Source organism: Sturnus vulgaris, chromosome 1 (assembly GCF_052056855.1).
Source record: "Sturnus vulgaris isolate bStuVul1 chromosome 1, bStuVul1.hap1, whole genome shotgun sequence".
Taxonomy (NCBI): domain Eukaryota; kingdom Metazoa; phylum Chordata; class Aves; order Passeriformes; family Sturnidae; genus Sturnus; species Sturnus vulgaris.
The window spans coordinates 43,618,731-43,671,176 of record NC_142243.1 but is presented as its reverse complement, the minus strand read 5'-3'; the positions used below and the strand labels follow the sequence as shown (position 1 = coordinate 43,671,176).

Below are 52,446 nucleotides of genomic sequence, written 5' to 3'. Positions count from 1 at the left end.
TACCTGCCAAGTCCGGGGCTGCACCATCAGCTTTCAGCAACTCTTGCAGTGGAGTGGTAGAAAAGGAGGGGCAGAGTGGGTTCCACACCCTTTCACAGTTCCAGATCAATGGTTTTACCCAGCTGGGAGCTGAACCCAATCAGGGCATACACAAGGCAGCACACACACAAAATTAATTCATTGCACCCAAGTGTGAGAAGTTTGGGTTTCCAGTTGGAACTGGCAAGATGAGAAGAAATTTGATAGCAAGAGAGGATAAAAAAAAAAAGGAAAAAAAAAATCACCACGAAAACAACCATCCAAGAAAATCCAGGAAAATGTAACAGGTATTGACTGGGAGGTCTTCAAAAGAGATTCAACCACAATGATCTCTGCTAGTTTTTCTAACTGAATGCAGCACAGACAATAGCTCAGCTATGGATAAGTAAGAACACTTAATACAATGTGACACTCGTTTACTGCTTTTCATATTTAATACTGTCTATCCCAGCTTTTTTCCCAAGTAATGGTCACATCAGAAACTGGAACCACAGATTTCTTTTGTAAGCATTTTCTGGGCCTGGGAACTGCTGACAGTGAAAGGTTTCATCCTTAAGGTCTTCAGAAGATGTAAACATATAAATGTCTAACACAGTTACAGCTTAACAGCCATAATATGATAAATCTGTTTTTTTAATGAAAACAGGATTCTTTGCCTCCAGTTCTTCACAGCGTTATAGCAAATTTCAGCAGCATTAGATACAGAGGTCTTATGTAACAGAATACCTCCCTCTTCTGCACACTAAGGGAGTTTTGGAGAACCTGACTAAAGCTCCGGTCTTGTGGCACAGTTCAGAATAAAATGTGAGCAACGTGTGCAGGGACTGGGGAAGCTGGAAAGAGGCAGCAGTTGCCCACGTACCACAATGGATTCTAACACCAGTGTGACCTCAACTTCAGTCTTCAGCTGGAAGTGGATAGTTGGAGGCTAAACTTGCTGTGGGAGAAGATTTGGTTCCTAGCACTTGAGATAAACTTCACTTGCACAGACTCCAAATGTGGAAAACAAAAATGTTTACTGTAGTGTGAAGAATTTACATTAACTTTGAGAATAGATACACAAGCTGTGGCAGGGATGAAATACAACAGGACTGCAAAAACATAGAATAGAAAATACTTTGGGCAATACTAAGATTCCCATCAAATTAACAATATAAACTGACATTTTAGATAAAATGGTGCTTTCAGAAATGCTTAGTCACCAAAACTGAAGAGTCCTAGGATTTTTACTACCACTTATTAGCATAATTATCAGACACTACTACTGCCTAACAGCTGCTGGCAAAACATGCCCCGTGCCCTTTCTAGTTTTATTGAACACTTTGTCTAGGGCATACTAAAATCCCAAGTCCCTTTAACAGTTATAAACCCCCACACAGTACAACCTACAGAGAAGCGTAAGAACACATTGTCAATCTACACTGGCAATTCCTTTTCTTCATGCATATTTCAAGGGCAAACCCCTTATAATCATCCTGAAAACATCTATGACTCCCATTTTTGAGGAAAAAACAAAATAAAACAAAATAAAAAACACTTAAAGTGCTGAAAAATAATACTTCACTTCTCAGGGAAGCAGAAGGGCAAGGGGCCAATCAACTCTTTTTGGTCACTGCAATCACCTGCGGAGTCCAAGCCCTTGAGACTTGGGAAGGTGTCTAGAAAGGGCCGCCCACTGCTGGATATTGCCATTCCCTTCCTGTCATCCGTCTGTTTTACAGGCTTTTAGAGGCATGACTCATTTTATCCTTTCTGTGAGCACCAAGGGAAGAGTGAAGGCTTTCAGACCCCACACATGCAACAGCTTTCCTGTATACAAAATATTTCTACAGTTTCAGCATAATACAGACCAATACAGATGTTTAAAGATTATGCCACTTGTACTCAAGAGATTGGTTGTATCTAAAGAGCATTTCATTCTACAAAACCGAAGCCAAACTGCTCTCTGCAAAAGTCTGGCTTGAATTTCAGGCCCCCGACTGGCATGAATTTACACGGGAACATTACTAGTTATTGCTTCAGCCAGGCTGCTACAAAACAATTTACAAAGTCTCTGAAATATGAGCACACCTTAAACATTTGATAACTCGTCCAGCCTACAAAGGATTTACTGAATAAAAACTTCAGCCCTCCGCATCAATTAAACTTCTTAGTGCATTTTTAAATTCTCAGAGTAAACGCTTAAGATTTGGCATATATTATTGGCACAACGTTCTTCAAACACTTAGAAGTTCATATATAAATATTTAGACTCCCATTATTCAGGATGGGGCACGAGAAGGCCTCAGCCAATCTGGGCAGCTTTCCTGCCTGCGCATATTCCCTCTTTGATTTTCATGCACTGAAGGGAGAGCTGCTTCATTCGGTTATCCAGAGCCAGCCCTTCAGTGGAGCTGCTCCTGGTGCTGCTCCTATTCTTGTTCACTCTGTCGCTTGTCTTGTTCTCAGCCCCTTCTGCCCTATCCCCTGCAAAGAAAGGATTAAACTGGATGTTAAACCCGGATTTCATTCTGCAAGTTAAGCTTTAAGCAGGTGCCTCTGCAGCTTCCTTTGCCAAAGCACACAGAAATTACAGGAGCAGGAGCAAGATGCTTTAACAAAACCAAGCTTGCCTTCCAAGCCGTGCTCATTTTGTGCACTGCATCAGAAAATTAGTGAGAACAGCCTTAGGATGGAGCAGACAAGGGCAGTGGTAATCCTCTAGTCTGAATTAGTCAACCAGGGCTGGCAGAGCCTGCAAGAAGCTCTTTCTGGCATGTTATTTTTTTGTGAAGATTTTGGGTTTTTTTCTCCCCTGGAAAGCAAGATTTTCAAAAAGCAGGACAGTAATTTAAATAAATGAACTCAGATTTTCCTCCAAATAAGTGTACCATGAGAATCTCACTGATCACTTATTTAGTGAGAAATCTCAAACCCCTGCATCAAGACAGAACTGGGAAACATTCCCAGCCAGGAGAACAGTAATTAATTATAGACATGGTTGTTAACTTTGAGACACAGGGCCTTCCACAATTGCCTTCCCCAAAGAAGCAGCCAGCAGCTCAGAGCATTCCCTGGCATATGCCTAGGGGAGCAGGGATGCTTTTCCTGCTCCCTTTATGAAGGTGAAAAACATTGGCCCAGGATGTATCCAGCTGTGCCTACCTCTTTCAGCTTCACACTCGGGGGAGGAGGCCCCACTGCATTCACTCCGGGGGCCCAGGACAGGGAAGATCATCCCAAACTCAGACAGGGAGACAGGGCTGGGCAGATCCAGGCTTCCAGGTCGTGTCGCAGGAGGAAACTGAGTGGGCACCTCACAGGGACTCGTAGGACCAGAGCTGAAGCTGGACACTGACTGAGTTTCTGAATCTTCTTCGGACACAAAGCTGCTGCCGTTATCATCCTCAAACACTTCTGAAGCCACTGCAACGTTCAGAGAATATTCCAGTTAGTAATTCAGCCTCCCCTTCTGCACCTTCCTAGGCAAAGGCAGTTTTTCAGGTTTGCATCTCCCACACACAGACACACTGCTAACCCATGGGCTGCCCCTCTGGTTTTCTGCCCCCTGTGCAAAGCCTTAGCGTGTTTCTGCCCTGGGGAGCAGCACACCTGCCAGCCAAGCCAGCTCTGCAATAGCTACTGCTCCTCATGCCAAGAAGCTCTTGGATTTTTAGTGGCCCTGCTGGCCTCGTTCACTCGTGGTCTTCAGTAGACAACTTAGGTTAAAGCCTAATTCCCTGTGTCTGCCTCCCCCAGCACTATCTTGATCCCAGCACAGCCTCCTGGTTATTTAAGGTGCTATACAGAAAGACACAGGTCCCAGATTTCTTTTTGAACGAGGATCACCAAAAAAAATAACATATTATTTTCCCTGCTTGTGTTGGCTCAGATCTGAATTCTAATTAAAGGAAACCCACTCCAGTCTGTCTGTCTAGATTAAGCTGCAGGATTCTTATGAACAAGCACAGGAGAAACCCATTAAAGAAGGCTCCATTTTGTGCAAGACAAGGGTGTAGATTTTGCTGAAATTCAACACACTTCAGAGGCTCACTGCAGGATAGGGACCAAAGACTTCTGCACACAAGCAGTCCCGCTGGGATCAGAAGGTTCTCTATACACATCAGCCTCTAAACCACACAAGTGTGTGCTGGAATCACACTGGCCTGAAGGAGTCCCAGACACAGCAGGACACCCACAGTGACCTGAGGTCATCTTCAATTCCTCCTCCTTGTGATTCCTGCCATTGTTAGCAAGGCTCAGAATCACCTTGGAAGAGCGGCAGGAGCAAAGCAGCAGCATTAACAAAATGGCTCAAAGGAGAAGCTTCAAAGAAGTTCTTCTGTCACCTTGGCAGCCTGGGGCTCGCAGGCACCACTCGGACACGAAGGTGCCAAGAGAGGCTGCTACTGCCATGGTAATGGCAGAGATGGTCAACCTCCTTCTGCTGCACTTGCACATTGCAGAACTGCACTTAACACGTTGCAAAATTAACCCAAAAGGCTTCAAACATAAGATGGGTAACAACATAATCCATCTTCCTGAGTCCTCTCCAAGGCACTTCATACTCACAGACAGCTTTTCTTGTGGTTTGGGTTTTGCTGTTTTGTTTTTAATGAAGTCAAATCTAACACTGCAGAGGGGCCTTTATTCTCACTTGCTGCGTTTCAATATATGGTGAGAAGTACAGATAACTTTGCAGGGGGCGAAAGCAATAAAAGGTTTGGCAAAAAAGATGTTTCCAATTAGAGTCCTCTGCTTGGCAAGAAGCACTGACATCAGGCAGTCTACAAGCAGCACAACTTAAATTGTTGCTTCCTTTTCACATCTAAATTCACCATAATGCACAGGAGCATCTGCAAGGGCCAAGAAACTCTTGCTGATGACAAGGTGTTTTATCCAACTCTGGCAGACAGAAATCAAGATATAAAAGGATCTTGGTGGAAAGCTGCCCCCGTATTACAATGAGAACTTAATCCAGGCTATTTTATTATTTAATCCAGGCTGCTAGTCCTGCCCTGTCATAACCCAGTTCTGTATTGGCACCAGACAAGCTGATGTCCTTCCACTCACATCAGACCGTGCAATTCAAAGAGAGGGATGAGCCCACACTGCTGTTCCTCAGCCTCAGCCGCAGCCAGGGGAGCCAGCAACTAATATTAATTAATACGAACTTTCCTGGCTCTTTCTGCCCCTAAATCCCAGGTCCCTCAACTCCTTCAGCACAAAATACTCTCACAGACTCAGTTATACCTAAGGCTTTCAGGAAGCCTTCTGCATGAGGAGGGGAACTTGTGGGTATCCAAAAGAGGCAATTCCTGCCTAGATTGGAAAGGGTCAACCTCATGAATTAAGGGTGGCAGAAGAGAAGCAGCCATACTGAAACCTGGCTGCATCAGCTGTCCAGACACAGCACTCACTTGCTGCTGCAAGTCAGGTCCCACCTGCACAGTACTGAGTTAGAGAGCTCCAGCTCCAGCACATTGTGCAGAAACTCCTGCTGTTGCAGGGGGTGGAGGCCAGCCCAGGGTTGCCTCCCAGCTCCCATGGCTCACACAAGGCTGTACCATGGACCTACAAGGCCTTAGTGCCAGTCTAAGTGTGGTGAAATTGCATCTTCTGCCTTTGGGCACCAGCGTTGTGCAATCATGAACTCCTGCAATCCTGACTCAGCCTTTTCCCTGCAGAAATGAAGCTAAAACACAAATTAAACTGGAATCTGTGAGACTGAGCAACAAGAAACATACTTTCTGAATCAAGAAGGAGGCAAAAGTAGGCTGCATGTAATGTCCATCTATCCACTTTCACCCAAAGCCAGGACAAATGCAAACTCACCAGAAAACACATGGAGTCGTGACTCACTTTGCAACACAAGTCCCCACGTGCCACCAGAAAGCAGAGGTTACCTTGCTTGTTTGGAGCTTCCTTGGAGGTTGTTGCTGTCACCTATTTCTCCTACAGAGCCCCTCAGCACACAACAGAGCAGCATATTGCTGCTTCTTCACTTCCCTTGTTCAAAGCACATATGTTCTGCTGAAATCACACCTTGGCAAAGACTGCAGCACAAAGGAGCTTATCCTTACACTCTTCCTTGAGAGCATCACGCCTTTCTGTACTACTGTAGCCACAACTTCAGCTCCCTACACCACAGGTCCAGCACTGGAAGACAAGCACTTGATCCAGAAGTTCTGTTCCCAGACTGGCTGAATGATCTGTGACAGCCTGTGACCACCCCAGGCGAATCACTGGCAGCAGTACCACTGGCTTAAAATTAGACACATACTTTGAAGTGTTAATTTTGCTCCTTTCATACAGCACTGTAGAAAAAACTACAGGGATGTTAAGGGAATGGCTGATGCACTTTAACTCATTACCCTTTCCCTTGAAAATTGGCTATTAAAGAATGTAATCAACTCCTGCAATAACAAGAAGCGTCACAACTTAGCCACAGTCCCAGAACAGCCAGCAAATTTCAAAACTGCAGAATACACAGAGCAACCCTAACGTCAGCATTTCTTACAATGCCCATGGGATATTCCCAAGCACGACAGGGCTCTGTACTCACTGGAGACGGTGTCTGACTCTGCTTTACTCGCTGACAGATCTTCCACAGAGGTGTTGCTCCCCTCGGCACCCACGCCACATCCTCGGGGCCCCATGGCAGTGGACCTTCTCCTCTCATGAATCTCATCTGAGATCATCTCCAGGTTTTTCAAGGCAGTCTTATACTCTCCCTTTGCCAGGGCCAGTTTGGCTTGCAGGTCATCCACTGTTTTCTTCAGTTGCTAACAAGGGAGACAGGTATTAGATGGACTTTCAAACAAGGATTATATGGACTATAAACAAGGCACAGCACAGAGTTCTCTGTACTGTGCCCAGGTGCCTTGGCTCTGCACAGGCAAGCACAAACCAGGGCTGGTATCTAGGGGATGGCAGAGTTCAGAAGCACCCTGGCACAAGTAGTGGCACTTGTGAGGGAGACAACAGCAAGGCCAGCCACGGGAGCCAGGGGCCGGGGCTGCCTCAGGAGTGTGGTCATGGCCCATGGCTAAGCACAGAGCAGAGGCCCTGCTAAAATGTGAACATGCAGGATCTCTCCTTAACAGGAATGCAGTTCTCAGCTAGGTCACTGCTTATCCCGGAACCACCACTAAGGTTTGCTGGTAGCTCCTGTCTGCAGGGCACAGCAGGGCTGGGATCACCCCTGAAGGGGCTGAGCCTCACTCTCTGCTGAACACCAAACCTGTCATTTCTGCTCACTAAACCCACAGAGCAAAAAGCAGCAAACCTCAAAGCCTGACAGGTGTAACACAGCAGTTCCTGTGTCCCCAGGCACCAACACCACCCTCAGCAAGAGCAAGAATTTTGTACATCCTGTTTCCCAAAGGGGAAACACTGCTTGTGTGTCTGTAGCTCTCTCAGTGCTGGTTATTTTGTGCATTAAAAGCAATCTGTGCTTTTTTCATACAGTTTACACAATCACCTTGCTTCAAGAGGGCATTAAGCAGCTGCCACGCAGAAGCAAAAGGCCCACAGTGTGCCTTTGCTCATGGAAAAAAGGGAATTTCTGAAAAGATGCTTCTAGGCAGCAGAGATTATTGGGTTGGCACCCAGCCCAGGGCAGGCAAGGGTTCAGCTTGATGCAGCAGCAGCTGCAGGCAGGCAAGGCAGAGGAGGATAGGGCACCCAAGCCTGGAACCTGGCAAGGAAAAGGATGCACATCAGAGTCTCTAAGGCTTACAAAATGCTGTTGAATCTCAGGCAGCCCAAGAAAGGGCTCACAAAACCTTTATTGGATATGCCTTGCACCCCAGACAAGGAATAGGAATCCTTTTCTAGCTAGGCTCCTACTGATCCAGCATCCCACTGGAGCCTTCCTGCACCCATAGCCAGCAATCCAAGGCAACGTGCTCCACTTAAACCTTGTGCCCATCCCACACAACAACAGCACCGGCCACTACCCTGCAACTCTGAGGAGCCAGGCTCCCAGTTTTGGGGGCCACGTGCAGCAAAAGTCACTCAAGTAGAAAGAGAGTGATTCTTGCATTTAAATTTGTAGGGCTACACTGCCCTCCCATCCCTGGCAGCTCCAAGACTGGCTGTAATAGCAGGGATTACCATGCCACACAGAATTGCCATGCTAGCCCCAGGGCCACTGAGCCCTGCAAGGCACATGCTATGCCCAAGCACTGGCCAGACATCGCTGCACCACACAGAATGCAGGGCAAAGATGCCAAAAAGCCCTGGAAGTCTATCCAGCCAAATCCCAAATCCCTCTTATGACAAATCAGAAATTGACATCTGCATAATATTTAAGCACTGCAAGCAGGTTACTTATTCTGTTTATTGGTTCAACCAGTAAACATAAAAGAGCACCCCAAGTACAGTTAAACAGTCTGAAGCATAAAACATAGAGGGGAGAGAATGAAACCCACAACAAACAAATAAATCCCAGACACATTAAACTAAAAGAAGCAAAGACAGTCAAACTATTCTTTTGGTTCTGACAGAGTTCAAACACTCTTATTTCACACAAGAAAACAAAGACTCTTAGTCTTTTATCTTTAAAATGTGCTTAGCAAATTGCTCAAGAGGTTTTGAATTGGTTTTGTATAGAAACACAACATAGCTGTTGGAGCAGTTCAGATGTAATTTCAGTATTTACTGTAAGCAGTAAAGAGTTTCAGATGGATCTGAATTACATACATACCTCTAGTTGGACATAATACTTTGCCTTGAGTTCAAAATAAGGTCTGTGGAAAAACAAAGAACAGTTGTTTACAATCACTGCGACTGAATGCAGTATACTGGCGTGGGAGTTGCTCTCTTTGTAGAATTAACCCAGTTATTCTGTGTATCACTGCACTCCCAAGAGACCACAATCCAGATGATGGAACACCTACACATGCTCTCAGTGTCTCCCTCTTATTCTCTAAAGCATCTATTTCTCATACGTCTTTTGACCTAAATACAAATTGCAACATTTCAGTTTTTGGAGTTGACAGCATAATTCCTCCAGGCCTAGATTTTGCAAGATATTTAAATGTAACATCCAGCTTCAGGCATAGGCATCTTTTCTCTACCCAGCTAATTTCTGAGCCCACGGCACATGTAAATTCCTACTGAAGGTGAACCTGCTCCATGTTCAGGTGTGGGGGGTGGAGGGATGGATCTTGGGTTTTTCAGTGAAGGAGAGGGTGTCAAGGAGGTCAGAGCACCACACACAAGGGCACAGCACTTCCCAACAGTGGCCCACCAGGCACTTCCCTAAACTTGCTTGTAAGGTTGCAAGAGGACAGGGGTACAAGAGGTGCAGTACAAAGCCTAGAAACCACTTTCCACCCTCAAAGTTTTGAAGCCCACAAGACAATATCATCTGATACAACACTGAGCTGGACAAGGGAAAGAAACCCCAAAAACAAAACCAAGCAAAACACAAAAATAAAAAAGCCCTGCTATTTCACAGGGCTCACTATCCTCCTCCGCGCCCCTTTCAGAAGCTCTCCTAGAAAGCAAGGGAGAGATAAACAATCAGATGTGGCTTTACATGAAATAGAATGTGAACTACACTGGTTGTGTTTCTACCCTGACAGCAAGGCTCTTCTGAGCTGCAAACCCTCCTGCAGCTGCATTTTGGACTGTGCACTAGAATTCAGGAGTGTGAAACTGTTGCTTTCTGAGCCTATATTCTTTGAAGCGTTGTATTCACTACACAGTCACACACAAAATAACCGAGTTGTGTTTCCATAAGAATAGGTTATTTCCAGCTCTGATATTTTTAAGCACCCTTCCACCATCACCAGGAGCACACAGCTAAGTATTAATGTTTCCAGTGACATCGATCCAGCCAAAATGTCCCACTAAGGGAAGGCAGAGGTGCATCACCCTGCCAAAGGTTACACAGATGCACCTGTCAGGCCAAATAAAACACTGCAGCTGAGAATTTGGACCAACAAATAAAGAACTCCTATAACTCAAAGCAATGGTAGCACACAGATACTGACAGAATGGTGTTCCAGGGAAACACACACAGGGAAAGCAGTGAAACCCACTCACCTCAAATGACCTGATTCTCAACCTTCCTTACCCTGGTACCAGTTGGGAGGGAACAACCAGACTCGAGTCCTAACCTCCCACCAGCTTCCACAAGCCTTGCAAAAAATCCCCTGTCAGCGACAAGCACATGTTTGTTTGCATGGTGTGAAAAAACAATACACACATACACGTGCACACAGGAGCAGGGATGTTTACTTGCAGCAGGTAAGAGAAACACCACCTGAGCTGCACGAGCCTGCCATGCAGGAGCTCACACATAAATACTCCTGCTCACTTATGGCTCACACACAGCAGGAACCAGGGCACTGGCAGGGGAGGCACTCCCATGTGCTGGGGTCACTTCATTCCCTGACATCCCTGGCCCTGTCACCCAGCAGGGCAGGACAAGCATTCACTGATGCAAGCAGTGTCCTACATCATGGGCTGGTTGAGCCCAGGGCACAAAGTGCTTTTCAAGTCAGTCACAGGAAGAGTGAAAGGCACTTTGCCCAAGTCACCAGAGCAGAAAGTGACTTCCAAAAACCAGCTAACACAGGCGAGTTCATTATCCTGCAGCTCAGAGGCACTGAGCCAGAAGATCTGGTAAGTGTTAAGAACATGCAGCCGTATGCACATTCATAGATCACAAGCAAGTAAGCACCCAAAAACTAAATTAAAAGGCTAAACCAAAACAAAACTGTCCAGTAATCCTCTGCTCATCAACTTTACATGGCAATCATCTAAATGACTTCCCTCCAGGATGTCTTGCTTTCAAAATAGTAATGCTTTAAGCATCTTAATCCCAACTGAAGCAAGGAGCAAATGCAAATTATTTTCTGCCGAAAAGAGAGCAACTCATTCAGTGTGTCTATCCACAAGTTTAAAGAGAAGATGAACAGAAGGCCAGAAAGGCCTAAGTGTTACAGCCAGTGCTCCCACACCACCCAGGGAGAAGGTCAGAGCAGGATGGTGGTGTTAAATCCTCCCTGAAAAACAACTAGAGGCCAGCTACACCCTACAGTACAAACAGCTCCAAATTCAGCAGCCTCATTTCCCAGTTTCTATAGCCACTTGATAGCACTGATGTTTTCAGAACAGTTGCAATTTTCCTTTATGTGAAAATTGCAATGCTGGGAGACGACTGACCTTTCCAACACCCCTATGTAGCATAACTTCAAAGATATTCAGGACTATTTGTGCCATCAGGCATCTTTCACGTCAGTACTAGGTTAGAAGTGGTATTTCTGTAAACCCTTTATTAAAGGATCTCCAAAATACCCTACCTAGATGGTTTATCCTGCAGTCAACCCCGCTGTGAGACAAAAGAATACACTGGGAATCTTCCACAGAAGTGGAAACCAGCTTGGCCCAAGGAGAATAACACAAGACACCCCTCTGAGGGTAGTTCCAGCAAAGAAATGAGAACTCAGAGGCACATCACACAAGAGGCAGCTGGAACACCAGGCTCCAAATCATCATAAAAAGCTATGTAGGACCCCACTGACAACTTAATCATGGCCTTTATTTTAAATCTTATTGCATGGAAGGAACTCCCGGCAGCCAAAACTGTTCTCAGATATTGCCTTTATCCAAAGGAATCTGTTATTAAGTGATCTGATGATGGTTTTCACAGCCCCTGTGCAGTGCTAGACAAACAGCATGCAGCTCATTCTAGGAAGTCACACCACTACACTATTTCAGCAAACATGCTTGAATCTTGCTTGAGAAGTGCTAATCCTTTCTTGAATGGAGCAAACACTAATCAAAATAGATTTTCAGTTGACCGATTTCACCAAAAAGTCATTTTTAGATGGAGGGGATTAAAAGCTAAATACAGCAAACAGATTGTTTAGACAAGCCACAGTCTGGAAATATTAAAAAAAAACCCAAAAAGACTGTGAAATATAAAGAGGATTAAGAATTGGTTGTAAACAGGGCCAAAATTTTAAACAGGTTCTGAGTAAAAAGCTGTTTCACTTCTCTGCAACAGAGCCAAACTGCACAGCAAATGCAGACACAATTATTAATGACACAAGCTGCTTAGCTATGCCTTCTGAAGGGTGGTCCCTTCCCCAGGAATGGCTCTCTCACAGCTTTGCCATGGCAGCAACAGGAAGGAAACAAGCCTCGTGTACAGCACCTTACACCCGTGCAGTCTCGCACCATCCAGCTTTCTGTCACTTGCTTTGTTGCTCTCCTAACTAAAAATAAGAACTGTGAACAATCCTAGGCTGCGAAACATGCACAGAGCTCTACAGACAGCACCTGTGTGGATCTCATGTGTCTGCTCCTCAAATCACATGCCAAGGAGTTCAGTGCACTAGAACAAGACCAAGGTGCTGCTTGAAAAAGGTTTCTTATCCCATGTAGTTCACTAGTCCATCAGGTCAGGAGTTTCAAAAGACACTTAGGACAACAAGGCCAAATAACAGTACCAATTGTGCTGTGAGGCTGCTACACACAGAGAGGAACCAAAGAGCAATTTTCACAAGTTAAAAAACCCCACAGAGCAGGTATTTCCCCCAAACAGCTTTCACCACTACTCCTCTCCAAACGTAAAACATACTTTGATTTATTGATGGCTCTTTTCAGCTTCTTCTCCAGTTGTTTCATCCTTCCCATGGCAGCATTGTACTTGGCTGCAGTCTCCTTGTGAACCAACTCACTTCTTGTTTTGGTCTGTTCTGCCTCCATGACCTTCAAGAGGAGGGGAAAAAACCAGGTTGAGCAGCAAGACACAATGATCCATTTCTTATCATTTCAATTAACAGCAACTTTGTAATCTCTCCAATCAGCTCATGTCAGGAAAGTGAGGGTATAGAAAAAATTACTTCCAGTGAACCTACTTAAGATCTTCAAACACTGTGTAAATTATGACAAAGGTGTTACAGCTTTTCACATAATCTCTTTTATAAGAAGTTCAGAAGACTCTCAGCCTTTGGGATCATCCATTTTTTAACCCAGTTAGGTATTCACAAGTGGAGCAACACTAGCAGAAGTCACCCAGTTACATTCAAAGGCAATGTTTGTTTCCTCCTGCTTCTCTCCCAGGAACCTGACTTTCCCAGCAGAGACCTCTCAGGTTGCTCAGCTCCCAGCTGCAGCCCCATCACTCTGGAAAGGGCTGAACACCAACCACAGCAGAGAAAGGACTCAAATACAGTTTGGCCTCAATCACCAGGCACTAGCAAATTGTGTGTCTGAGATGGCTTTTCTCTTGGAACAGCTGACACGCCTGAAATCACAGCTTCAACACTGAAAACGCAAAGGTCCAAGCCCTGAGCTGACACCCCCACTATGCAGACCAGGAGAATTCTGCTGATGACCAGCCCCTTATCATCATGTATCAAGATACCCAGAACACAAGTCTGATAAGGAGTGGCTCAGGGAGCTGGGGGTGTTTAACCTGGAGAAAAGGAGGTTCAGGGAGACCTCATTGCTCTTTACAATCCCCTGAAAGGAGAGTGAAGCCAGGTGGGAATCAGCCTCTTCTCCCCAGTAATAAGCTAAAGGAAAGAAGAAGGGGCTTCAAGTTGCTCTAGGGGAGCTTGAGATTGGATATTAAGAAAACATTTTTCACTGAAAGGGCTGTCAAGCATAGGGAGAGGGAAAGTAAATGTCTCTCCATTAGCTGCACTGTTGGTATCCCATAGCCAAGCTTTGCCAGTAATTTTATCCAGGGTGCATTTATTGTCCAAATTTGAGATTTACACAAAGGTGTAAGTCAGAAAATGTGTTTTATTTAGTGCACTAGTAGTCAAGATCCAGACAGGGAGGTGACTGATTTTTTTGAAGTCAGAAAGATGGTGTCACATCTTTGTTGGTCTGGCAATGAGGGGAAAGCAGGCAATTTTTTTAAGCTTCCTGTTTTGCAGCTATGAAGGTATTCATACAAAAAATGGCAGGATTTGATTTTCCCCAGTACTGGATTTTGCTGTAATACCAACTACTCCACAACTTCACACAAATTTGCTCCACTTGGCCCCGACCACTAGACTATGCATCTGAGCTCTCATATGCGGAGAGAATATTCAAAATATCTTGATTTTAAATAACCTCACCCACAAAACTCAAATTTTTTGAAAACGTGTGCTAGTCCTCACAACCCTCAGCACGAGCTGAACAAGGAAAAGAGATGGTCAACTCTGACCCACTTGGATCGCTGTTCCTCTCAGGGAAATTGTCTTATTGTCCTTTCTGATGCCTAAATGAAAGAGTGAAACTGCCAAAGCCATCAGCATCAACTGGGAGTTCTTGCTGCCACACCTGGAGGCCACTTTTTGTTCATCTGCACACAGCACTCCTTATTAAAAGAGGAAATGCTACAGAACTTTAAATTATGAGAAATAAAAGATTTTCAAAGGATCTTTTGATCAGATATAAAATAATACACTCAACTCTTCAACTTTCTCATATGTACAAGGCATCCATTTTCAAAGAAAGGGAAAAAGAAGAGAAAAAAACCCAAAAACCTATCAGGCTCATAACATATTCTCTCCTGCATCCTGAAAAACAAACTGCAGCCTCTTATCTCAAACAACTGTTTTAAAGCCAGTTGCTGCAATGACTTGCCTTACTGAAACATGTCAGACAAGGCTGGTTTTAATGTGTAAGTCTCTTAAATTAAACTGCAATCTCCAAAGACTGCACAGAAGGTGGTTCATCTTCTTTCTAGTGTGGCAAGGAACCTGCAATTTAAAAATGCCGTAAGCTACAAAATAATGGAGCAACTGGAATTTGCCAATGCTCAGTTACATGTCAGTCCATCACATTCTTGGGGCAAAATTAGCATAAACTTCGATATCTGGGATAAATCACATAAGTACAACCAACATCAGGGTCATAAAGCAGGTTAGGTGTCCAGTATCGTACTGATTTTTCAAGCATTTCATATCAAACATCACAGAAATGCTGAACCCTGCAGAACTGGGATTTGAGGATGACAGATTGCAAACACCTCAAAATATCTGAAAAACGTGGAATTTGCTGCCAGCCATATATACCCACATTCGTTACCTTTTCCAGAAAGAAAGGGGAAAAAAAGGCTATATACTTCATCCTTTTGAGAAATCAGTGATGTAAGAAAATCTCTCTCCTCCTCAACCCTTGTTTTCCTGTGGGAATTCTGTCCTCACACTCGCATTATCCACACAAGTCTGCAAAGACAGCCTGTCTCCCTGTTCCTGGGACAGCAGCTCAAGGTGCATGCCCAAGGCTCAGGATATTACCTGGGGGATTGTAAGGTACCTCTGCAGAGATCCATCATCTGCCAAGATGTATTTAAGCACTTCATTCAAACAAGAAGTAACAAGAGAAATCATCCACCCTTCCACAAAAGCCAAACAGCCTTTAAATGGAGAAGTCCAGTCCCATTTAAATGAATGTCATTCCATCAGGGCTGGCAGACATAAACAACCTGTAAATCATGTTGCCACCTCTGCAGCAGGGAAGTAAGACCAGCAAGGGAAACTCCTCACCTCCTTAAGAAGGCTTAGAAAATGACAGATAGGTTTATGTAGGAAAGAAGCACTTTTTATTTAGAGCTAATAATACATTTAGTGAAAAAATTGCAGTGTCAAATGGACTTGTAAACAAGCTCTTGGTTACAGTTCCAAATAAGCTGGTTTGTCCAACCCAAGTGCTTCTACCATCCACCTTGCCTTGTAGGTGCTCCTAAGCCATCACAGATGCAACAGCATCATTTAGAAAAAGGCAGAAAAAAAAGTGAGGATGATACCTCTTCAAACAAAGGCTGCTCACGACATCTGCCTCCTTACATTGTACCTGCCTTTCAGCTCACCCTTGGGGTGAGCACGGGACATACTCTTGGACAAAAAACACCCAGAATGGATGAACTTCCAGGATACCCATACAACCACCAGACATTCCTGTCACCCTTGCCTGTCCCTAACTACTGGATCACCTACTCCAGGCAGAGCTCACTTTCCCAGGTAGCATGGGCTATAAGATACAAGTAATAGGAAACAAAACATGCCAAAAACCCCAACACAGGGACTGATCAATTCCTCTTCTCTCCTCCCCTACCTCTATTTCCTACCCAGTTGTCTGGAAATGGAAGGTCAGTGTAGAGTATATATCTACCATCAATAAGTCTGTACAAATTGCTTTGTTCTACCCAAAATGTTTCCATAAACTGAAGTAAAAATGGACTCCAGGCAAAATTTCAGTAATAATAACAGATGCAGAAGAACAATTTTATCAGTGGAGTTGAGCAAAGCCGACCATCTCAGCCAGAGAATTACTCTGGAGGACTGTTTCTTTCATTAAACATTAAATTGACTGTTCTTCTAGGGGAAGAATTAAAAATAAAAGAGGAAAGAGACAATGGTCTATCAGTAAACCAGGAGGAGAGAATCAACAATATGAGGGATTGCAAAAAATCACTGCATTTCCAGGATAAAGTGACAGAGAGATCAGGACAAGGAAAGATGTGGGTTTTTTGTTGTTTCTTTCACAGACTTTTCTTCTCCCCCTTTTTCCTCTAATTTTTTTCTAGCTGCAGGAAGTATCTCTCCTCTCTACATCACGAAAGCACCCACACATTTTACACTGACAGATGGTACTTCATAGTGTAATATCAAAGGGAGCTTCACAAGCCAAATTAATCCAAGAGGGAGCATGCCTCCTCCCTCTTTACTCTCCCCTCATCCTCTCCTTTTTAAAATGTCTCATGATCAAGAGCCAAAACATTTCTTCTCCCTGCCAGAATTTATGAACTCAACATACCTCAGGAAAGACTGTAAAAGCAGAACCTTTTTAAGAGTGCAGATTGCATCAGCAATAAGAAATTAGCAATTTCTCTTGAAATTCATGAAGGGTCTTCCTTTCTGCTCCAGCTTGTATCAAACTAAAGGTAACACATCTGTCAGTACTTTCCTTTTGTACATCTTTATGAATTATCTTCAACAGGAGTATAAATGTGAAGATCTTTTTCCTCCATCCCTCCAAAATTCAATATCCTTTGGTCCTCTCATAGGACTCTCTTTCATAGCCCTGCTCTCTGCACCCCAAGCTGCAGCATTACAATTCAAGGAACGAACAGGCTGATACCCAGTAGCAAAAACATCGTCTCCAAATTTTAAAGAGACACTGCAGTTACCAAAATCCCGGTAAGCCAATGGCTAAGAGTGAAAAGTACTCTTCCTCCCCAGGCAGCTTAAAAGCTCATCAAGCCTGTCTACATTTCCATTATAATCAACAGAGAATTTATCTTACAATGAACTTGCCCCTCTGGATACATGCATTGTTCTCCAGACACCACTAATTAATCAGATCACCTTTCTTTATAATGGAACTTTTGGCAAGTAATTGTGATATACAGTCAGGTTCTAGACATGACACCATGAGCTAAATTCCAATCTAAGTGTCATTACACTTCTCAGATCTGTGGAAAAATGGACATTTAGAAAAAACCACAAGACTTTACCCTGAAATACACATCAAGTTAAGAGCAGAAGTGGGCAAAGCAGCTGCCTGACTTGCAGGATTTCACCACAGTCCAGTGCTTCTCTGTTGTGAACATTTAGCTCAAGCACAAACATTTGCAGGGATTAGTTGCATCTTCCCCGGCAGGTAGTCAGGAATCCAGCTCCCAGCCTCCTTTAGAAACACAGCCCAAACTGCAAGGTGCAAAGAAATTTCTGAGTGACAGCCTGTGCTCCATGTACATTTTCATGCTGGTTCCGTCTGCTCCATAAACAGAAAGACTTTCCACACGTTATGCTTCCTGCTCATCCAGGAAAAACAAAATTTCAGTAACTCTCTCATTTTGCATCAGTTGAATTGTATTATTTTCTAGATCAGTGGCTACAAAATTCTTCTTTACAGAGGCCCAACAGGTTGTCACATTGAAAACAGTGTTAATAGCTTTTCAGACTATCAAGACATCAAAAAGCAATTACAACATACAACCCTTATCTCTATTTCCTCCCAGTGAGGGCCTGGAAACAGCATTTCCTGTTTGGTACCCTGGAACCCAAGTGTTTGTCTATATCCATTAGGTCAAGTGCAAAAGTAACCTGGCAGCACTTCCACACACAGCTGTGTAAGAAATCAGTTTCCCATTTGTTCTCTTGCCTACCCTTTTTCTTTCTGCTTTCTGTTTACAGTGTTTGTCAGCTACCAAGCTGCTACAGGGCTCAGCTTTGGTTCCAAGTTTCAGATTATTTCAGTAAAGCCTGCTCCTGCTGCCTAAGAACAGCAAATAAAAACACTTTATTCTGCCCTGACATTTCTATCAGAAGAGAAACAAATGGACTAGTAGCCCACTTCTAACATTTAGCTCAGAGGTGCTTTTCTGCACTTGAGTCCTTGCTGTAAAAGGCCTGGTGCAATATTATTCTCTGCCCACTACAACTGTCATCTATAAATGCATGCAAAAAAAAGCTAGAAAATCCAAATAACCAGACTGCAAAAACTTTCTCCAAGAGCAATTTTATATGTGCAAGTAGGAGATGTCTGTTTCTTAATCCTCAAACTTCACCCACAGAAACAGTTTCTTCCATTAGTGATTAGTTAATGATCTGAGTTGTCAGCAACACTGTGGCAGTCAAGGGGAACTTTTGTTCTAAACGATCCCATTCTCTAACCTCTTTTCATCCATAGCTTGGTCAGGAACGCCAATGTTTTCTCCTCCCTGAGATCCCAATCGTTCTGTTTGCCTCACTGAACAGTAAGCACTTCATTAATTGCACGCACTGAAGCCAAGTGAAGTTTTCACTCCACTCTCAGTGAAGATACAAAACTCAGTCAAGCACTCCAAACAAATTAATGTTGGGTGTGTGCAGTCAGGACTTCCAACAGCATTTTCACCCTTCTTGGCTCTGGCCTTAAGACCTCCACCATGGCAAATGAAAATTGTGAGACAAACTTCCATGGAACTCTCTCAAAACCTGCTGCACCATGGAGAGGTGCAGATGGGTGCTTTCTGGGAACTGAGTTTACCCAGACTATTTTAAGCACTGGGAATTGTTGGGCCACAAGTTTTCCATTCATAGAGCCCTCAGCTGCTCTATACAGTCCAGTCAGTGCCTAGGAGATTTTACAGCTGCAGTAAGTACACCTAAGTTCCCCATTTACTGTCCAGCTCTAACAAATCAGACATTATGGCTTGAATCAGCCCTCCCCAACAAGCAGGGATCCTTGTGATGGCACCTATCAACACCACCAGCACGACTCCACCAAACACTGCCAGCAGCCATCTGCTGCTCTGAATCACTGGGTTTGCTCATCTCAGGTGCACACCTCTCACAGACTGTCAGGGAACGATCAAGGGTTCGAGAAGGACACAAGGATGCCTTTGAAATAGCCAAGGAAAAGAAGAATTCATTTGTATTCTCAAGTTGCCATTGCTCCTTTTGTCACCCACCCCAACACAAGTTTTTGTTATGCCAGCTAGAGGGATGTAGGTGGCAGATGTGACTGCTGTCACTGTCCACCAAAACTCAGTAGTTCCATAGTCTGGAGAGCTAAGCAACTCAAACTCATCTATCAGTTCTGAGAATCAAAAATTATCTATTTCTGGACTTTGTTCATATTGAGCAGGGATTATAACTAGGGAATATGACAGCTGGCACACACACACTGCAAAGGTGGGACTCCCCTTGTAAACACAGAGGTCACCACATCTGCAAATAACAAATGATAACAGAAACAATAACACAAATGGTACCCTGGAGTTCATTTTCTCATTAATATATGCCAGGTTTTCTATCTCTCCCCAACACACAGCAAACATCCTTTCTGTTCCCTGTTTCTTCATCAGGCAGCTGGATTTTAAAATTCACTCTGAAATAGAGGCTTTCTTATGACTGAGAAGCTTCTGCAAGAGAACAGAGCTGTTGCACCGAGGACTGCAAGACAATATGAGCATTGTATGGCATGATAGCACGTTTGGAATAGCAAGTTCAGCTTCACTGGCATATTAAGGAAATGACAGAACAAAGGTTTTTAACTTCAATTTTTGATTCTTTTATGTTAAAATAAAACCTTTCTGCCTTTTTTGGTTTTTAACAGAGAGAAGACAAACGACAGGAAAATTCTTCCTGACGTCTGTTAGAAAGAATACTGCCTTTCTTTTTTAGTGCATCTCTTCTGCAGCTTTAAAAAGACATTACAAAGGATGTATGACCTTGTCTAAATTCCAAAGTTAGTTCAGGATAAAGCAGCATGCAAGCTTAAAATGCAGCACACAATTTTGAGCAATTCTACACTCAAACACACATTTCTGAAGCAAACCAACTTGTTCAATTCAGTCAATACTGAGAACAGGTTATACTAAAACACGAACAAACATACCCTGTTTTTCCAGGGTAAACACTCCCATAACACACGAATTCAGGAATAGGTATCCCCATGAATTATTCTGGCACAACTCCAAATGCAGATATGCCTTAAGACATTGTTTATCCCTGTAAAATAGATGGCAATAACTTTTTTTTTTCCTGTAGACAGCTACACCACTACTGTAACACCATCAGACAGAACTAGAGTTGAGCCAGAAGCAGCCAAGGCCCAGATCATTCAACCTTAGGCTTCATAATTTTCATAGCTTCATTTCCTACATGTTGTGCATCTGGACCAAAAGAAAAATTCAGTCTTTCAGAACCTAGGCCTCATATACCACAGGAGAACACAAAGTATGGAGAAGGCAGATGCTGGGGCAAGCTTGTATTACCCTCTGAGTAGCATGGTTGAGCATCTCTTGCCAGGCAGAGTCAAACTGACGCTTGTCATCTTCCAGCAGCCTCTGCTCAGCAAGTGAGATGGTTTCCTTTGCAGCACGCAGCACTTCAGTGGCCCTCTGAAAGTCCTGAGTCGCCCTCTGAGCCTCCAGCTGCGCCTGAAGGGAAAAAAATAAAGGTTGGGCTCAGAGAGAAATGAATCCTCATAGTCACATTTAGAAGATCTATGCAACTAATCCCCATGACTTTTTAAAAGAGCCACGCCAGCGACACTGCTTCCCAACCTTTTACTTGAAATGACGTATTTTTCACTGGAGTAAGTCCTGCTAAGACAGCAATTCCCACCCAAAGAGGTCACTTGCCAAGAAGTGTCTCATAGTGTTTGTGTTAAAAAAGTCACAGCTGATGGCCTACAAATAACCTGGCTGAGAGATAATACCTAATGATGTAGCTTTAATCACTGATAAACAAAGCAAAAGAAAATGAAATAGCAAAATGGTGGCATGTCAGAATACACTGAGAATGGCACTCCCCGAGTTTAGTCAGAATGGATTTTTATCTGATTCACCATTAATCACGCTGAGGAAATATTCTGGAATTACCACCTTGCTATAGAGAATAAACAAGTTCTCTGAGGTGGTGACTGCTTAATTCTTTGGGCATTTTTTACTTTGCTATCACTGGTACACAATTGGTACAGCAGACAGACACAAGAATAACCAAGGGAATTTAAAAAAAAATCTTTACCTGAATTTTTCTCCATTATATATTTAATGGGTTTTTATTTAAAGGAGTATTTTTGAGCTGTTTTGCTCAGAAATACAACCTTTCCAATGTAAGCCTAACATTCAATTAATTGAACATCCAGCACTGTGAAGAGAGTTTTCATTTACACTTCAACGAATTTTCAAAAATAAACAGGAATTACCCAGTCCATACCTATGAAAAACGTCTTTAACCAGACATGACTGACAGAATAAAATAATGAATAAAACTTTACATATCATGATACACACAGAAGGAGTCTGAGAATCAAACACGAGAAAGGACTCTGACATACAGAAAACTACACTGAGAAAGATAAAGTCTTAAGAATAAAGGGAGAGGTTTTAGTAGTGAAGAAATGGTGGTCGTTTGGGAAGTGGCTAAAAATCTCTGATACAAAATAGATGGATAAATGGTGCATTTCTTCAGCAAATAGCTGGCTACACCCCCTCAACACCAGCTGCAAATACCTCCACACTTGAGACACCACAGTTATTTGTAAAGATAATGGAAAGAAACCCTCCTTCCCTGCCCCATGGCAGGGACTCCCAATTTAAACACAAGTCTCAAAAGGAAATAAAGTGCACTAAATTTCCCTCACCATGTCCTGAAATAGTAGCAAGCTCTTGTTGCTTCCTTTCCTCTCTCACATGAAGGTACTTCACCCCAAGGTAACCATGTAAAAATAGGAATTATGTGTCAGAGGTCCTTCAGTTACTAGCTAGAGAGGGAAATCAAAGTCATCACAATCAGAGTAGTAATTTCCTTCCGACCAAGGTCCTGATGCATTTCCTTCTGAAGTGGCTGGTGGTGTCTTCTACAGAGATGTTCATCTAACCATGCCCTTTGCTGTTTTCAGGCAGTTTACACTATATCACCCTGTTTACAGCCTTTGTGAAGAGTCAGGGCACTAAAGTGTTAATTTCCATGCAGAACTGCACATCCCAAAGCAGCATAGATCTCTGGGCCAAGGTTAGTGGATGCACAGCATCCTGGAATAAGTTCAATGCCAACATGATCTCTTGTCTCTGAAAAAAAACCCTGCAAGTTGCAACTCCTCATCACTCCAGTCACCAGTTGCCTGTTTCAAATGTATTAATACATTTTATAAATTCAGAATAAGCCTGACTATAGAATATTTTTATTTAGCCACTAACTTAAACTGTGATACCCAGTAAGCACACAAAAGTCACATGAGGATCATTAAACAAGGCTCAACCTAGGCTTCCAACAAAGAATACAGCAAGAAGCCTGAATCTTAGAAAATTCAGTAGATACTTTGGGGACTAAAAATTCACAGCTTTTTTTTTCCCCGTCCAGTAAGTAGTAAAGGAACCAAATACAAATAAAGGCCAAAAGTTTCCCATAAAAGTAGTTTGAGATAGGATTTTAAGATGGGAACTAAAATGCAAGACTCCAGTAAGAGCCTGCATCAAATACTGTAGAACAGTGCTGAGGATGTTTGGAGGAGGAGCAAGACCAATTTTAATGGAAGACTCTACGAGAGGCAGCCAGGTCCCAGCAGCTTCCAGCAACAAGGCTGTGAAGGCAGCTTCAGCTGCTTGGCTGCCCTGCTGCATGAGCAGGCTGCCCATGCAAGGAATGACTTACAAACACACAAAACCAGACTGGAGACCCATTCCTAGCACAGCCAGAACTTCCTGAGCAAGTGACTGCTCACAAAACTCGGTACAACCAGATCCAGGGGCAAGGCAAGCACAGAAGTACAGTTTTCTCACTGTAACTGCATCAGCACTTGAAAGTTTCTCTTGGCACAGACACCTGGGTCAGGGATCAAGACATCTAAGCTAGCAAAAGCCTGCAGAGCATTAGGAGCTGAGATACTTAATCCCCACGGAAAAAAACATTTAGGGGTAGTTTGCAGTACTAGTAGATCTTCTAATGAAGGCCTAAAACAGGAAAATTGTCTTTATGATAAAAAACCAGAAGCCAAATTCAGTTAGATTTCTGCTTGCACCTGGACCTGTAGGGACTTTGACAGCTGGAGCTGTAAACAGGCAGGCCTGCAATTCTAGGTCCATAATCCATACAGCTTCATGCCCTCTAACTGTGTGGGTAAATGCAAAACAAACTCAAACACTCCCTGCCAGCTGCATTTGTTGAATACTGCTGTGCAGTGGCAATTTGGAAACACTGTTTTGCTTTTGACCAATATAGTCCAAATTGTAATTTAGCATCAACAGTTATCTGAAGTCAGTCTAGTCTTTAAGCAGTTTACTAAAAGTCTGAGAAAGAAAAAAAACAAATGCTAGGGTAAAGAATGATACATTTGTCATTAGAAAAATATCAATAGGTTTGTGGCTTTGCCAATGTGAAAAAGGATTCTCAAACACTTTCTTTTGTGTTCTAGTATAGTTACCCAATAATTAGACTTCATTTAAAACTCCCTCCAGCACGTACAAGTTGTTCTGCACCACTACCAACAGGTTGCTCTCAGTCCTAAGCCCACAGGTCACTCCATGTGATGGAAAAGAGAGTAGCCATGTCCTTCATATGCTTTTAAAACCACAGAGAAACCAGCAGGAGCTCGTGCCTCAATCTGGCCTCCGTATATTGCACACAGACTTTATGACGTTAGACAGTGGCTATTTCAAGACTAAAACCCAAAATTCAAATGAATGGCTGAAAACTAGGTTGTCTTTCATTGTAAACTTGTGTTTGAGTTGAGAAAGGTTTAGCTGTGGGGTAGAATGAGAGAAAATGTACTAGGGATGAGGACCAAAATTTCTGAGGGATGTTGGAGGCAAGTAGGATGTCAACTTTCTGCCTCTCATCCATATCACTGGTACTTGATGGAGTCTACCTAACACAGAAGTGCTTCATTATAGTCAGAAGAGCCAGTCCAGTGAAACTTCTTTTTGAAAATGAGCAAGTCCTGACACCTTGGGAACTAGGGAAACCAGCTCCCACTGCCCCAGTGACACTGCTCATTGTGGTTCATGATCAATGCTTTCTGCCAGGAAACTCAACTGAATGTCTACACCACTCAGACCCTTCCTGTATCAGTGTAAAATATAAAACGGGAGTCCTTAAGAATTAGGACCATCAGGCAGCCAAAGAGATTGAAGCTAAGGAGAATCCCACCATCACAGCGGATCTGTCACATGCCATCCACATAGAGCATCAACTCTTCCTGCCACTCTTTGTCCCTCCTCTTCAACTCAGTCTTCTACAAGCAACTAGCTACAAACACATCTCCCTTAACAGGAAATCCCTCCCCTACAACCAGCAGCACATCCAGAAGTTCTGCTCTGCCCACTCAGCCCCCTCCTGCTCTCTTTACATTACTATCCACCCTGTGCTGTTCTGCCATGTGACCTCCTCTCACCGGCTCATCTGCCTCCCTGATCTCCCTGGCTCTGACAGGCACAACTCTGAAATTCCTAGGCAGCTCCCAAAGACTCAGAAGTGACATGCAGTAGCAGCACTCACAGAAGCAAATCGTGCACTGTGGTATAAAACATGTCAGCTTAGAAAATAAATTATGCAAAATTAAGGGGGTACCGACAGGGCTCATAACTGCAATCTATTAATATATTGTTGAAAGATGCTCAGTCCTGACAAACCCCTTTTGGTGGATAAAAGCTGCATCCCCACTGGCAGTCCTCCGCTTAGCCTACACAGGCCTTGCACAGAAGGGAACCATGCACAACAGCCAGATTATGTTGTCAGCTAGAAATTTAAAAAGCCATGTAGGCCATGGCAAGCTAACAGAAGAAAACAAAACCAGGCACTTTTTAAATGCAGCCCTCCTGGAACCGGCAGCACCGTACAGACATCTGCTTGTCCCCTTTCAGAGCAGAAAACTGAGCACTGTTTAACCAGGAAATACAGTTTTCTGGTTAGTCCACACAGCTTCTGTTGACTCAAGCCCTCTTTGTAGTCAAGCCCTTATCCAGCTGCTAACAGAAGATTTCTCCCCCACCTTCCCATATATATCTTGAACCTACGACACATCTCCATTTCATCTCATCTCTGATGTTTGTTTTTGTTCCTGCACAGTATCACTGACAGTGAAACATGGTACAACACAGCTACAGCATTCCTCCGAGGTTAGCCAACATCTAATGTACCCTGGTAGGCACTGCTCAGCCTCTGACACATGAACATACCTGCACACAGCTAACAGCCCAGCCAGGCTGCCCCAAAGAGATGCAGAGGGCTCATTCTGTGGAGACAAGCCTATGCAGAACTCCTCTCCTTGGCCAGTCTCACCAGAGGACCAGAGCTCAAGTACTGATATAAATGAAAAGGCCATCACAACACAACTAGAAATTTTCCCATTAGAAACATCAGTCAGCAAAGATCAGATATTTTCAAAATTGGCTTCTCATTTATCCAGGTGAATCTATCTCATCCTGCACTGCCAAGGCCTTGACATGCACTTTATTTCAGCATCTCTGAGTTGAGTTATTGCCAATGAAAGACATGAACAATTTCTGCTTATGAAATCACCATAAGCTGGAATGAGAAGGGAACACACAGCTGCTGCTCAGAACAAGGCACCAGTACATCACATGCTGGCCCAAGGCCTTTGCTCTAGAAAGCACTTGTTTGTTATTGTGAAACCAATGTTTCTCCCACCCATTAATCTTTAAAACAATAGTTCAATTGCTTCCAGCAAACATGTACTTGCTTACTAGCAAATAGATAATGATTAACTGTGTTCCAGTCACACTCTTCAGAAGGAATCAAGTTTCAGATGTTTTCATTCTGGCCCCCTTTCCTTCTTGTATCAACATCCCACATTAATTTGCTGTGCAAAGTACAACAGGGAACATGTTTTGAAACAGGAGCTTTGCTCCATGAATCGCCCACCAGAGCTGCTGCAGCACAGCCTGCCTTCAGGGATCCCTCTGAGTGCAGTGACTACACCAGGACATTCTGCACAAGCTTCTGGAAGGGATGAGGACAGCAGGATCACCACACACTGACCACAGCATCCCCATCTTACCCTCCACTGCAGCAGATTCGATGATTCAGAAGCCTAAAAAGGGGGAGTTGAGTGCTGGCTGCACCACTCACAGTAACCACCACTGAGTGCTGCTATTCTGGCTTCAATTTTCCTGAACCTGTTTTAATTTAGCTGGCAGGCAGGAACAAGAGCAGCAGCCCAGATGTCAGCACAAGGGCTCATAACGCTCAACATCCAAACAAGTAACAACAACCTTGACACTGGCGCAGCTCCAGCCACGGCAAATCTGCAAATGACACTAAGTCAGAGGAGGTGATTGAAAAGGCAGAACCTCAGCCTAGATGGACCTTGGGAAACTTGACTGGACCAAGAGACACTTTACAACAAGGAGACTGTGGAGTCCTGCACTTGGGGTGGAATAATCCCATGGTCAGCCCTGTCAGAAAGGACCTGCACATTACAACAGGTGTCAGGATGAGAAAGCTGAGAAGGTGCAGTCTCATGGGGAGTAATGCAAACCATGTCCTAGGCTAAACTAAGAGGGCCTTGGCTGGCCAATCCTGCAGAGAGGTTGCACAGAAAAGTTTCAAATCCCCATCCCTGGCAGTCTTCCAAGACTTGGCAAAGCCATGGCTGATGCAATCCAGCAATTTGACAGTTCTGCTTTGAGCAGAAAGTTGTGATCTGATGACCTCCAAAGGTCCTGTACAACCAGAATTTCTATCAAATACCATCCTAATTTTCTTAGCTTCTCAAAATCTAAAGAACATTTTTGCAAAATTTGCAGGGATACTGAATGTTATCCCACATACTCAGACGTATTTATTTTCCTGAATAAACAGCCTAGTGGTGCAACTGAAGGGGAGGGGGGTAAGGGCTCTGTTTGTTTTTTTTTTAAGGACCATAACCTTCCTTTCTCCTCTCCCTATAGCCCAAAAACTCTGATCCAAACCAGAACTGAAAAGTAGTAAAAACACCCCAGAAACCTCTTCCAGCTGTACTTTTATACATAAATTTTCTAAAATCCAAGGCCTTGGGAATGACCTCATTTTGACAGATCTACAAGGCCTGAGCTATATAATCTACGATGACTCTTTGCATCAAAAAATACAGTCTCTCAAGAATCTGAAATACCTTCATGTTCTTAAAGCAGTTTATTATAAAGCTATACAACTGAACATGGGTTAGAATTTGTTTTTTCAAAAGCAGATGGAAAGATTTTTAACTGGATTGAGAGGGCAAAATGAAAACAAGCCTTGCTAGAGTTTTGTGAAACACAAACCATTTCCTCCCTGCTGTGTAACTAGTGAAATTCCTATGGAACACCAAAAACCATGTGTCCCTTAGTCTCTGCTTTTGATTAGGTGTCTTATACTTGCACTGGGCTATTTGGTCCCCTATTGCACATCCACCCTTCTCTTCTAACAGCCAAATTGTTGTGGAACTGACCTGACTCCCGGCTCTGTGTACATTCCTGTAGTCTATAAAAAGGCTCAGGAAATAAGAGCAGACATACAAAGCACATTTCAAGAGACATCTAGCTCTGTGCTAAAGTTAAGTGATATGTGTAACTCCTTTAAGACAGGATCACGAGTGTGTTCGAAGAGCCAGAAGGTTCAGGACACAACCAACAGCTCAATCATTGGCTACTTCTGCTACCACCATGCAAACAGCTGGACTCAAAGGCAGAATCACACCTCCCTTCCTTGGGCTGTGGAAGGAAACGAGAAAGAAAATATCTGAGCACACAGTTCCCTTAAATACTGTTAAGACCTGTCCTGGACTGGACTGAAGCAGCTGCCACAGCCCTTCTTTGCTCTCTGGCAGCTCCCATCTAGGTTGTAACCAGGATCTTGTGAAAGGAGGAGGGCAAGGATATCCCCTCTGAGCTGATCATTGCCACTGTGCAGTCAATCATCTGAAACCTGCTGGTGTCCTCACTGGTTTTAGTTAATGTAGCTCCTTGCCTTACAGGAACAGGGAGGCAATGCTCACTTGGGTGCAGAGATTGCCTGGGAGACACTATCCCAAGCCTTCTGCCCCTCCTTTGTTTTTCATGTGGTTGGTGAGAGATGCTGGTGCGCTTGGAGTTACTCACACTAATTAACAAGCCTGTGGCACCAGAACATGACAAATGGTTTCAGTCTAATACCATCCAGGCACAGCCTTCTCGGGCATTCACTGCCATCTGCTTGTTAGTTGTGCAATTGTTTGTGGCCAAAATTATTAAGCTGCTGCTTTCTGGAAGAGAGGATGATAAAATATGTCCAGGTTTTGATCTCCAAGGTAAAAGATCTTATTAAGAGAGAAAAACACCAAGATAATCCTCCCTGCTCTATGCACCTGCATTCTGAGAGCTTAGGCAGTGAGTCAGCGAGTCTAGGGCTTACAGCTGGTTTCTAGGTTTACAGAGGCTCTACATGCTCATCTGCACCTGGCAGCAGCCTGCTTAGCTGCAATTAAATATAGAAGCAAGGAACACTCCCACAAATACACCCTGCAAGAGGTACACCGCCTGCTTTAGTGGCTTTTGCTAATTATCCAAGATAATCAACATTCAGCACATACAGATGCAACAGGTATGTTCAGGAGAAACACTGGATCGTTGTCTCACGTAATTGCCACAAAAGCAGAAAATGCTTTTAAGTAGAAGTTTCCAGAGTGCTGGCAAGGGATTGGCAGCCTGGTTCTGAAAGCACATCTTGTGCATGCATACTGGCATAAGCAAAGACAAGGCGTGTGGATAGTTTCACCTGGCTGATGGGCTGCTCTGGACATGTTCTCCCAGTTCCCAGAAAGCCTCACACCCATCAGCAACTGCCTGTCCTCAATACCAAGAATACGCTCTGGGAAAAAGTTCTAGGCTGACCTTGTCCACCTTTGCATGCTCACAGATACTTCTGAGACAATCTTTCTCCTAAGGGACATATTGAAGGTAACTATTGACCCTTCAATATTTTTCCTAGTTGAATTACACAACTCCATAGCACAGGTGAATAACAGGCTTGCTTCACTTAAACAAAAAAAGTTGCAGGCGGTGTCCTGGACTAATGAAAGGCTAAGTCCATTCCTCGAAGGAAATAGTCTAGGTAGCAGCGGGAATAGGGAATATGTCAATTCCACGTCACAGCAATAAAATCCTCCTTTGAGAAGAAGCCATTAGCACACTTGACCAAATTAAAAGAACCTACCAATACAAACCAAACAACAACAAAACAATAAACAACCAACCACCAGAAGCAGAAGCAGCTAAAAGAGGTGGACATTTCTTCCACATCCTGGCAGCAAAATTTCTTCTTTAATAGTACAACTTTTTGTTTGCTGCAATTGAGATGTATTTCTTAGAGAAACTAAGTCAATGCAGAGTGATACCCACATGCTAATTTCCTAATACAGAAATTAGACTCTTCAGATAATTTTTTCCAGCAAGAACAGACAAAAGCTCCAAAATTCATACTGTTTTACTGGAAGTCATAACGAAACACATCCAGAAGGCAGTAAACATCATCCATATCACATCTGTTCTGGCAGCAGACCTTAGCATGAACATTTATCATTCCAAAATTCCCACCTATTTAGACTACTGTACACAATAAGGACTTGGTTAGCTGAAAAAATTCCCCCGAAGTTGCAAGACTTGTGCTGCCTTCAGCAGTATCACACAAAACAGGTACGTAGGATATCACCCTGACCTCAAGCCACCCAGGCTCAAATACCAACTACTATTTTTAACAGATTACCCTGTCTGTGGTTTACAATCTCTTGAAATAGCCTTTACTAGAGGCCAGAAAAAAATCAGGAGGGGAAATGGTGAGAGACAACAAAGCAAAGCAACATTTCCTTTAAATAGCTTTCTTCCTGTAGATCTGTGTTTTGGCAATAGCTTTCCGAGTGCTACAGTCACACAACCTAATCTTTCAGGTTTTTCCAAACTTTAGAGGATGCAAAATGATGTTACTGAAATCTTCATACAACAATATAGGAAAAAAGGGATTCTGTTCTATTTTCATATTCCAGCATCCTTGGAGAGCCATTTACACCTTCCTGCCAGTTCCAGTATCTGCTATTGTATAATAGCCAGACCACCTATATCACTTCTTTCTGCCTAAATCAGCCGACATCTCAAAAAACCCCAAACTTTTCTGCACTAGCCTTCTCCTTGTTACTCCAAATAATTGAGGGTATTTCCACACCAACTTAACCCAGTATTCCATTACTTCAGTCCTACTTGCATAACACTTCAAGTATTTCACAACAGAAAAAAACACATTCTTGAAGGTAGGAAAAATAATTAGGTCATTTGATTCCCAACAATTAATGGAGAAGAGGTTGAACAGCTATCTGGCTTTGAACTACTGCCATCCACTATGGCTGAGAACTGATGGAGGCTTTGTAGGGTTGAAGAAAGTGGGAGAAAGAGACACCAAAAGAGAGAGTAATTTTTTCATCTCTCCTAGATAAATTCTTCAAAACAGTTTAAATAGTATTTTCTTCTAGTTCTGCGAAGAAAAGCAGAAGAGGGAGGAATCTCTAATTTACAGTGCATAGTCAACAAATTTACATGATGGAGCCCTTCAAGACACATCAGCAAATAACCATAAGCAAACCAATTACAGTTTTTGTATCAATAGGTTATATAACCATCCCTCAACAGAACTGTGCCCACACAAACCAGAAATGTAGGGCGCATGAATACCAACCCAGAATAACTAGACCCATTCACTGAGGCACAGAGGCTCAGAGAGATACAGGTGATCTAACTTTTAGAGGGGGACACGCACATAGAACTTACTGACACAGGTATTTCAACAAGCAAGTGGGTAAATTAGTTCCCACTATCCACAAACATTGTCCTTGCAGATGATATTGTTACAGATGTTACCTCCTCTGCAGGAAATACAAGCAACAGAGCACTAGATTTCAATCAGGCAAGGATTTTTTTTTCCTATCATCTGAGAAGCAACAGTTGTCAGTGTCCCCAAACATGGGACAGATTAAGAGGGTAAAAACCTGCCAGCCACACTGACCTACTGTCCTGCATTAGTAAGACTGATAGGAAAACAAATACATTAAGGAGATTTCCTTTGCAGATCAGATCTTTGGGGTAACTTTCTGAAGCTGACCAGGCAACATCTGTCATCTTCTCGGCAGTTTAAGGACACCCAGTTTGACACACTCCAATATCACGCTGCTCAGCCAGGTGACAGAGCCAGAACACAAAAGTCACACTGAGTCAGGCTTTAAGTAAAGAAATAATGTTAATAAATCAGGTAGGCAAAGCCTAGCTTGTCGACCTAGGTAAGTGACCCTGAGTTCCCTGCCTCCTATGCTTTGTTGCTACTTTGGCCTGAAGGAAAATGCAACAGAACCATGATTCAAGACTTAAAATATAGTTTTCAAGTTCTAAGCATTCAGGTGGAACAAACAGAGCACACCAAGCACAAGCTCTGTGCAGCAGCAGTGAGACACCGAGTGCTGGTGGCAGGGCAGTGGCTCCCACGCGCTGCTCACGGGGTTTCAGATGCAACTGCGCAAACATGACAGCAGAGCCCATCAAACTTTGAGCATGGCAAAATATTTGCTTGACTGAATCCAAAGTACATCCTGCTTTAGAAAAGGCTTACAAAATTCAGTGGATTCCCTGGTGAAAGTCTGGGAAGTGACTCCTCACCCTCAGTAATAAAGTTACAGACTGCCTTGCTTGGCTTATGTCCTCTTCAGCCCCACAGCCAGCCATGCATCGTGTGGGAAGAGAGATTAATATACTGAGAATGCCCTTTGGGATCACAGCAGTGAGAATTCCACATTTCACCAGAGGGCTGACGTCACATCGACATGGTTTCTCCAAGATTTAATGATGTGTTTTGTAATAAAAAAACACAAAAACATTGGTGGGAAGAAGGGGTTCAGACCTAGAGCAGGCCCATAGGGAGCAAAAAGGCAAAAAGGACACACAAAGCTTCACAGGCGAACAGGTACAACACACAGCCTCAGTGCTTCATGCTTTCAGGCACTTCTTGCACAGCCCACCTGTGTTCCATTCCCTTACCATTTCTTCACAGCACTGAGCTTCCCAATTGCTCACACAGCAAGTTCCACGTCTCTTTCCCTTCAGAGCACACCAGTCATCTCTTCCCAGGCAAGGCTTGTGCTGCCTGCCTGCCTCCTGTGCCTGGCCTGCCGCAGCACCAACCGAGGCCATCACATCATCCTCCATCCCACAGACAGGTTTCTCAACCATAAGGAAAGTCCCAGTTCAGAAGGGAGCTGCTCCCCTGCCTCTCCACCAAGTAATCTAACAATCACAGCCATTTCCATATGGCTGACTTACAGACACAGGGAGTGAGTCATTCTCACAACGTTCACCCCACCTTCCTAATCCAGGCATCATTCCCTCCCATCTTCCACTGCCAAAAGGCACCCCAAGACCCACTGGGGCAGCTGCAAGACGGCATCCTCAATTAAAAGGGCAAATAGTCAGCACAGGCAGGGCACAAACAACACAAGCTACACTGCTAGCCTAGACTAGTTATTGCAAAAGTCCAGAGCAGCAGCATCCATCCAAAATACAAATAATACAAAATGCAAAAAAAAAAAAAAAGTGCTAGTGATCAGACAAAGGGAATGGTTTTAAATTAAAAGGGGAGAAATTTAGATTCCATGTTAGGAAGAAATTATTTACTCAGAGAGTAGTGAGGCACTGTAATAGGGTGCCCAGAGCAGTTGTGGACACCCCATCCCTGAAGTGTTTGAGGACAGGATGGCTTGGGCATTGAGCAACCTGGTCTAGTGGGTGGCACCTATGCCCATGGCAGGTGGGCTGGAACTTGCTGATATTTAAAGTCCCCTCTAACCCCAACCATTTCATGATTGTATGGTTACTTAACAACAGCAACAGCACTGAACTACAGCCACAAAAAGCAGTCAAGTGTCCCGGGTGTTTGTTTTTTTCCTTAAACACTTGGGAGAATTTGCAGAAGGTTTGTCAAAGTTTATTTTCAAGTTTCTGTATTCCTTCCTTTCAAAAAGTGAATCCACATAATAATTATTTGGTTTATGAACAGTTAACCAGAAACACTCCTTCAGCCAGGAAAGGTCAGCTGGTTGTTCCACTGTAACTGTGCCAATAATTTTGCTTTTTACTAGCTTCATGGCAAGTCTCCAAAGAGGAATGCAAGTCTGTCACAGTTCTGCTGACATTTAATTTTTGCTTCTCAAGTTCCTTCTCCCTCCACCTATTTTTTTTTTTTGCCAAGATAGACTTACCAGATTAGACAAATCAGTCTTAACTCCTTGCTGTCCTAAGCATGAGCACCAGGACTTCATAAAAGTGGGACAGAGAAGAAGATTCCTTATGACGTGGGAAGACCATATACCAATGGATAACATTGTGTCTAGGAACCAGAGGGAAAGACCTGGATATCTACCACTGTTGGAACTGGACCCAGGAACTGTCATCCACACTCAATGCTGCCCTCCTTTTCCCAGCAGAGCCAGCTGGTGCTTTGATCCCATTAGTTCTCACTCACTGAGTGAATTTGGATAGAAAACTTGGGTGCTGCAGGAATTGACACTGGCAGGACCACAGTTTCCAGTTCCTAATTAATCTTTCAGGATGTTCGGCAGTTTTGAACCTCCAAGTCACATGAATTTAAAAAGCTTTTGTTTCCTGAGCTGAGGAAGTTACCATCTGTAACTTTCCATAATTGCCACACTACTTTCAGACATCTCAAGCTGCACACTTAGAAGCTGAGATGCAATGGCCACTTCAGAAAGTTTTGTTCATTTACTGGCTTGATCTCTACAAAGAAGGGTATCAGTCTCATCTGCTGAGGAAGACTCTTCCAGCTGGTTAGGTGTGCTCTTATCTGCTTATACCCTTCCCACTTTCACCACCAAGGGGCTTGGTTCCTCCTCCGTTCCTGTTCTGCAAGATTACAGCAGCTGCTTTTCATCCTGATTCACTTTGAACAAAAAATTCGCTGAATCACATCAAAACTCACATTTGAGAGAGGAAATAATTTCCCAGTGGTAACTGGGCTCCCCCAAGGTTTGTGACGAAAAGCAGAATGGAGGTGCAGGATCTCAATAACTGAAAGCTCACCCTTAAATCTTTATTCTCTCAGCTGATTTGTTCACACAGATGTGGCAATCCAGTTACAAAATATTACATGAGTAAAAGATTATTAGTAAGGTGAGAGAAAGGAGCTCTACAACATTAAAAGTTGCAGTGAACAGGACGGGACAGCTGTCCCTACTTGTCTATCAACTGCACTTTCTCTCAGGTATGCTTGGACATCAATGGAGAAGAACCACTGTAAATACTCATTCCAGCAGGTTTTTCCAAGCCTTTTCAGACAAAAGAGTGCTGCTTAACTATGCCAACAACATGAAAAAAAGAATTAGTTGTAAAACCTAGGAAGACTGACCCAAGAGGAAGCAGAACATGCATATTCTCCAACATACTCCTGTATGTACACATGGTATAGGTGAGTTCTTTAGTAAGAGGTATAGACAGGTATGACCTAGCACAGATGTTTCACCTATTTTGGCCTGAAGCAAGTTTTCTGACACTTTTAGAAAAAAGCTAAATGAGGCAGTGAGCAGAGGGGTTGGAGGGAATATCACAAAGCAAAACCATGTCTCTCCCAAATAGGCTCAGTACTAAAGCTAAGCAGAGCATCCTCACCTACTCCTAATTTGAGCCAATAAAATGTATTCCCTCATCCTGCCATAAAACCACACCAAACCAGCCCACCATCAAACAAAAGGCAACCAACAAAAAAGAACCAAAAACAAACAAAAAAAAATAAAGCTGAAACTCAATTAAAAGCAATACTCCTAGGGCTTTTAGTCAGCTTAGGGTCACTAAAAATGCAAGGATTGCTTTATTTGTGGGGGTGGGAACACACTGTTACCAGATTCTTTTTCCAGCAGAAGCAAAGCAGAAAGGCACGTCTCCTGTTCAATTTGTCTGTGGGTTCACAAGTGATGATGTATGGATAGCAGTGTTTTAAAAGCACCTTTCACCCAGTGACCCCAAAGTGCTTTTACTTCCCTTAATGAACTCAGCTTCACAGCAGCTTGACAGCTTCATTTTACATGGGAACTAAGAAAGAGATGAAGTCATTCATCTGTGCCATGCAGCAGCACAAAATCAGCTCCTGCCAGCCCAGTGACTTATGCATCAGACCACACTTTCTTTTGCACAGCATCCTGTCATCAGGGAGGTAACACGCTTCCCAGCTCTGTCCCTTGCTCAGACACTGCTGTGAACACGATTGCTAGGCACTTTCCAGCCCCAGCCCTGCAAAATGTTAAGTCAACAGTGGCTTAAGACACTCCTTACCTCAGAGGCTCAGGACCTCTGTTTACAGTATTAACATTTCCTGGCAACTTCACCCTTCTTCCCCATTAGCTTTGACCAAGAAAAATCTAATTCTTTGACTAGTCAACTAGGGAACCAGCTACAAGTGAAAAAAAATAAAAGAAAAAAGAAGAAACCACCACCCAATCCAAACAGACATGGGAACTTTGATTTTCTCAACATTTAGAACCCGGGCCACCTTCTAGATTACAGGAATTTCATATTCCTGCAATGTGGGCTTTGCTTGTGTACATGTACAATCCTCTGCGTGCCAAGGTTCTTCCACCAAACATGGGCTACATAAGATAAAGAACAACATGAAAAGGCAACATGCTAAACAAAAAGTTTGAAGCACAAGTACTTCAAAATTTGATTAAACAACAAACTGGAATCAAAATGCTCCAAAACAGTAAGGTATGTCTGCAATCAACACAAAAGGCCCACTTCTGTACCAAATGAGGACTCACAACAGCTCTGTCTTGGCAGAAGTTACATGAAATCTCCTTGAGCAAGAATATTAGCTAGATCTCACCTGAGTCTCAGCAAAAGCCAAATATTACTGTTTTGGTATCAACAGACAGCATCCTGACTCTCTGTGCCACCATTTCAGAGAGCAAAGCACTCACATCAGAACACCAAGGGCCCAGAGCTCTGGTAAAGCAAAGTTTCACCCTGAGAGAGGCCAAACCTTGGCTCTCTTGGCAAACATTCCACAAACAAGATCCTACAGGATTTTTGCAAAGGAGAGTTCATTTGTTTCGAATTCCCTATCTTCTGCCAACACAGGATTGCACAAGATGTGGATAAGGGTGAGTAGACAAAAGGGCTCAACATCCTAAGGCTTCTCCAGTGTCATACTTCAGCTGGTGACCTGGTTTTTGATGACCCCACGTCACTGCCCTCTTAATGGGTTTTATCTTAATAGATGAAACAAGTATTTCCAGAATTGACTCATGATGGTGCCAAGTGAAAGCAAGCTCCTCAATGTGACTTAATACAGCTTGCATCAGGGAACTTACCCTGCAGCTGACATCTTAAATGCAAGTAACTCTGGAAAACTCCTGCATTTCTGCCGAAGTAGGAGTCATTCATTATGCAATTCTGTACTTCCAAAAGGCTTAAAATCTATAGGTCATATTTTTACTTCCCTTTAGTGAAAACAACAAACAGGAATTTACACTTCCCTTTCTCTTACCAGTAGAGTCACTCACTTTTCTCTTACTGTTTAACTAAGGTTGCTTCAGCCCCCAAGAACCTTCTGCCTATATTTTTGGAGGCAGCCTAATGGCTCTAATATAACTGTAAAGACAGGAGGAGGAAGACAATTCTTCATAGGCTAGATATTATTATTAATTTAAATGAAAAAAATAACAAGCTCTTCCCACAATTTCTCTACAGTTTTGCAAATCAAAGTAAAATGAAAAATGCAAACTGGCACCTAACCATGTCAATACTCTGGTACATTCCTTGAGTTTCATATTTCCCTACCTATTCACCCTTTCTCCATGCTTTATCATAGTGGATTTGCTCCCAGTGAAGTGGAACTTTTCTAGATTAAATTAAAACTAGGAAAACGCTTTAGGCAGATGCTTTACTGATACTTGGCACCAATCTTTCCAATCTCACAGCTTCCAGATAGATTCACCATAGTTCAATGCTTGCATTCCTCTTGGCCCTCACATTTTCCATTTTAAGATGTTATATGTTACTAGGAAAAGGGAGAATGGGAAACCAGAGACCATCTTCTGTCTGCTGAGCAGATACAAAATGGGAACTCTGTTCCATGACCAGATTCATTACACAAAATGAAAAGAAAAAGTGAAATGAGGGGCTAGAAAGGCAACCCCTGCTTTAAAATAAAATCCTATCAAGGAATTAAAAGACAATCCAATGTGTAGCAAATAAACAGATCCGGGATAAATAGCATTTAAATCTAGCTAGTGACAGAATGGATTGGGAGAAAAATACAGCCCCCTCTAACAAGCCTACTACTGGAGCAGTGATTCTATTAATTTAAGGACCTTCAGGAGCTTGGGTTTCTTATTGGTCTTGCAAAGTACCTTTGAACCAGAACGACTGAATCGATTTCATGGGTTGCAGAGACATAACAATACAAAATTCCATTTACAGAACATAATCTGCTGCCAGCTTCAGGACAGAGGGCAAAGTTCACTGCTCTGAGTTTGTGGCGTTACAAACCTCAAAGTCAATTGATCTTTCAATTATTTTTTTAGTACTGCAAAGTGTGTGCTTCAAGTGTAACTCTTGAAGTCCTATGCATGCTGTGCCTTACCCAGCTATTCATAGCAACAGAAGTATAAGATCATGCTGAAGGCAGGGCTGCAGGGATTGTTTTTCCAAACTGCACATACTGGTTTACACAATTACTAACTTCTGTAACTCACCACTGGTTTATCTCTAGCACACACTGTAGTCCTCCTGAGCAGGGTTTCAGAGCAGTTTCAGATGAGAGGTAGATACTTCAAAGCAGAGCAAGCAGGGTAGAGTTTAACTATTTGCCACACTGCTTCTAGTCTTCAGGATTAAGCCTAACAGCCCCTACACCTCATCCCCATCACCTGAGACAGTGGCTCCAAAGCAATGCTATGCAATTCAAAGCACCAACATAGTCACATATTACCTTGTATGCCACATTCCATCAATCCAGTTCTTGCTTCATCAGCTTTCAAGGGAATGAAGCTTGTTCATTCCTCCCTTTCCTGTGTGCTGTTCTGAGGATGCATTCTCTTTCCTCCCCCCTTCTCTTACCTCTGCCTCCTGGCACACAGCTACTCTCCTTTTTTCATCCCTCTACCTACTTTTATGAACAAAATCCTTCTGCAGTTTTCATGTATTTCACACATGCCACCCCATTTCTCACTCTTCCCTTGAACACAATCATATCTCAGCTACCCAGCCACAGATGCCACCCCACACATCCTTCCAGACAAGCACAGAAGTAGCAGCTCTAGGCAGTTCTTCCTGACTCTTCCTGCCTCAAACTGAAACAGAAATAGCAACCAGGAACATGCTTCCCTTGGGGAAAAAACAAAAAGCCTCACACACCAGCAAGACCCTCCACAAACACCCAGCCGAAGCACTGCCTAAGCCACTACACACTCCACTCTTAGCAGCTTTTTCTCTAAAATGAGATACTTCCTGACATGTCACAAGCTTTCTGGCTTTCTCTTCATCCAGCAGGTCACACTACTCCTTCCACACCTCATCCCTCCCTGAGCTACACAGACCTACCAATAAGCAGTAGTTGGGGCATGGGAATTAAGGCCCTGATGACAGAGAAAGCAAAGCTCAGTTTGTCCCCAAACCAAAATACTTCAGAGCCACATTTAGCACATTCCTACTTCATCACAACCCAATCAGCACCAAATCCTGTGGGTTTCCCCAAGCCTGCCCCACTCCAGCCTTTTTCCCTGCAGCTTCCAGCTGCAGCCATTTAGCAGCTGAGCATTTTGCATTAAGAAGAAAAACAAGATACACAAAGCCTACACTGTAATTTCAAAATAAGTACAACTACTAATAGGAAAGAGCAAGGCTCTGAAAGGCCATTTATGAGAGAAGAGAACCAGTCTTTTGCTATTGTGCCTGCTGTAGCTGTTCTGGGTTTGACGAGCATGTGCAGCTGTGGCTGTGAAGAAATCCATTTTGCCATCAATTCCCATGGCTGACATGCAACTGAAGACACAGGCCAGTGCCAGCCAAGTGCACGTGCTTAGGGTGTTATTAATAGAAGGAAAGCAACACCCTGGGTGAGTGCCCTCCAACTACCACCCCAAGCTTAGAAGGCAGAAAGTTCTTACCTGCCTGGCCACCCTCCGAGCTTCCCAGTAAGGTTTAGAGTCTTCCACAGATTTTCCAATCTTCTTCACCAGTTCATCCAGTTTTACTGTAGCCTCAACCAGCACAGAGCGGAACTTCTGGCGTGCATCCTTCAAAACGTTGCAGGAAGGAAAGAAAGGACAAAGTCAGATTAGAGCTTTAAAATTATTTTTACCTGTTTGTTCCTACCTTCAGGTTCCTCTTCAGATTCACACAGGAGCTGATACATTCAAAAGAGTTACTGGAATTTGGACTTAGACAGAATTTTTCAGCAGAGGAACCCTAGAACCCAGAGCCAAATCCTAAAGCCGGCATCCTGGATGCCAAATATTTGTCTTTCAGTGACAGCTTTTATATAAAGCCTACAACAGCCTGTTCTAGATGTTACCTCTGGCAGGGTTTCTCAGAGAGGAATTGTTTGTAAATTGCTCACTCTCTGAGGAGGCAAACAGCAGTGTGACCAGTTCTGAGAGGGACTTCAATGGCAAAGATATCTCATATAGATAATGCTAGAATGGTGCTAGCAGGCAGGCCAAATCCTCACAGCAGGCTAGCAAGTCAGCTGGAATTGGCATAGAAAGCCCATCTTTTCAGCTATGGTTTCTATCAATGGAGAAGGGCACCTACATTCCACTTCACTGTTAATATTTTTTATATTTAAAAAATCCAGCTACTTCCAAATGGGATGAGTTGCGCTCCTTATATGATTAGCTGAAGCAATTAAAATATTTTCTCTGCTCCACTGAAATTTCCACACATGTAAAGTGATTCTGATTTCAATCTCAGAATCCACCACAGACTCTAAATATATGAAATTATTGCAGATTGATGCAAATTCAGGCTGGGACCCGGCCCAGGATTTAAGGAGATGAAGAGGAAGGGCCATGTGAGCTCTCAACAAGGCTTGTAACTCTGATTAGAGTGCAGCATTTATGCAGACTGCTGGAGTGACATGTTGATAATCAGGAAGCAGCTGGCTTGAAGAAGTGCCCTAATTCAGGAAGGTTTTGTTGTTATTGTTGAGGATTTCTAGAATGCAAAACTGCTTATTCACTGGAAGATTTAAAATACATTGCAAGCTGCCACTATGCTCTCAAAAGTGGAAAAAAATGCAACAATTCATCTGTTTGTACAGAAAAAGCAACATACTTCTGTAAAAGCTTCTTTGCTTCCTTTTTAGTGTTATGTAAAACCTGAACCAGCATCAGCATTATTTTAGTCCACGGCAAATAGCTATGGTACTCCATTTTATTCTAAGGAATTATTCAAATGGGCAACAAGGTAAAAAACGGAGAATTAAATGGACATTAACTTATTATTTCATTAACTCAAATCCAGTCAATAATCTCATTTCACAGTGAACACCTGAAATGTATCATTTAAACAATATTTATCGAGTCAATGATTTTCTCAGTGAGAAGAATTTGAATATTTCCAATTACATTACTGGACCATACATGGTTCACTGCTCAAAATGAGTTTCATAAGTAACTGAAAAAAGACTCCAAGCATGATGACTATATTGCAAGAAAAATATTAAGTACTGAAGTATATTTAGCAAAGAGAAAAATTCTTTGCAGGTGTAGGAACAGAATTAAAAGCTCATTTCTAAATGAATTAGCCAGAAAATTCCTTTTCACTCTCTTTGTGAAAGCTGCATATAAAGCTATTAGTTATAGGAAGCAAATAGTTTAAGTAAAAAAAGCCCCATGCAGTGATTCATCAAAAAGTTCAGTTCCCATGTTTCTAAGATAAGCACTTGGAATAAAGAAATCATCACCACAAATCTGTGCTTGGAGCCCTATCCCAAGTTTATTCACGTAAGAATTATATACAGTCTTATCCAATAGGAGAAAGATGGCTAGTCCCCACTTGGAGTTTAAAAAAACAAAGCAAAACAAAAACCAAAAGACACTAAGAACAAAGCAGTCAAATCAACAGCAACTTCTGTAGCCATTCATTTCCCTTTAACTCTGACGAATTAAAGCAGATACAAATTACTGAACTCAAGTGCTCCTTTAACTGGTGCCTGAAGCACAGGTCTTAGGAATGGTGAAATACACATTTGCCCATGAGCACAATTCCACTCCACACAGTAGTTAGTTACACAGAACAGGAAGCTTCTGCTGAAAAATACACTGGCGTGAAATTCTAGTTTATTATTTTCCTCCAAAGATGGCTGGTTCTTCTTTTAAGGTTGAATTTAAGTCTGATCACCCTCATTCTTGCAGTGAAGAACAATAATGAAAACCAAAACACCCCAGAACTTTATATCTGTATCATCCATCACAACTTATTTTACGTGACATTTCTTCTCGGGCTCCTGACTGTCAGGAACACAAGCCTGCAGGCTCCAACACCTTCTGCATGACAGAGCAAGCAGATGCTCAATTCTCTGCTGGGATCAGACCCCCTACCAAAGGCTTCCAGCCATCGCAGGATGCCGAGGTCTCTGAGGTGAGATGCAGCCCTACACAAACCACTTTTACCCTTCAGCATCCCCAACTACTCTACAAAAGCAAACCATCCCACACTGTGTATCTGCAGTGTGTGTGCCCACGCACTGCCTTCCCACCACCCAGCCTCAACTCGCAATGACCGAGCTCTCCTGGCCGCGGCTCTGACCTGGGAGCTATGGAAACATCTCCAGAGGGACAGCAAGGTCACAGATCCCTCCTGAAAACTCAGCCACGCTCCTCAGTTCAGTGTGTGCCATGGGCTGGCAGAGCACCTGCATAACACATCACCCTTGGGACAGCACAAAACTCCCCTGGCAGGTAATCCTGGGGAAGTCTGAGTAAGAACTACAGGTGCAGCAGCTGTTTCTGTGCTTCATGTTGAAAATGGGGAGGTCAGAAGCACCAAGGCAATTGCACCAGTAGGACTGGGCTTGGTGCACTTACTCCCTATGTGACATGAGAAGTACACCTGCTGCTCATGGAAATGAATGGGCTTATGGTCAAGGCAGTAACTTGGGAATTGATTTAATTCACTGCTTGATGTCTGCTTTCCCAAGTTACTGTCAGTGAGACACTTCAACCCACATGTGAAGTGGTTCAAAGCTATAAATCCTCTTAATGGTGTTTTCTGTAAGGACACTCAAATCAAAAACTTAGAGGCTCAGAACAGCACATCACTGCAGCTCATCCGTGATCCCCAGCACAGGGTAAGTCCTACATCTATGTTAGAAAGACAACCACAACACTTTCAAGCTACTTATCAAATCCTCTGGTATGATTTGCCCCTCCATACAAGTGTTACTATTTAACTGCCAAACTCTTGCTTCATTTAGACCTTTATCTAGCACACATGGATAACAGAGAGAGGAAAATACGTCAATTCCTGCAACTTCTTGTCATGAGCAAAACCAAGAGGGTGCAGCATATGCCATAGAAATTTTCTAGCACACTCCTCAATCTCTAGTTTCTGTATTTCAGTTTCTTGAAAGATAATTCATTCCAGCAGAAGTGCTATTCATTGATAACAGCAGTCTTAGTTAATATGTGAGTCACACTCACCATTTCTGGGTGGGTTTTTATGTTTTGGATTTTTTGTTTTTTAAAAACATATTTTGTTTATCTCATCACTGCGCTGAATACATATGCAGACTCCAACAGAAGCAATGTAACTGACATGAGACATCTCAAACACTCTGACATTTTAAAAACATGTTTTCCCCTGCTACGCACTCCTAATCTTCTGTGATCATTTTTAAGAATGTCTTGCTTCTGATTTTAGAAATAAAGGTGACATTGAAAATGTTAGCCAGTCAGCTTTCAATGTTTTTTCACTCCTATTTGCTCAAATGAGATTATGATAAACCTTTTCCAAGCTGGACAAAACCTGATTAAGGCACTTTATCCTCAATGTGTGTTAGAAGGTTTAAATAAAAAAAAAAAAATCGCAGGAGAAGCTTCTCACTTAAATTACAGCCTTACCAAGTAGACTCTCACTAGCTAGGTGTTTGTCATACACACTCTCTAGCAGGCTGAGCACTTAGTGTAGCACATGGACAGCTGCAGTTTACGTTTCAACATCTTGTTCCAGGGCTGCAAGAGCTCCACGCTCATCAACTTTCTTCCTGGAAATCCTTAGCATTTTTCTTTCAAATGAGACTTCACTATCACTGTCTTAGGGAGCACACCAGACCTCTATCCCATATATGGTTTTGCTGCAATAGCTCATTATTAAAAGCAGACTTTGTTTCCAGTGACTTGCTGTTGGGCAGCTTTTTGACACTGCACCAGAAAGAGGGACCACACTAAAGGACAGGTCATCCTTACAGCAGCACTTTGAAGATCCATCCTCAAATGTGGGGAAAAAAACTAAAATACAATTTTCAACCTATACGGCACCTGTCAGAGAAAAAAGCATGCCTGTTTTCCTCACTCATGAGTGATGGTGATGAGCTGGTGTTAGATGCCAGATGATAAGCAAATAATTATTTCTACCCATCAAATGAAACATGTATTTTCAAAAAACTTTATTTTTAAAATGAAATTTACATATCAATCATGTCTGAATCATCTTAGTACCAAGGACATTTAAATTTCATTTACAAAGTTTGTCCCATGACTGTTCTGCCAGTCTGGTGTGCAGAACCTCTGGCAAGCATGGGAGATGCATGGGAAGTGGAACTGCTGACTAAAAGACAGGATTCATCTATTTCCAAGAGGTTGACAGTATCCATACCCATCTTCTCTGCTACAAAGACTTACCAGGTGCAAAAGCTCATCTCCAAGCTAAAACAGCATCAGTATCATACATCCACACTAAACAAGGCATGCTCAGAAATCTACCCTCAAGCATCAAACCAGTTAAAGACACTTTTATCATCCCTTTGGTACCCAAGCAATTCATGTAAGCCAGACTGGCGACCCAACCTTATAAAACAAAGTGCAAGGAAGGGGATAAGTAGTATCTCAATTTTTAAGGGATAAGAAAAGTCTTTGTTTTTTTGTTTTTTGGGCAGCTACTAATTTGCCATCTAAGAACAATATAAAATCAGTACCTGAAAGTTGCTCTAACCTTCTGCTTGCAAACAGTTACAAACTGAGACTACCAATACTTTTTACTACAAATGTTTTTAATTTTCTTAGAAGAAGAGAGAAGGCATGGGAGGGTACTGGGTGCTCCTTCCAAAGCAACATTTCTCCACCCAACCCCTCCTCTCTCAGGCAAACCCATCTCTTCTTCAAGAGCATGAATCAAGTAAAGCCCTTTGACTCACTTGGTTGACAAAATCTTTCCAGAGCCACAGCAGAGGAAGAAGCCTTCCCTTACTCATCCTTGGATGAAAGCAGAAGGCAAAACAACAAGCAATTCACACACAGGAGCCATTTCCTATGGAAGCAAGCAGATCGTAAAGAGATGTGGAAAGATTTCCACATCCTGATAGTGCTGGACAAATCCATCACGCATGTACATCCTCCTCCAAAAGCCAGCAGGAACACCAGCCAGTGAGCTTTGCCCTTATCTCTGCATTCTTTTGTGGACACTGGAAAATGCTGCACAGGGATACTGATAAGGTGGCGGATGTTTCCACAGATAGATGTTTCCTCAAGCCAAGCAGGCACGCTCAGAATGAGATTCCAGACACTGAGAGGTCATTTTTCTAAAACCTGAAAGATGGAGGATTTTGTTTTTTAAATCTACTTACATATTTTATGTGTAATAGGGTCAACAGCTCGAGTTTTTTTCCTAAAACCAAGCATGTTAGTGAAGAAGTAAGGAGCAATTCTAAATAACTGGTGAATATCTGCCAGCCAGTGGGAAACAGTGAATTGATTCCTTGTTTTGCTTTGCTTGTGTGTGTAGCTTTTGCTTTACTTCACTGTCTTTATCTCAACCCACGAGTTTTCTCACTTCTACTCTTCGGTTCTCCCTCCCATCCCAGCGGCAGGGAGGGAGCAAGGAGCTGTGTCATGCTTAGCAGCCAGCTGGGGTTAAACCACAACAAAAAGTCCTTCCCCTTCTGAGAGGGGTTCAAATGCTGACAAGGCTCACAAGCAAAAGAGCACCACAGCTAAAAAAACCCTTTCCTTATTTCCAACAACAAAAACCCAGGGTGACCTTTATGATAAATCCAGGACTAGTAGCAACACAAATCCTGCAGATCAGGACTAGAGAATGTAGGAAAGCACAAAAGGATACCAACCATGCTCTAACAACGAGCATGGCTGAAAGCAGCACTGTTCGGCTCTAGTTTTCCTGTGCACTATCTCCCATGAACAAACACTGGCAAGCTCGTAGCTCCAGCAACACAAAAAAACTCTCTCCAACAAAAACCACATTTGGGATAGCTGGGATTCCAGTGGTAATTTTAATGGTATGTGCTGCATTTCCCCTCCCCGCAATGCTGCCAGAGGGTCCCCGGGTTAATTTGTTACAGCTGAGTTGTACTTTCAGAGCCAGTCCAAGCCCTGTATGAGGTGGCTGGACAGGCAAATCCTGCACATTTGTTAAGTACATTCTCAGCTCCTGGTGCGAGTTCAGATGGAGATGCATTTCCAATAAACAGGAAAAAATCTCTTGCATTTGGCCAAAAAACACACTTGTGTCTCCCCTGCAAGATGTTTCCCCCAGCTCTTCACAGACACTTCAAACATAAACAGGGACATTAGCGAAGCCAAGTGTTAAATCCCCCAGGGAACCCTTATCATCCTTCTGCTGTGTCAGTAACGCTCAGTATTGCACTTAGTATAAGTAGCATTATGGATTTTAAATCAAGTCTAATCAAAGATTCATTAACAGGCAATACATTAACACAACATATAACTACCAGCCACTCAGTGCCCTTCAGCAGGTCCACAACTCCTGAGAAGGCTGCGAGCGTCAGCAGGTCAGGATATTTCTTCAGAGTTTAATAGGATAGGTCAAAAGAGCAAAAAAATGAGTAATTCTTCCAAGTAAAAAGTAGATGTAGCCAACTTCAACGTATCTGTCCAAGTCATGCCATGCATGTATATCCAGTGTTCTCACAGGAGGTATGGGTGCAGAATATACTTAAAAGATCAAAAAACCCAGGCTGTTCATCTTAAAAACAGATCATAAGGCAGTTTCAGTGCAGAACTTAAAGAAACGGCAGGCTGGGCAACTTAAAACAGAATTCCCCGTTTTATCACCTCTGTAAACAGTAGACACCAGTATTTTCTACATTGCTCAAACATGGACATTCCTGTGGCTACACCAAGACAGTGCAGTCTCAAAATTCTAGAAGCCTCTACTGAATTCAGCCCTGTAACATTTTCCACTGGGTAACGCAGCATTATTACTTCCATTCTGCAGATGCAGACCTGAGGCACAGCAAGAAGAGAGGCATGGGTTTAGAAGGATTTAACAAGCCTTTTTTTCCACTTAATGGGAACTGGAGAGAGCCAGCAGTCCCACTTAGAGCGACTCACACAAAGCTGCATACAGGAAGCCCAGAACAGTCTTGCAGAATTCAGATGCCACAAGGTTACCCTTCCTGCTTATCAGAGAGTACATCAAGTCACAAAAACATGGGTGTCTTTTTCTGAACTTCCTTCCAAGAAATATACCTTCTACTCAAACACTCCCATTGCTTTTCGAGATTCTGGGAAAAAAATCAACAGTGGGAATGCATGGACTACAAAGTAATGCTACAGGAAGATGGCAGTCAGCAACTTGTGCTCTAAATAATGTAATGATGCATCTATGCTCTCATTAAAGATATTGAAAAGATGAAGAAAATGATACTAGCAAAACAGGATAAATATAACTCCATTGTCTGGTTAAAAAACATCCACACACATCTTTCTTCCGATGAAATATAGTGGGAACACCACAAACTAGGAAGGGGTAGCAAGAGGGAGCCAAAGCAACTAATAAGAGCCAAAAGTGCACATCTTCAAAGGGAAACTCAGCATGGCTCTCCCAGAAGTCCGCATTTTTGACAGCATTCATGGATTTTGGAAGCCTTTGAAACAGAATGATCCCATTTCCAAACTCCTCCTTCCAAACTCCGGATTTATCCTATGAGGCTGCTTGGCAAATCTTTCTTTTCTTGTCCAGAGTATGAATGCAGAGATTTTCTGCTAACCACAAGGGTTGGGTGTTGTGGGATTTTTTTATTCCTTTCCCCTAGAAAGGTTTTAAGTCCATTTAAAATGCATTTATCAACTTGTATATAAATCAAGCCTTGCTTACATCATCCAACTGCATTTGTCCTCAATATTTAGCAGATCAAACGTAATGAATATCTTTACAGATTAAAAATTATGCAGTTGCACTATACCACAAACTGGTATCCATCTAGTAAGATTTTTGGATGCAAAGTGCAAAAGAAACATTCAAGAAAGCATACTCATGGTGGTATTTCACCTCAATTCCATCAAAAATTGCTTACAGTAGTAGATCTGCAGTAAACACTTAATGGCAAAGTGCAGAGAATGATTATATGATTTCCACCTATCTAACACCTGATATTTACAAGGCTGAGTAAGCAACAATGTAAGACCGAGCTAACGTGGAAATTCTCCTCTTTTATTTACAGTTATATTTCCAGGAGCCTCTCAACCTCCACAGCTCAGCACGTGTCACACACAGTAGCTACAAATCTGCAGGCTCGACAAACACTTGATCACATGAATAATTTTAATCAAGCAGCAAAATCCCATCTTAAAGTCACTGGGATTTATTCCATGAGGATGCCTTTGCATTACTATTACTATTCCATCTGCTTCATAATATGTCCTCACTGCAAGGTTATGACAAAATTAATGAAATCCAGGCAACTATCCATAACACCATCTTTCAATTTTAGTACCTCAGCATGAAATAAGGAGACTGAAAAGATACGTATGTTTTTTTTCAATATATCTACATAAAGACTCCTGAAGTCCATTTAATTGCTACTGTTGCAGACTAGAATACTAATTTTTAAAGTTCACTCATAAAATTTAAATTATGCTAGTGACACGGAGCAGTTTTCACAGAAAAAAAATACAGTTTCATTTTGTATAGCAAATAGTTCCTCATTTTTAACTAAGTTTGTTTACCTATAAATTTGTGATCTACATGCCACAAATGACAGAAAATGCAAACAAGTGGAGAGAAGAAAAAAGCTACAAGACAAGACTGCTTAGTTTCCAAAGATCATAACTCATTTCCTGTTCAGTGCTCTCAGCAGATACTCCAGTATTTTAAAATTCTACCAAGAACCACCCCATGCTTGAGGTATCCATCTCATGAAAAGACACAAAGAAAAAAAAAATTTAAACATTAAAAAACAAACGAACAAACCAGACTTTGCATTTTGAAGGTACAGACAGAAATCTACAGATGTACTTTTATAGTATGTTCCTCACTGCAATCTCAGCATGTTTAGATACAGTATTCAAAACTTTGTAATGATATCAAAATTATTTAGGATATAAATTCATATTTTATGCCAGCTTTTCTTTAGCAGCATATTCATCTTATACTTCCACTGTGTTTATCTACTTTGTTTTGCAAACAAAAGAAAATTTAGACACACAAATAAGACAGTTTGTTTTGCTTCAACATTAGATCAATAATGTTGATCCTTCCAGGATAACTACCAAATAGACGAAGCTCAAATTTGGGGATTTAGAAACCATTTCTTCAGAACCTGCCATTAGATTTTTAAGTATCCACAAAAACCTCTTTGCATAACAAGGAAGTCTTTCCTTCATCACCTTTCTTGCTCAGGAAGTAATGACCAAAAAAGGCAAAGATAACAAGCTAAAAAAACCCGAAACAGCCACCAAAGAAAAGGTCCTGGCAAGACAGTTGTATGGCAAAAACCTCTTAACCAAATAAACTCTCCCTATCTATAATCAACAAACACATAACAGTGACTTGTAAAAATAAAACTTGTCTAAGCTTACTGTCAAAACCCAAAACTAAGTCCTGGCAATGGTTGCGTGCGAGGGTTTTTACACTGTCAGCATACCTCTACCTTTCCCCTTTCTTTTCAGCTCTTAGGTCAATTCATACTTTAAAAAAAAATCATCACCAGATTCTTGCTGGAAAATTACCATTCAAGATGCACAAATTCAAGAGGCAACCTACTCAAAAACACTGTCCTCTGTTCATAAACATGCACAAAAGGAAAATGCAAGGATAAATTCTGTACCTCTAGCTCCGTCTCTCTGCGATTGATATCATCTGTGGATTGATTCAGTTTTTCTAGCTCCCCCTAGAAGGAAAGAAAGTCAGATGCATGGTAAAAAATCAGGGAAAGAAAACATGTCTGAGAAGAGTCATTCAGCATCTCCACTGAAAACCTCACAAGGGCTTTGGTTAATGCACTTAGTGAAAAGAGGAAACCTTGAGATGTTTAGCTTAACTTTGCCACTGGTCTTCTACTTTGCTACTTAAAAGAAAAAATAATCAGAGAAGCTCTATAGTTTTATATTAAGGTAACACATTTCCTATTCTGGCTATTTCTTCGCTATTACAAACAGGCACAAGGTACAGCGAGCTCTGTCTCGTTAATCAATGCAGTCAGTATCAGCAAGGTGCTGGGCAGACAGACACACCCACCCTGAAAGATTGGCATAAAGTTTGTAACTATCACAGGGGCCACACTGCGAAAGGACAGAACTGATAAGAAACACATCTTGCCGCACAAGAGGCATTTTATACTGGATTTTGGCAAACCATTTCAGAACACAATCAGTCAATGGGACATACAATTACGTTTACATAATTCGCCTTCCTGCCAACATTTTGATGCCTTAACAGTAGAAACAAAGGCGTTAAATCCCTTGAATAAACACGTAGTAGAGGTGGTATGAATGAAGCTACTGTAAAAATAAAGCTCATTCTTACTGACTTTCTTACCACAAAAAGCAACCCTGAGAAGCAGATCTGATAGCTTTCTTTATCTGAGTAACATGTTCCTTCAGGCGAGACTAAGATTTTTAACAGGAGTGTTCTCCAATTTAAACGCTATTTAATTGGCAACCAGTGTAACAGAATACACCTTGAAATGTTTTGCGGTACAAACTGAACGTCGTAAATTGATTGTCACTTGAGCAGTTTCCCACTAGACTACAAGAATGACTCTGGTTACAACCAGAAAGGAATTAATTACAACAGTTTAGCTCTCTTATCCTCAGTGGTCAGATTTCGTTTCCTACTCCTAGGATTTGGAAAATTCGAGTATCCATGTTGTCTGAAACAAACACTCATCCAAAAATTACCTAATTGTCTCTTAGTGTAAGGCTCAAAACCTCATGGCTCTCATGGAAGCAGACACAGCAGCTTGTTTTTCAAACCAAACAAGAAAACTCAACAAAAACAATTGTTTTGCCAGCAATTCAGAAATTGTATATGTGGAAACGTGTTGCAAGCTGAAGAACCTAAGGCTAAAATTAGATCGACACCAACCAAGCTCAGCCTCTTAAAATCAGGGCAGTACTAGGCTAGCTTTTTGCTGAGGGCCTCACTCTGTGTAACCATGTTTTGAGAATTTTGCCATCGCTCTGCACAGCCCTGGAAAACGAAATGCTCACGATGGAGAAAAGAATGACAATTACAGCGAGCAGGGACCTATGCCAAGGATCCTCTCAGCAATGTACACACGTGTTATATTCATTCATGACAAGCAGCCCCAGCAATGCTGGAGGCAAAAGCCATAAATCTGCAGAGACCTAAAAATACATTTCATTTCAGGGACTACAGCGCGCTCCAAGTTTGCACCAGGCTATTGGTCGAGGCACGATTTTGAGGAGAAAAGCTTTGTTTAGAAACCATGCAGGAATAAAAAGCATTGCAGAAGGCATTCACAGAGAGGAAGCACCATAAATCTCCTTTTTACAAGAAACAAAAAATAATCATTGAAATAACGAAGTAAAATTTTAAAGCCTACGTTTTCCCGCATTTATGAATTTCTAAGCACTAGTCCCGCTCCACGAGCAAGGTCACGGTGTCATGGTCAAAACTAAAAAGGGGAGGGGGGCCGGATTTCGGGAGGAGAAGGAGGGACGCCCAACAGAGCCCGGCGCGGAGCGATGCCCGAGGTAACAAAGGGCTGGGGCGCTCCGGGGGCGCTTCCTTCGCTCCCGGCGGGCGCTGAGATACCCGGGCTGCTCCGGGGGAAAAAATAAAAAAAATTAAAAAAAAAAAATATATATATATATCTATAGATACATATGTGTATATACATATATATATGTATGTACGTATGCATGCATATATATATATATATATATATATATATATGCACATACGCAGCAAAAGCAACGAAATAAAAGGCAACCATTATCGTACACAGCCGTAACATGACACATTACAATGAACTTAAGAGCCGCAGCCGCCCCTGGGAAGGCAGGCCGGCGCTCACCTGGATGCGGGGATCCACCTCCTCGTCCTCGGGGCGCGGTGGCTCCTCGGCGGGGCGGCCGCGCCGCGTTCCCGGCTCCATGGCGGCTCCCGCGGCTCCCGCTGCCGCCTCCCGCTCCGCCGCTCCCGGCCCCGGCTGCGCCGCCCGGCCCCGCCTCCGGGGAACCCCTCCTTCCCTCCTTCCCTCCCCACAGCGCCCCCCGTTCTCTTTGTGCCTTCGCGCTGCCGGGAGGAAATCAGCGCGAAATTGCGGGGTTTCCTTTTTTTTTCTTTTTGAACCCTCCCTCCTGCCCCGTTTTTCTGGCGTGATGGTTCCTGGGTCCCCCCCCTCCCCGCAACGACGCTGCGTGAAACCAGGATGAGTAGTTCCAGGTGCAGGGAAACGCTAAGGACACCTTGCTGGCTTTTAAAATTCTTTTTTTTCCTCTCCTTTCTTTTCTTCTTTACTCTTT

General features: G+C 42.8%; 1 protein-coding gene across 1 annotated transcript; it reads right to left on the bottom strand.

Annotated features, from left to right (window-relative positions):
- Nucleotides 1-1,036: 1,036 nt before the first annotated feature.
- Nucleotides 1,037-52,146, bottom strand: SH3BP5 (SH3 domain binding protein 5). The gene is made up of 9 exons (XM_014878381.2): nucleotides 51,996-52,146; nucleotides 49,782-49,844; nucleotides 39,643-39,771; nucleotides 20,750-20,914; nucleotides 12,620-12,750; nucleotides 8,729-8,771; nucleotides 6,584-6,803; nucleotides 3,184-3,444; nucleotides 1,037-2,505 (listed from the first exon to the last, which is right to left on the bottom strand). Exons 1-9 carry the CDS (start codon nucleotides 52,074-52,076, stop codon nucleotides 2,324-2,326), a joined length of 1,275 nt encoding a protein of 424 aa, XP_014733867.1. The 5' UTR covers nucleotides 52,077-52,146; the 3' UTR covers nucleotides 1,037-2,323.
- Between the last annotated feature and the right edge of the window lie 300 nt (nucleotides 52,147-52,446).

Excerpts from the sequence above, each read along its gene's own strand:
- SH3BP5 (XM_014878381.2), bottom strand. The coding sequence starts at position 52,076 with ATGGAGCCGGGAACGCGGCGCGGCCGCCCCGCCGAGGAGCCACCGCGC. Across the intron at positions 39,772-49,781 it reads GCAGAGAGACGGAGCTAGAG|GATGCACGCCAGAAGTTCCG; the intron begins GTACAGAATTTA and ends AACGTTTTGAAG. Across the intron at positions 8,772-12,619 it reads AGAGCCATCAATAAATCAAA|ACCTTATTTTGAACTCAAGG; the intron begins GTATGTTTTACG and ends GTTTTTCCACAG.